The 72,089-nt window shown below is 36.8% G+C and overlaps 1 protein-coding gene across 1 annotated transcript; it reads right to left on the reverse strand.

Moving 5' to 3' along the window:
• Nucleotides 1-10,331: 10,331 nt before the first annotated feature.
• Nucleotides 10,332-38,615, reverse strand: LOC134742750 (cardioacceleratory peptide receptor-like). Its single transcript, XM_063675937.1, has 10 exons — nt 38,517-38,615; nt 35,138-35,273; nt 33,176-33,279; nt 31,082-31,175; nt 29,365-29,460; nt 27,537-27,719; nt 19,915-20,010; nt 14,710-14,890; nt 12,359-12,491; nt 10,332-10,472 (listed from the first exon to the last, which is right to left on the reverse strand). The coding sequence occupies exons 1-10, from the start codon at nt 38,613-38,615 to the stop codon at nt 10,332-10,334; spliced, it is 1,263 nt and encodes a 420-aa protein (XP_063532007.1).
• Nucleotides 38,616-72,089: the final 33,474 nt, after the last annotated feature.

The raw sequence follows: 72,089 nt of genomic DNA on the forward strand, positions 1-72,089 counted from the left end.
ATTGAGAAATTCCTCGTTTTTAAGTCGGCTAAAAAGGGGTACACTAACTGATAACTCGTCGTCAGCCCCTGTGTGTGTGAACACACTCTTATGTGTCGGCAGTTATATATTTCCGATACGGGACCGGAACGGGCCGGCAATGTGTCAAATTGCGCGTTTTCTTTTGGTTATCGCTTTTGTTCTTGGCTATTGCTTTTATTGCATTCAGTACTTACAAAACTGCAGTGTAGTCACATACGAGTAAGTAGCTTGTAGACTTAAGGATGACTCACGTTTGACCGGGCCGTGTCCGGGCCGGAGCTTCCGGCGCTTACTTTTCTATGACATGACATGTGATCACGTGATGCTTTCCATAGAAAACGAAGCGCCGGAAGCTCCGGCCCGGACACGGCCCGGTCTAACGTGAGTCATCCTTTACGCTGCGTCTTACGTAAGCGAACAACAACGAAAAGCGGCGCGCCCACGGCGTCCGCGGTCGCAACAAGACGCAGGAAGCGTGAGAGGCCGTGAGTTCAAGTCTCAACCGAGGCAGTAATTTTTCCACTTTTAAATTTATTCTAAGGTATTAAGCTGCTTGTTAAGAAATAATTTACACCAATACGTATCACGTTTACATACAATTAAACTTCTACACTCGACACCACAATCACACAAACAATAGCTATTTATGCAACAAGTGCGGAAAGTGTATGATTTCCGGAAAAGTGCTCTTTTCCGCACTAGTGCGAGAAAGTAACACCATATGTACTGTAAAAAAAAATTGAAAACAAAAAGCACTAGTGCGGAAAAGTAGTACTTTCCGCATGATATGGCTCCGTAGGAAACGCACTTTTCGAGCACATGCATTGTAAAATTAATAAATACATCAATCTATTTCCAAAATCTCACTTCTCTTCAAAACCATGTTAGCTAAAAGTGATCTTATCACTCTAAAATAGAGTTGATATTTCGTCGTCCATCGACAATGTTAACTGAGAATTTGTTAACCTTAATGTGAAGGCATAAGGTTCAACTGTGGTCAGCTATTTCTGTTAGTACACTTCAGGCCAAATGTGTGGATACAATGTTGTTTTCCTGAATATCTCATGATTCTGTTCAACAATATGTAATAATATTATTGAACATAAGTAAACAAAAACTTACATTAGTCATACCCAAAATATTAGAATCCCTAATTATTAAAACATCCTAATACCTCTGTTGTAAAAAAGATAAAAAATAGAAATAAACCTTAATTTGATTTATTTATTTTTAAAATGTTCTATTATCGCAACTATTTTGTTTTCAAATTGACAATGAGTAGTATAAAAATCCGAAACTTGAAAATCACAGTTTTAGCCAAAATGGCAAACACGGAACCCTTATGGTTTCGTCATGTCCGTCTGTCTGTCCGCCTGTCACAGAAATTTTATTTGAAAACTATAAGATACAATACATAATAGATATATTACGCCATAGATAATGAAATTCTAATGTTTAGAACGTTGGCGTATTTTTTGAACCGCTACTTAGTTTGCTAGTAGCGCTTAATAGCGCTTTTTGGACATAATCGCTCCGAAAGTCTAAAAAATTGGAAAAAATATATCTGCAAATAAAGCTTAATAAATACTTTTCAAGTAAATGATATTGAATGATCGGTTGAGCCATTAGTAATGAGTTTTTCTAAAAACCTTTTTTTTTTATAAATTCGTAACTGCCGCGAAGGCTCGTCCTTTTCTTATATCTTATACCTTTTCTTATATATTATATATTTCCGGTATCACGGTAACGGCTATGATTGCGATGAAATTTGCTATATGAGGGTTTTCGGGGGCGAAAAATCTAGCTAGGTCTTATCTCTGGGAAAACGCGCATTTTTTTTAGTTTTTATGTGTCTCCTACTTTTGGCCTGGGGTGTGTATGAGCATGTAAGTGTAAGTGAGACATTGTGAAAGAAGCGTGATTTACGCGATGTAGTTGGATATGATATATGCGTGGGCCCTTGAGTTATGGCTCCTGAAATGTAGTGAGTCGCGGGATGCCGTTGTCTTTTTATCTAAGCGCATTTCGAGATTTATAATTCTGATCTTGGTATTTATATATATATATATAATATATACAGAATGCTTCCATTTTGGAATTTCAAAGTTTCATTCCGTAAATACGCGGGAACTGTGAATTTTCGTTATGCATGTGGAAAATCTTGAAACTTACCGTTGCCGTTACCATACAGAATTTTCGCGTTTAGTTTTAGTATTAAGTGCATTAGAATAAATAAAAAACTTCGTCTGTCTAAACCGCATCCTTCATAAGATTCGTAACAGTTATTAGCATCAGAAATAATTGCGAAAGTAAGTAAAGTAAGTAAGTAAAGTTATCGCGAAAACATCTTTGCGGATGACAGGAATTAATTGCCAAAAACGAGGAATTCGTCGTTAATCTTGATTAAAGGAAGACCGAAGAAAAATTTTGAAAGTAGTTATTGTTAGCTAATGCAAAATCATCTTTTTTGTCGAAATTCTTATTTGTGGAAATATTTCTTTATTTTTTAGCAATGTTTTGTCCCGATTAGTCGAAGACGGATGGAGTAATTTGATAAAATATTATCTTATTATATATCTTTGATGAAAATTAAGGGAAAAATCCATAACTTTAGATCAATCATATTCAAACTGTTAGTATTCCTTTGCATTATTGTTCAACATTAATTTTATTTAAAATAATCTTAATTTTAACTTTTATAAAATAATAATAACATGTATAGTCGATACCTATACCTTAGCAATTCTAATACAGTTTGTTTACTTATTCTTAATTCCAGCTAGGAAGTAAACTTGGAGCCAAGTTGTTAAAAAAGTCTCATTCGGTCAGTAGGAAGATCATTAATTATGGGCCCAACTGTTATCTCCTGGAACTTTCAGTCCAAGTTTGTAATTAAAATGGCGTAAGTTCATTTCGGGAGGTTTTTGAAGCTTGTTTACGGTGTTTAGGTTCAGACTTAGAAGTTCGCGGCCTTCGCATGTCATAATGGACTCTATAGACAAGTAAATATACTAGACTACGATAATAGTCTAGAACGCCGCGACAATAGGGATAATGGTATTGTATGTGGGTAAATTCTTAGCCTTAGTGCACACGGGAGTGACAGACTCATCAAAGAGGATTGGTGCGATAGCGACTGTACTAAGCTTTGAGATTTGGCGCTGGGTGCTCAGAATTCCGGCTTGACACTTGGTTGGATTAACACAAATACCAAAACTGCTAGACCATTCAGCGACGCGTTCTAAATCAGCGTTTAGCAATGAAATGGCAGAATTAATATCGTTCACATCAGCTTAAACATACAGCTGCAGGTCGTCCGCATACAAATGGTAAGAGCTACGAATATTGGTGGTAATCAAATAAATAAATAAGGGAAACAAAAAGTGCGAAAGAATACCACCTTGAGGAACTCCGGTGTTCAGTGCACACCAATCAGATAGTTAGAGGCTAGCACGGACTGCCTGGACACGATCCGATAAATAAGAGGAGAACCACTTTGTCGCCTTTACAGACAACCCGCATGTGCATCAGAATAGCGAGGAGTAGGTCATGGTCAACTATAGCAATAGTCTATAAGCACCAGCACAGTGAACTTGGATGCTTCCATCCCTAACAGAATGTCCTCGGTAACTTTAAGAAAGAGCAGTGGTGGTGCTGTGACCGGATCGGAAACCAGACTGAAGTGGTGACAGAAGATTTTTCCGGTTTATTAATTGTGAAATCTGTTTATGAGCTCGAAAATTTTGGATAGAAATGGAAGAACAGAGATTGGCCGAAAATGATCGAGAGAAACGGGGCTACGCCAACAAGATGGAAAAAATTATGTGTTAATGATGTGCGAAACTACCTACTAAACTAATACATGTTTCCTATAAAACAGCTGGTTTTTTTCGCATTTCGGGGTTGGCCTCATAGTAAAAGTTGTTCAGTATGACCTACATATCCACACCTCAGTTTGTCCAGCGATAACGATTTCACCCTGTATAAATATTTTATTCTAGAATTAAATTGTAAGATAAATAAAACAAAACTTTTCATTGCACATTTTATTAAATCTAATTTGATTTTGATATTACAATTTACACATAAATACTACATAATACGATTAATAGATAGTTAACCTAAGTAGCATATCAAATTAAATTTAGCCAAGGTTTGACCCTGGCTTTATTTGGCACCAAATAAATATATGGATGACCCAAAAATATTTTGTTTGTTTTTTTATTCGGGGTCTTCTAGATAATAAAATTATAACAAACATTTACGTTTGTGTATCAACATCTAAAGGAAAATATTTTAACACAATCGTTTAGATTGAGTAATTTTTTATAAGTTTTGATTTTAAGGACATTTTTAAAAGACATGAGAAAAATATTCATAAATATTCTTTGTTTAGTATTTTTGGGTCATCCTATATTACACAAAACATTGTTCTTTATATCCCAGATACTGTAATCACTAATCACAGATCATTTGCCTCAATTTATACAACCAATCTGTAATTTTAATGCAAAATTGGTTGAAAACATGATGTAAGTAGTCAATTGACTAATCAAACTATTATTATAGTATCTGAATGTGGAGGGAGGTACGAGAGGAAAACCGAGGAAAAGGTGGATGGACTGTGTGAAAGATGATATGAAACTAACGCAAGTGAATGATGAGATGACGGGTGACAGAGAGGCATGGAAGAAAAAGACATGCTGCGCCGACCCCAAGTGAATGGGACAAGGGCAAGCGAATGATGATTATAGTATCCGAGATAGAAAAAAAAACAGATAGATAAATTCAACTCGTCCCATGTTAATAAGATAGTATTGTGTCGACTTCTACATACAAATACCTATATAGTAGGGTATTTCACTTTTGTACGGAGAAAAAAAAGTTGTGATATTTTTCCTTCACCAATCGAGTCTCCCTAAACTAAAAACTATATATTCCAAATTTCAAAGTAATTGAATAACGTTTAGGGGTTGCAAGAATCCCAACCGGAAAATGAGCAGTCATATAAAAAAAAACGGAAAAATGTAACATCCTAATATAGTCCCCATTTTCTTCTCTGAAAATTTATGTTTAGGGCTTGCAGTACCTAATGACCAGTTTCTGTGTATTTTTTATCTCTCTTTGGCCTTACTTTAATACTACCTAACTATCCTTCACCCCTAGTGTAATTTTCATTCGCGTTTACGTTAAGTGTCATTTTGTATGGGGTTTTGAGTTTCCAAAACGTCCCGCTTGGCGCGCTGTTCAAAATCCCATACAAAAATAGACATAACGCAAACGCGAACGCTCGTCACGCTATCGAATGACCAACTTACAAATTACCTCACTATAATATATTTTCTTAGTTTTATTATCTATTTTATATATTTAAGAAACCAGCGCTATCTAGTACTAATCTTTGGTAAGGTAAGAGATCTACACGTACAAAATGTGGACAAACTTACAAAGCAGCCCTCTAAATAATCCCTGTATTTCGTATTATCGTTATATTTAAAGCCTGACAAGATTATGTTTGGTCCTGAGATAGTGCCACTAAAAGCAGCTTACATATGGCAATAATGTACGTACATACGTCTCGTATAGCTAAATAAAATTTCAGTACCGGTCATATCAACGACTAATTTCAAAACATTGTTTATTTGAATTAGGAAATGCAAACCGGTTTTTAAATGTATGGAAAATCTGGTTAATAAACCTGGAAATTTCATACAAATGAAAAACCAGTTTGCATTCCGTAATTTGAATCCTTCGTCCTTTTATTGATGTAAATATTTTATTGTATTCAAAATGACTTTTCTTGTATCTTTGACAATCTTTTTTGTAATTTTTTTGGTAAAATCGTTTATAATTGCGAAATCTTTTCTTCTTGTTTACATCGCTGACATTCGATGACTTTCAACGTTGTGACAGAGTCTCCTTGCTAGTAGAATAAATTAGTAAGTACCACTGAAAGTCCGGAGGCCAACTAAAATCTTGTCAGGGTATAATAAAAAAATATTAATACAGCCTGGAATAATGGAAACAAGGACATTTCATGTATGAATTCTAAGAAAAATGTCCCTGTCTTCATAAATCGCAAATTTTAATACAAGTGACAATGTTACATTATTATATTTTATTACTTAAAGTTTAATTTAAAATCTACATACTTACGTAGTTGCTCTAAAAAAAACGTTAAAAAAATAACATGATAAAAGTATCTTATTTTTTCATGTCACAAATATAGTACAGGTAGGAAATGCAAACCGGTTTTTAATTGTATGGAAAAACTGGTTAATAACCGAAATTTCACACAAATGAAAACCGGTTTGCATTCCGTAAGTACAGGCATTCAAAGTTATTTTGTTCTTAAGATTATGATAATAAAATTAATATTTAAAATGAGGCATCCAATTATATGATGCTAGTAATACTAAAAATATTTTGAAAATCAAGTGTATAAGTACAATCTATCAAATATAAACTAAATAATCAAATAAAGCCATGGGATTTCAGTGACATGTGACGTTACACTTATAGTTTGTCAAGGGACTGTCTCATTTCAAACATATACTGAGAGAATCATACTATCTTTGTCTTACACTAGTACTAGCACCCAAAAGAAAAGGATGAGTATAGTTTTGTTTGTTCCTATTTACTGACAAGATTTGCTTGACCAACTATATAAACTAAATATGAATATAATGAATATTTGTCTATATTTATTCCATTAGGAAGTTAAAATAATGTAAACAAACAATACCATGTAAAACGGTAGCCCAATCAATGATATAATTCCACAGATACAAAAGTTTTATCTCATTGGCGGAATAACTGAGTCACGTGGTTTAATTTGTTTACATTATTTTAATGTGCTAATAACTGTTCTGTTCTGTAACATAACATAGCCTGTAAGTTAATACTAACAACTATGGACTGTAACTGTCTGAAAATAAATTATTTTTATTTTTATTTTATTTATTTAATGGAATAGATAATAAAATAATATTTTGCTGCACAATACTTTAAGTACAATATAAAAATATATTGAGTACATACATTGAGTATATAGTATAATAATTAAATACTGGTATTGCTGAACTTATTTCAATTACATAAACGTGAAAAATTCCATCGACATCCAAAGTGTTCTCCTAAAATCTAAAGAAAAACATACAATAGTGTTGTTGAGGTTTCTCCACATTCAATCTCACAATACAAAGACTTCAAAAGATAGCTACATTCGCATACACAATACAAAAATAACATGAAGGTAGTTACGGAAACGGATTCTGTTTTAAAAATTTGATATGGTTTTGATCTCATTTTCATATAACCGTGAGTAGTGTCCCCTGTATCAGCAAACCCCGTTATAAATGTTGCAATCCATTGAAAATCAGGGTTAAAAAAAACGTAAAAACCCTAAATTCGTCGTTAGTAAGTACATAACTTAAGTTCGCCTTAACTAGCATTCAATCATAATTTCACTATAAATTGATTCATGTTTGTATTTAACAATTAGGATTTGGGATTATAGTAAAATAATCATAAAAAAATTGACGAAGTTTTAAGTGTCATTTTGTATGGGATTTTGAGATTCCAAAACGTCCCGCTTGGCGCGCTGGTCAAAATCTCATACAAAAATAGACACAACGCAAACACGAACGCTCGTTACGCTACCGAATGAAATTTACACTACGTAAACCATTATGTAACCATATTACTGCGAATAAACTATTTGTAATTGTATTTTTTAGGGGTTCTAGTGCAACGGATTTTACCTACAATCGCACCCGCCTGCGTGCGGCCGCTTCGTGCACCCACCAACGCTAGCGGTCGCCCTGCCGATTGCTGCTTTCAGTCAAGGTCGTATCAAAATAAGATGGAAACCATATCAAATTGACAAAATAGAATCGGCCTCGGTCACATCGGAGTCTTTTGTTGAAGGAAGGATAATACTGTGGAAAGGGACCTTATGGCTATTTTATTTTTATATGTAGTGGACACATTTCATTGTTATTGCTGAGGGGGAGCAGCCAAGATAACAAACGTTTGTAGAAAACGAAACGAAACACTATTGTCTCTCTATCACTCTTACATATTAGTGCAATAGAGACAGCGTTTCGTTTCGTTCCTCTGCGAATGATTGTCATTGGCGAGGCCCCTTGATGTTCTGAGATGCCCTTTTATTATGTGCTTTTTAGGGTTCCGTACCCAAAGGGTAAAAACGGGACCCCATCACTAAGACTCCGCTGTCCGTCTGTCTGTCACCAGGCTATATCTCATGAACCGTGATAGCTAGACAGTTGAAATTTTCACAGATGATGTATTTCTGTTGCCGCTATAACAACAAATACTAAAAACAGAATAATATAAATATTTAAATGGGGCTCCCATACAACAAACGTGATTTTTTTGCTGTTGTTTTTCGTAATGGTACGGAACCCTTCGTGCGCGAGTCCGACTCGCACTTGGCCGGTTTTTTTCCTTTATTATAGCGACTAATGGCATTATTTCAAATTCGACTTAATTTATTGCATAAATAAAGTGCCTAAGATTAAACGAACTCAAATCTTTTAATAGTTGTTTAATAATGTTTTTTAGTATGCTCACTTTAAGAGTTTTCTTCAAATTTGAAATAGTTATCTATAGTTTAATCTGTTAGCGCCACTTGCACCATCCCACTCACCCAGGGTTATACGCTTAAACCGTTAACCCAGTATCAAATTGTACCATGGTAACTCCAGGTTTAACTGGTTAACCCGGGGTTAGTGAATGGTGCAAGTGGCCCTTAGGATCAAAATAAATGTTAACATAACAACAAAAAAACATTTATCTCGGTTATTCTGATTTTGTCCTAGAGGCGTTTTATGATTGTACTACTTAGCAGGTAATTTGATCTGCATTTGTTATGGATAATGCTGTCAGTGTCAAAAGTGACGTGTCAGGTTGAAGAATATTTACATTACAAACCTTATTACTTCGCTACGGCGTAGCGATATTCTACGTAGAGCGTTATTGCGTAGCGTGCTACGAATGGTAAAAGAGGCATAATTACGTATAAAAATATTCGAACAATGCTTATAAGATGTCACAGCGATACGAGTGAATGTTGTCTAAATAAGACGAAGTTGACATCAGTTAATAAGTTCAAAACAGCGACGGAATATAATATAGAGAACATGTTTGACTTCAAAAAACGGTTCACATGACTGACAGTTTTGATTAGCTAAAATAAAAATAAAATTCTATAATAATATGTTAAACATCTTATGCGGCAATACAATACTTGACAATTACACGTGGGGTCATTTTTGAGATCTAGTTACTTCTATAGTTATTCTAGTTCATTGGTTTAAAACCATATCTCTAGTCTAGTTTCTTCTTTGACCCATTTACACTGTTCACCCTGTATCGTTCCCATCCCTCGGTACCAGACTGATGACTGTCACTTTATAAAACGTCCCCCCAAATAGCGATGCAAATGTGCTCTCGCAGGAATGCGATAGCTACTATTTTATTTGTCTTGCTACGGTGGTAAATTAGCCTAATTTGAACCTTTCCTTTGTAAAAGAAATGAAACCTGTGTGTCCTAAATTATTTGCATTCTTTAAATACCGTCTGGACGCCCTAGGTACCGCTGGAGAGACGAAGTGCAGAAACACCTCAGCGAGCTCGGCGCCGTCGACTGGACAAAAACGGCTTTGGACAGAGTAGCATAGCGGTCTTTGGTGTCGGAGGCCAAGATCCACTTCGGGTCCTCGCGCCACAGCAGTAAGTAAGTAAATACGCTCAAAAATACGAAGTATCTATGAGGATTAATTGTAGGACCTGCGAGAGACTAGCTTAAACTGTTGACCCCTCAGACGGTTATTATTGTTGCGTTCTAGTACCTATCTTATGAAAATCATTGACGTCATAGTGGTTTTGCCCAGATATATATATTTTTAGGATATAAATACAGTTGAATTTTGCAGAAATCGCGAAGCGTCTGGTTGACGTAACTGGTGACCGAAGAGCTGGCGGCTTCCTCGCACAACGTATCAGCATTGCGATACAGCGGGGAAATGCCGCCAGCAGCGCTCAAGGGCCTATTTTAGATTTAAGCTAGTTATTAATTTCGTTTTCGTAGTACCTCTGTATATATCTTATATGTAAATAAAGTGTTTAAGACTTTGAATTATAACATTGCTAAAAGTACCCCAATCCACAGTAGAAACCAAATTATCATCATCAGTACACTCGATTATATTTTGGATAATGACTTGAGGAACAGACATCTGCAACATAGTTTTCAACCTTATTACTATGGTAATTACGAACTTAGTCTATAAGAAGGTGTCCTCTCTGATCCGTTGCGGGTGGCAGTTGTTGTTCTGATGCTCCGGCAGATGGAGCCGCACCTTGCGGGAGTTGGTGCTGCACTGGTTCAGGCGGTGTTTGGGGAACTTCAGACTTTCTTCCTTTACCTGCATAGAGGGTTAGACTGGTTAGCTTTTAGGGTTTGTGGGTAGAAAAAAATTGGTTTGTTAGGTGCTGTCTAAGAATATGAGACCTACTTAAGTACTCAATTAAAGACTGGTAGATTCATAGTCACGTTACTTTTTTTCGATGATCCATAAACTTTTGGGTTATTTCTACTCAGAATCACGAGGACTATCGATTTAAAAAGAAAAAAATGTCCCAAAAAAATGACAGTTTTGTAACGCATTTTCCCATACATTTTTTATAGACCGTTACAAAACTGACACCCAAAAGTATGAAAAACTGGAGACACTTTTCTTCTTTGTCTCATAGTACTCGTGATTCTGAGTCTAAATAATAATATTTTTTTCTGAAAACCCCCAGATACGTGCTTAGCAGACTCAGGGGATGAATAAATAACCTTTGTCAGTGAGTAGCATTTTCAACGATTTATTTTCCGTATGTAAAATAATGGCGCGTATCCGCGACGCTCTGACGCCAACTTACGAACTTTTTGTGATGTTTTTTGTTACTTTAAACGACAAAAGCTAGCTCAGTCGGGCGTATGATAAACAAAGAGACTGACATGTAGACTTGATATCATAGTTTCGCTTTGAGTTTGTTTCAAACGGCGAAAATACAGATGGACTCTTTATATGGATTTGTGTTATTTTTAATTTATTTATAACTTTAGTTTTTTATGTAATCTAACGTTATTATTTGGTCTCATGTATTAAAGATTAATTAAAGCTGCTGTATTAAACATTAAAAAATGCTGAAATACAGAAGTAAGTAAGTAATTTCTCGGCTCACAACGAAAACACCGAACCCTGAAAGTAGAGCCAAGCCTGTTCGCCGATGGTGTAAGCATGGCAAACTAATTTGCCTGTAAAATGTCTTTCGATCGCTTTTACAAAATTACAAATTACAAAATTCTTTATTTCATAAAAATGTACATTTTTGTGATACAGGGGATGGAGCCGCCCGGTAAGCAAACAATGCTTGTGTTGGGAGGCACCGCTCTTCCCTAGGTTTATAAGTATTACATTATTATATTTTATTTTATATATATATATATATAAGCTTTTATTGTACCGGCGCAAGGTTTATTTACCATAGCGGCGCCATTTCTCAAACGTTCTATTGCCGATTGTCATCACGTATGACAACACTCGAAATACGCTGGTATCAGTCTTTGGCACACATACCCTGATGACAATACAGTCATGCATGACAAATGCCCCTCGATGCGATTACACCAACATCTGCCAGCAACTTTGAACAGTGACGCTACGTATGTGGTGAACTAGCCTAAGGAGATAAGTGAAACAGCTAGTTCCACATTAATTATTATATGGCAAATAACGGCACACAAGAGTCACAAGCACAAAGAAAAGAAGTAAGTGTATAAAGCACAGCACAGTATAGTTGAAGAGAGAGTCAGAGGAAACACAGGAGATAGAAATAGCACATAAAGAAAAAGTACATAAAAAAATAAAATTATAAGGGTATTCGGCGCGCACGCAAACCGAATATAATGCAAGCGAGTCGGCGCGTAAGCAATAACCGTTAGCTCGAGCGGCGCGAGCGCATGCGTCCAGCCTCGAGAGCAGTAAATTGCCGACTGGCAGGAATTTCCGAGCGCGCACGAATAGGCGATCGGGCCGCCGATCTACGGCGGAACAAACCGAGCGATAAGACCACGATAAGACAAGTACCTGTACGCCGCGCTCGCATCGCGCGAAACCGCAACGGTATTTGAATGTTATTACATTTATATTCTTTATAAAAATACTAAGAATTGTCGCCACACGTATATCGAGCTTTAGCAATACATATATCAGCGCCCGCCGAGCGACAGCAGACCTATCTAATCAGTCTTTACACGTACCCTGACAGTAACGTCGTGCCTTGTCCGCCTGTGTGATGACGTCAGCAGCTCTGTGTGCGCGCGCGACTCGTTGCCGACGGGACTGTCGCTCGCGCGCACCCAGCACCACAACCATTTGTAGGGGGGGATGTTCCTGGAACAATGTTTCTTTTTAGTCCTTTCTATTCTACTCATTTACTCCTTCCCTTGTTTTTGGGAACTAGCCACCCATTTAACCAAAACTAACAAATAAACCATTTTTCTCAATGTTAAAAAGGTCACTTTTTTTCATAAAACGCAAAATTTTCAATTTTTATCCCAGCATCGGTAACGCAGCGCCACTACGCGCAGGACGCGGACGCAGCGAAAAAAAAAATGTTGTATGTCATTTTATTCCTAGGAAAGCAACGTGTTTATTTCGGCGGCCGATCATAACATCCACCAAGGTCATGAAACTCCGAGGCATATCATGAAACTGATATTTTTTTCACCAATTTTCATTGTTATATTACCAGTTGTTATGCTGCTATCTCACTTTTCAACCTAGAGGTCCTAGAGGTGACAAGGCTGAATTGGGATTAGTCCAGTCCGGTTTCTTCGTCATGATTTTTTTCGCCGGCAAATTTAATAAGTTATACATTTATATAACAGTAAGTAGAAGTAGAAATTATAATTAAAAAAATATTTATTTACATAATTAAATATATAGAGGTACTACAATACAAATCGACCAATTAAGAATGACTCACGTTAGACCGGGCCGTGACCGGGCCGGAGCTTCCGGCGCTTACTTTTCTATGACATGACAGGTGATCACGTGATGCTTTCCATAGAAAACGAAGCGCCGGAAGCTCCGGCCCGGTCACGGCCCGGTCTAACGTGAGTCATCCTTTATGATGAGACATATAATTGCTTCAATGATCCCATTTAGAACTCAAATCTGTATGTAAACTTAAAACCTGTTAAAAATAGCGATGAAAAAGTGGATATTTCCATTAAGAGCACTATCTCGCACTAATTTCGGTCCCTTGGGCACTAAACTGCACTTTAGCTATGCACTTCATGGATCATAAACCAGCTCTCAGTTATATCTTAACTACCTATAATACAATACTTTTATTGGCGTGTATATGAGCTTGAAGGAACATTAATAATTTAGTGGATTATTATAATATTAAATTTCAGTGTTTTTTTTTCTGTTTGGCCCTAGGTTGACTGGTAGAGAAATATAAAATACATATTTAGAAAATTTATAAAAATTAATGACAAGTTAATAAATATTGTACTTAAATATTGTACTTATTAACTGTATTTATGAAGTAAATGTGTTTTGAATGCTGTAATAAGTTGGTTGTTACTCGAATATAATATTGATTATATATATTTAATTAACAAAACATGCATTGCATACTTCAATAACATTAATTCCACCAACTTTTAACATATTATTTGTATGAATCTTACAGTTATATGTTATGAGTATTCATATGTTATGAGTATGACAGTTAGGTATTTAATATGGGGTAACCACACTTCGGTACTTTAATTATTAGTTTCATTACAAAATTTGCGATAATTAAATGCAGTTAATTTTAATATCGGGGTTAATGTTAGCCATTGCACAATCAAGTGTTTTGTATTACCAGTTTGATGTCACCATGTATAAACATCAGCTATTATAAATGATTTCCAATTTGCCATGTAAAATGACCAGAGCCATTGGAGCATAATTCCAAATTCTGTCGAAGGATCTTTGTAACTCTGAATCTATTCAAAGGTTTGTTTAAATGGACTTGTTTGTAGAGAACATTTATATTGGCTTTGTTAATATTTTGTATTCAAGTCGATAAATCTAAAGTGATTATTAATTAAGTTTCAAAACAAAATATTTAACAAATTCACGGGAAAGGCGCAAAGTTCATGGCTTAAATATTGGGAATTACGGGTCAAATCTTGCAAGTTAAATTTGACCCACTTCCCGACTTCCATTGAAGAATGACGACCGGGTCTGGCCTAGTCACACAGTTACACAGATTGACTAAGTCCCACAGTAAGCTCAAGAAGGCTTGTGTTGTGGGTACTAAGACATATATATAATATACAAATACATAAATACATAGAAAACACCTATGACTCAGGAACAAATATCTGTGTTCGTTACACAAATAAATGCCCTTACCGGGATTCGAACCCGGGACCATCGGCTTCATAGGCAGGGTCACTACCCAGACCCACTAGACCAGATTGGTCGTCTGATCGTATGATTGAAGGGATGATATGTAAAAGATCATGCAAAGTGGAGGAGGAAAGTCGGAAAACGAACCTTGGCCTTAGTAGTGGTAATAAACGCTAAGATAAAAGGGAGAACTTACCTTAAACTGAGGAATATCCTGTTGGAGAATATGAAGTAGATGACGGGGTTGGCCGCGGAGTTGAGCGGCGCGAGGCTCTGGATGAGGGACGCGATGGCCACGTTTGCCTGCGTGTCGGGTACGTAGTCGTATACTTGGAGTAAGTCGAAAATCATGTACGGGGACCAGCAGAGCACGAACACTAAGAAGAAAAAACTGTTTAATTAGTTGTCAGGCATTTATTTTCACAAGCTTTTGTACGGTCACGAAATTTGATTGTCACAGTGGCAGTCAAAATGAAAGCCGCTAGAGATCTCATTATGTCTAAAGGGGCCCACTGATTATCATTATTATTAACAAAAATTTTACAGTCCCGAACAACTGACAGGCCGATATCGTCCGGCGGACTGGTAATCAGCGGGCCACTTAACATGAGATAATAATATGATAGTAACTAGCGACTCGCCCCGGCTTCGGACGGGTTACCCATAAATCAGAAATCATCGCATTTATTCGTGATAAACTGTAACATACAAAAGTATAAAAACAACAAAGAAATATAAATATAAATAGTTTACCACGAAATGGTCTCGCCTCAGCATAATGCTAACCCAAAAATCAGCGCTGAAGTTAACAAATTATACACCTAAGAATCACTCTATTGATAGGTGAAAACCGCAGCATGAAAATCCGTTCATTAGTTTTTGAGTTCATCGCGAACATACATACATGCATACTTAACTATAAAACTCCCGTGAGACTCAAACATATTAGATTATTTTAAACCGGGTCACTCACGTATTATTAAGTCGAATAGCTCGACATGTTTCGGTCGTAAATTTGACCGAAACATGTCGAGTTATTCGACTTAATAATACGTGAGTGACCCGGTTTAAAATAATCTTATACATGCATACATACAGACGCGGCTGGGGATTTTGTTTTATAAGATGTATAGATAAATAGATCACTGTAATAAGATATTTGACCGCATGTCTTTAATAACAGTTTTGAATGATTCACGGTTAAATAAAACTGTGAAAACGGATTATATCGCGTATATTGAATTTATACGTTGACCACGAACGCTGTAAAGAGTTCGAAACGTCGGGATGTATTATAAATTCAATATACGCGATAAAATCCGTTTTCATAGTTTTATTTCATGAGTAACTATCGCGGTAACCGAAGACAATATTATGATTCACGGTTAGTTTCAATAGACTTATATCGACCGGGATAATGACCGTGATTACCTTTTGTATTATTTTTGAGCTCCCGATATTTCGACGAAGTTACATATATCTTGTTCACAGGTACCTCAAAAAGCTCAAAAATAATACAAAAGGTAATAAGTTAATGAGGGTTTTCAGTTAAGAATGTCCAAGTTTGAACTCAATTGTATTAAAATTCCAGGTCTTAAAACTGACTTGTTAGAACTTTTATTTAATTCAATCTGGAACACCATTTAATTCTTAGATTTAACGACGACATATATTTTATGGTGATATTTCCATGACTCAAGTCACAAAACATTAAAAATCATAATAAATGTCCCTTCCACATTATATGTCTCATAAATGTTCGCCATCTTAGATTTCTTCCACTATAAATTACTCCCATGATACTAATAACCAACCACTATTTGGTTTGGACTAATAAAAATACTAACTAGACAGCTAGAATACTAAATGGGATACAATAAATTACCTGGACGACAAGGCACCCATTTAGTTTTTCGGTATCTCGATTTATTTTATGTCATTAGTGCGTACTACGTATAACTTGTACAGTAGTCTCCTATAATCATGACAAATGGGAACAAGGGCCTGACACTCTTTGATAGAGAAAGATAGTCTTATTGCGATTCCTATAAGAGGAAAGAGAAAATAGTGCCATGCTTTTTCCTTATCACCGACCGGGTTTTTTTTTATGGTCGGGTTATGGCAGCATAGGTAGGAGGCGATGGCGAAATACCAAAATTTATAAGAGTGAAAGAGAAAAAGGATTATGCTGCTATACATTAACCTGTCAATACATGAATATGTCTTTCTCTTACCCCTGGTCGCTCGGTTTCATGTCTATAACTACTATACGATGTCTATGAATAGGAATGATGAATTTATTGTTATTTAAACCGGCGTTTTTTCAATGGACGTTACAAAAGTAAGTGATTTGGATACATTTTATAAGACTTTTAATACAAAGTTAAAGCAGTAGAAGGTTTTTTCATGCCGATAAATATAAATTACGAAAATAATTATTTTTAGTCAGTTTATTTTTAAATCTCTAAAGGTTGTCTGGAAGAGATCGCTCCTTAGCGATAAGACCGCCTATTGTTACATATGTCTTCATGTATTATGTGCCTCTGTGAATGTTTTTTGAGGTTGTGCAATAAAGAGGATTTGTATTGTATTGTCTACATAAAAGTCGCATAACCCTAACTCATGCTAAAAAAGTTTTTGACCCAGTACGTCTACCACAGTACGTAAACGTAACTTACTTTCTATGCATCTCGCTCGTACTGACATATTAGTGCGAACGAGATGTATAGAAAGTAAATTACGTAGACGTTAGAGTATATGTCAGTTTTGACACTGTCAGTGACATGGTACGGGTATAGATGTCATTTGAAAAGACAGAAACACTTCAAAGTCTTGACTTTTTGGGAATAAAACTCAAAAACATTGTGCAGCGTACTTTTGATGTTAATAAAAATAAATTAAGTGTTGACTATTTTGGGATAAGTTTCCGAAATATTGTGCGTCAAATTGTTATTTGCGAAATATCCAATGCTACAGTGTAAGGGAAAAGTGTTCAAAACAAACTTGTTCATAATATGTCTATTCAATGGGACATTTTTATGGCTGGCCTGGCTTGTATAAACTACGTGAATTTATGATATATTTCTTCATAAAATTTTCTAAAAACTTAGCCAAAAAGGTCGCATTTTACTATTTATGCAAACTGACAGATTTCCCAAAACTCCCGACGTATTAACGCGTCTAACCTTTTATCTAAACAGTGTTTATGGCCCATCCGATAAAGTTTCATGGGACTTCCATTCAAAGTTCGGTCAACGACTCCGTTATGGGACGTATAGGTACATTCAACTTAAGATATATTGGGGCAGTATTTTTATAAGCCTATTTAGTACCCAACAATGGGCTTAAGGGGCCCACAGACTATCAGTCCGCCGGACGATATCGGCCTGTCAGTTGTTCGGAACTGTCAAATTTTTGTTCTAACTGACAGGCCGATATCATCCGGCGAACTGATAGTCAGTGGGCCCCTTACGGGATTGCGTCGACAATATCTCGCCCGTGCGATATAGGTACTACAATCCGTCCCTAATTAATACGGTTAGAAAAAAAACAACGGGTTGCACTCCGGGAGTGCCGGCAGAAGTGAAAACTTGAATATTGTATTTTACCACATAGATTATAGTACTTTTATAAGTTAATTTCTTAGTAATCTTCCTATACTTAGGTATTTTTTAATAAGTTAAAGCTTATGTACCATCAGCAGCAAAAGTTCATTGCGACTTTATCAATGAATACATTCATAATTTCTCCATGCAATTTCGCAGCTCACTGTATTTTCATGGTTCTACTCCTTTGCCTATGCCTAAATGGTATTTTATTCTATCTAGGTAATTTCATAGGAATGTTATAAATAAAACCAAATTCTAATTTTACCTTGGCACGTTCTAGTTTTTGGTCAGCGAATTTAAATCAAGGAAAGACATTTCACTGCGGGCTAAAAGCTTGTCAATAAAGTTGGCAAGAGACGAGATTTTAAGAAATATAGGAAAATTTTATGTTTTATCGACGCAAACAGGTCTATGAAACATGGCAAGTAAGTATACAGTTTTAAGGAGAATACGTACTTATATTTTAATACGATAAAGTAAATTTTACTTTCATAAACAAATATATATAGATACATAAGAGAGTTCTCAAAAACATATGTACATTTTTGCATTCTACGGTTGTTTATGTGCAAAAATATACTAAATTCTCAAAAAATCGCTCATCTAACATAATCTTCGAGTAACACCGGCTTCCGACATATCGGAAAGGAGGAGCCCATGCGATATGTTACCGTACAAATCATTCTGCCATTTTTTGCGGGGGGAAACGTGCACACAGGCACACTTCTCACTCACTACATACAAAATACAATCTGCAATGACGACACAAATACATAGAAAACGACACACATCAAACACAAATCTTGCACACCTCGATCTCTTTTTGTGTACGGACGAGTCACAACGCACCGCCATAGTTACAGTTGTACCTATGCTTCGGCAGAGGGTAAATAGTACGAATGTCGTCTCCCTTCCGTGTTGCTCGAAGAACATAAGAGCCTTTCTCTTCAAGTATTTTTTTTTCTAATTAAAAAGTTACTGTTTTTGCTTTGTTACCCTACACGCTATATCATAAAGAACTGTCAAACACTTTAGTGAACCTGACAGTTGGGCAAATAAGGAGTTTACAACGACATAACAAAGTGGCATTTATTTGACATCTAACTGTGCCTTTCTAAAGGTACCACACCACATCCTCCCAAAAATAGAAAAGTACCTACTATACCGAACATTCTTCTCACGTGTGAAAGTCAACACCGACATTGGCAAATTCACCCTGTGCAAAATTGTAAGAAGTAAAAGCCAGAGGAAAAAAAAGGTACAAGATGCCTCGTGTTTCCACTTAATACTCGTAGAACCATAGACATAGTATATACAAGTAGTTATAGACATGAAACCGAGCGACCGGGGGTAAGAGAAACATATTAATGTATCGACAGTTTCATGTACCTATGGCAGCATAACCCTTTTTCTCTTTCACTCTTATAAATTTCGGTATTTCGCCATCGCCTCCTTGCTATCATGCCATAACCCGACCATGAAAACATGCCCGGTCGGTAATAAAGACAAAGCATGGCACTGTTTTCTCTTTTCTCTTATAGGAATCGCAATAAGACTATCTTTCTCTATCAAATACACTCTTTGAAGGCCCTTGGTGGAAAGAGACTAACAGACGTTTCATCTGAATATAAATTTAACACCTGACATCGTCGCTTAAATGTAAAGTTTAACACTACTGACCTAATGCGTCATGAAACTGTCAACACATGAATATGTCGTTCTCTTACCCCTGGTCGCTCGGTTTCATGTCTATAACTACTTGTACATACTATGTCTATGCTCTTTCCACTTACCAAACACGATGACGAATGTCATTTTGACAGTTTTGATCTTCGCTTTTGGAATGATGCCGCGGCTACTTGCGCGGCGCGAGTCCAAATCATCGCTATCTGAAAAAAAAAACAGCCGATTAGTTGTCAAAGACAAATGTAAACTACATGGAGACTATATAAAGGAGCCAAATCTCTATGTATGAAAAGTGTCCATCAAAAAACAGTAATTAGGCGGCGCCACCATACACCGAAATACTACCAAAAACAACCTACGTAATTTGGTCGGGTTATTTGTTGCCTCATATGGTTCATGTTATACTCATGTCCCAGAGCCTAACTAGCGCCACCGGAGAGATTAGGAACTATTATTTAAAGCTGAAAGCGGTCACTTTTGAAACAATTCTACCATAAGAGATTGGCATCCTTTCTATACCATCCATAGTAAACTACCTAACTGAAAGGATAACACAACAACTATTCACTGCTTCTAATATTAATGTATTTTAAACCAAAACAACACTCGTATATCACACAGGCGATGCCATATTTCTCGCCAATAAAACCTAATATGTACATTCTTGGTGTAGCAACTATTTAACAAAATATTACGTTTATTACCACTTTTAAACATTTGTAAATTCTTTTCTGATTATTAAATGAATTATGGTATACGTTATGGTTACTTTTTTCGTATCTCGATTGCTGTGAAAGATCTTACATATATACGAAATCTACATATTGGGTTCGTCTTTGACGTCTTAAATTTGTCTAAGGTTTAATTCTAAACTAATTAACATAAAAGTTATCAAAGTCAAAGTCAATATAATCTTTATTCAAATAGGCCTAGCAACAAGCACTTTTAAATTGTCAAGTTTTAAATATTACCTTAATCTAAATATCAGAGCAATTTATTGATGCAGTTATAATTATCCTTAAAAACATTGAATTATTATAGATATGTCAAACTTAATAATAAGAATTCACAAAAGGATCGTCAAACACCAAAATTGTATAAAAAATACTAGTCTAGAAACTTTCTAGAATAAAAATCTAAATGTCAAAAAATACGGATTACCTAATAGTAGGTATTCATTGAATTATCAATTTCATCATTATTAACACAATAATAAATAATTAATTATTTCAATCACAATCCCACGGTGTTTCATCATTCATTACTTATGGCCAGAAAACCAGTTTTTTGACCTAAAATTGTTCAACTTTGATGCCAAATATCTCGAAAACATTAACTTTGAAGTAAATATACTATATTGCTTAAAGCCGTTGCTGCTAATATGATAAACTACAAAAAACATTAGAAAACTAAGGGATTCAGATCGAAGGTCATTGGGACATGGGATCCCATTAAGGGGTCCACTGATTATCAGTCCGCCGGACGATATCGGCCTGTCAGTTGTTCGGAACTGTCTAATTTTTGTTCTAACTGACAGGCCGATATCGTCCGGCGGACTGATAGTCAGTGGGCTCCTTTAATCTTGCTTGTGTCACATTGGCCCATGCACAAATATCATTAAGCGCGATATTTACACTTCAAACCCAAATTAAATCTTATCCCCAACTTTCGGGAAAAGGAGCAACAGATTTTTTAGCCGGTCGGTGCATGACCCACATACGTAAGTGGCTTGGTGACCGTACCCTAACTCGACACGGCTCGTAAAGTAAGGAATACACATCGGAGCGAAAAAGGGAGCACTAACTTGTTCGCATAAAAGTTTCACCGTTTCCAATACGTTTGTATATGTGACGTTTTCAACCAAAAGGTACCACATTGTCGGTTGTCGATAAGGTTAATTTCTAATTGAAGCTATTTGGAAATAGCGCCTTATTGACAAGCGACAATAAGTACCCTTTTGGTTGAAAATGGCACATATATAGGTATGTCATAACATGGCATGTTTTCAAGGAATCTGAAAAGTGATAGTGTAACAATCTAATGTCTTGAGTGGTGTATGTAGCCAAAAGACAACCCGAGCGTATAGGTAAGCGAATCAAGACCAAGTGCTAATTTCGAAAAACTCACGAAACTAGAAGATATTGATGCAATTTCTAGCAAGTCTGCCTGCGACCAAGTGCGGTATATCACGCTCGAAACATCAGGATAAATAATAAAAGTAATCTATAAAATGAGCGACCATAATATGCTCGAGAGATCTTAACATACCATGGAAATAATAGTTACATACCTAATAGAGGTGTACATACCTCGTTACGCAATAATCTTGTATTTCTCTAACAATACTAAACATTGAGAAATGAGTAGAATTTGTCGTGTGACAGCCAGCTAGCAAGGAATGTTTCGGTCTTTCATATTTATTTTATGGGGGTAATTTCCGCTCTTTTATACACTGTTAATTATTGCAAAAACATTTGGATGTGTGAAATAAAGTTAAAGATATCTGAAAAAAGCTTTTTTAGTTTCCGTTGAAATGTCACGATTATCACAATAGGTTAAAATTTCAGTAACAAATTTTGGATTTTTCATTTGTATGGCTGGGCCTTAGGGGGTTAGGTGTATTAATATTCAATACGCATTAAAGTTTCAATTTCGTTTAATACTAATAATGAATATAGTGAAAACATTGTTATGGCAGGTGCCCGGACGTCTTAACAATAACCCAGTCTCATTGTCCACACAAACTTCCATCCAATATACTGTTCACTTTTTCTACAATAGTCCCAATGCCTGCTACGACCGGTTCATGGGTGTCTATTGTTGCGCCTTTGAACGGGTTCCAGCAGGCGTTCTACATGACATTAAAGCTCTCCAAGGGGTTTCTACGTGTTGGATCTATATCCCCACGCAAGCCTATAAAAAGACCGGGATTTATAGGCTAATCCAAGCAGATACAAATGATAATGTATGTTTGAAGTTTAAATTAATATAATATAGTGTTATTCAGAAATGGCAATTATTAAACGAAATAAGTAATTTCTAATTTTTTAAACAATGATTTTCTGGAGGTTGTCTGGAAAAGATCGCTCTTTAGCGATAAGGCTGCCTGTTGTTTACCTCTGTTTGCATGTATTATTTGTGTTTCCATGTACATCTATTCTGAGCTTGTGTAATAAAGAGGATTTGTATTGTATTGTTTTCATAACGTCCGAAATTTATTAAAGAGCATTGCAATCAGATAAAACGTAAATACGTTTGTATAGTCATAGTTATACAATTACCTATTTTGACATGTAACATTGGTGTTATCAATAAATATTTGTATTTGTATATATTTTGTTATTTGTATACTAAGGGGGTTCAAATGTCAGACAAATGGAAAACAAACAGAGCCGTGACTGACAGCTTTGCGAAGAAAACTAATATTTGTTTGCATAGTGGAGTGCGGATTGTATCGTGTGCTATCAGTTTATAGAAATAAGTTATAGCGTAGCAAATATAAATAAATAATAAATAAATAAATAAATATTATAGGACATTATTACACAGATTGACTAAGTCCCACGGTAAGCCCAAGGAGGCTTGTGTTATGTGTACTCAGAGAGCGATATATATAATATATAAATATTTAAATACTTAATTCAAAATTCAAAATTGTTTATTGCATATCACATTACACATTATTAGGTGGGAGCTTTTAACCATTAAATGCATGATTTTTTGTATAACTTTTTAATAAATTGAAATAGATGTGTCATGTTGTATAGATTGAGGGAATAATATTTTGGATAGCTGCATATTGAGCCACGGACCATCAAATATACGATGCATATATACATCATTATGCATTTAAGGGATAAGTAGGTGGGTTAACATGTGACACCCTGCAAGGGCACAGCAATATACTTAGAACTAACATGCATTTAAATTAACATTGTTAATCATGTTTATCGTTTAAAAATTCATTCACATTGTAATAACATATGTTGACTAAAAATGTTTTTAAGTGTTTATTAAACATCGGCAGTTTTTCAATATTTTTTAGGGAGTTTGGTAGGTGGTTGTATATTTTAATTAGCATGTAGTGAGGGCTCGATGAGACTATTTTTAGTTTTGAGAGGGGTAATTGAAGTTTATTTAAGTTTCTATTGTTCCTTTTGATTTTTGGTGCTGTCGGAGTAAACAACTCCGTATGTTTCCTAACAAATTTGCATGATTCAAGGATGTACATTGACGGTAGAGTTAGTATTTGGAGTTTCTTAGAAAACACCCATGACTCAGGAACACATACCTGTGCTAATCACACGAATAAATGCCCTAACCGGGATTCGAACCCAGGATCATCGGCTTCACAGGCAGGGTTACTACCCACTAGGCCAGATCGGTCGTCATATGAAAGATGTAACATATTAATATTATAAATGCCTCGGAAACTTTATTGTCAATTCGTATTGTCTATTCATTATATTTATTTAAAAAATATCTAATAGTTACGCGCTCTAATTGTATTTTTGTATTAATTAATACAAAAATATTACTTTGCTAATCCGCGAAAAGATAACGTGCTATAGTCAGTGCTTACACGTTATACTTACTTGCGTATTTTTTACATGCAATTAATGTTCCCACCCTCCCACCGCAAAAATAAATACGCAAATAATAAACCACCACCAAAAGAACAATACTCAACACGTGTTTCACCTCTCTACGAGCTGCAGATGTTGACGGTCTGACGCCCGGCAACAGAATATTTTTGTATTAATTAATATTAATTTTTGCAAAGTAATGCCTGATTCTATTCATTATTTGATAATTATTATGCAATTATCTATTACGATGCGAGACTTGCCTTTTTCTCTATGTAATAATTTTGTTAGGAATCTTATTAATTTTGCTATCCTTGCATTATTTTACAATAGATATAGAAAGCTTTAAGGATGACTCACGTAAGACCGGGCCGTGTCCGGGCCGGAGCTTTCGGCGCTTACTTTTCTATGACATGACAGGTGATCACGTGATACCTTCCATAGTAAACGAAGCACCGGAAGCTCCGGCCCAGACACGGCCCGGTCTAACATGAGCCATCCTTTAATTAAATTGACGTCTTCCACACAGTTGTTACCATTTAATATTAATAGCTTTTATGACAGTCCAAATCTCTATCAAATATTTGACCGCACTGTCCAAACACAAAGCAATATTAAAAGAAAATATCCGCTCTTTTAAGCCCACCCGACTACTTACTCGTAATGTCAACGTTCCCAATATTGATGAGCAGAAAAACTAAAACGGGAATCGGAGAAAATTAAATGAAACGTGACTCGAGTCGACGGCTGTTCGCGGTGAAATATGAGAAGATTAGGAAGCTGCGATTTTATGTGGGTAAGACGTGGGGAAAATTTCTATGAGTGCATCGGAGTTTTTTGAGAAATAATAGCAAAACCATTCTTATCCTGTTTTTGAACTAGCGACGCGATGAAAACAAGAGGAACACGGAAGTTTTGTTATTAAAATTGTTATTAAAACAAGAGGATTTTAGAATATTGCATTTAAAATCTTCTTCTTCTTCTTTGCCATGTGCCGTTATTTGGAGTCGGCCCTCCTCGTTCGAAGGCGCCAGGTTTTTCTGTCCTGGGTTGTCGATATGTTAGTCTGCGCCCGCTCATGTCTTTGGTAACGGTATTGCATTTAAAATATTGTAAGTTATACTACGCGGCGATAACAGATCACATAAATCCTTTTTTGAAACATCTAAAAATACGTAAGTTAAATCGTAAAATTTATTTAACTTCAGAGTATCTGCGCTAAGCCATTTGTATCGAGATATACACACGCAGTAAAACGAAAGCTGTTTATTCTGTTCCCAAAATTTTAGGAGAGGAGATTCAGTTTATGTCGTAGGTATATCGTTTTATGTTTTACAAACCTAGAATGTTTTCGCTGGCCAAGTAACGCCTTCCTTCGTTTATAAATCGCTTGAATTTATTTTGAATCATCATCCGTATATTTGGTACCCATATCATGTTTCTCTCGAGTGACTCATATAGCTTCCTAAAATATAACAATCACTTAACTATTTTTGAAGTTCTTCATTATTTAATGACGTGATTGTTTTCCCGTTTTTGATGGTTCCGTAGTCAACTAGGAAAAATACAAAAAAAATTTAGGGTACCATACAAAATGGTTTTTTATGAATTTTTTCCGCTTTTACCCAATGGTGTGGGACATCGTTGGATAGGTCTTTTAAAATGAATACGGGTCTCTGACAATCACTTTTTGATAAAGTGAATGTCTTCGGAATTAATCGTTCCAAAAAAAAAGTGTCCCGGCCCTCGTGTAACTTTTGAACCATGGGACCAAAAATATGAAAAAAATTGTAATACAAAAACTCAAAAAATACTTTTAATGAAAACTATAGCAACCATAATCGGTCCAACCATTTGTGAGTTATTACAAAAAGTCTTCTCTTCTTAGTAAAAATACGTAGGTACAAGTACTGCGAAAGTAGTCCCTTTTGCTTGTAATGTACATGATACTTACTAATAGCCCCCGTTTAGCCTATTCTAACAGATTAGTAACTACGGAACCCTACACTGAGCATGTCCCGACATGCTCTTGGCAAATTATTGTTTATGTATTTTACCATTTTTACTGCATACTTCAGTCTTTAGTATCCGAACACTGATTGTTAGTTATTACATAAAGTTTTACGACTTTGATGTTGAGCGGGTAAACGTAATTTAGCTCTAAAGTCAATAATTGCGGATTTCCTGAGAAACATTTTGGTTCAGTTACGTACGATGTATTCTTGGAAATAATTGAGTTGCGTCATACTCTCGCAGAAATTTCTGTACGGCTCCTGAAAGTTAGGGATAAGTACTCGAGCTTAATTTCTTATAATCTACTACGAGTAGTAAGGGGCAAATTTGTATACAGGCCAAAAATTAAGTAGCGGTTTTGGTTGATATAAGGTCAATAGGGGTAAGTATGGCTGACCTTCAATTAAGGCTGTATACACATTGTTTAGCCACTAAACGTAAGTAGCAAATAGCAAATGTGTGAACTCGCAATAAACACTAAACAGGCCCCAAAGTGCCCCAACCAAAATTTCTACTAAATTTTTGGCCTGTATACAAATTTGTTTACACTGCAATAATTATGATAAAAAAGGTAGTGATCACCGCACCGCTCGCCGTCGGCAGGGTGTTCATCCTCACACCCTACAACCTAAATGCTCGCGTACTGTGCAGAATTTCCTCCCGCGGACGCTTCGGCTGTGGAATTAGCTCCCTGCCAAAGTTTTCCCGAGGGGCAACAGTATGGGGATCTTCAAAAAGGAGTGTACAGGTTTTTAAAGGGTCGGCAACGCGCATGTAATATCTCTGGTGTTGCAGGCATCCATAGGCTACGGTGACTGCTCATCATCAGGCGGGCCGTATGCTTGTTTACCTCCAACCTGGTATAAAAAATCTACTGTGTTCTTCTGCCCTTTGATGATAACTATGACTCCATATCACGAGAATATCTACAAAAACACGCTATACTCGTATAAGAAACAAAAGAACGTAAGCAAGAAAGAAAGAAAAGGGGCAAAGACAGAAAGCTTGTGAATTGTGATCTATCATGTCCTGCCCAGCACTCGTCCGCTCTTCTGCCTAGTGAAAATGACTATCACCAAAGGTGGGAAGCGAAGAACGGAGAAATCAAAGAAATAAAGTTTGTAACCTACTTTGTCTGCTTGTATTTGCTCTCCTCCCAAGCACTCTTCTACTCTTGTGCCGTATAGTTATGACGATGACTCCGTAGCAAGCGGATATCGTAAGGGCTGGCGCCACGAAGAGGGAGACGAACACGCTGGTCATCCATATCCGCCATTGGAGCTTGCTGATGCTGGACCAGCATTGGAGTGTGCCTGCGGGAAAAAAATTCTTTCAAAAATCGTTTAAAATTGTTCTTTTGAAGAACCCCATATCCTAGTCCCTAAACAAAGCTTGAGAGCACCATGGGCATTGTCTTAATGACCCTTCCTTGAACTTAGAGAAAATCTACGAGTTTAAAACTTCATTAATCTTAAGGGATATTCAAAGGTTCGGTTACTCATTCATCATCCAAACAAAATGCAGATCTACCATTATTAACCCTCACAATAGTGTCTCCTTTCTTAGACTTGAAATATACTTTATGCTCTTGAAATTAAGATTCAAAATCGTGTAACATTTATTAGGTAATTATACATACTAATTGCCATTTTTGACGTAATTATTACAGTCATGATATTTTTGCAATTTGTTGCAGATGAATAATTAACAAATATTTTAACTACAAGTGAATGTAAATAGTAATACAGTCCGTCTAAGCTAACTTTGCACCGATTTCAGCAGAGTGTGGGAGTGTCATTATACTCATTATAGACGTCATATTTTCATAGAAATTTGTCATTAATCATGATTTAGTTTGGTCGAACTAATAAGTATCTATATAAATTGCTTTGTTTACCCTTTCTATTGATCCAAGTTTTAACTATTAATATAGATGCGCACTAGATGTACTGCGAATAATAATGTCAAATCGATATCAAATCATGTTGAGTTTTCTTTTATTCGAATTCCGCTCGCGATAGTCTCTGATTTAATTAAATGGTAATACATATTCAGGCTTCTATATAATATTCAGGCTAGGCAGGCTCTTGAATGCGAGCATGGTGTGATTAAAAATGTTTTATTCATTAAGCAAAATTGCTATATTAATAAAACTCCAAGATATTAAAAGTTTGATCGATTTTTCGTCTTCTACTTCTATATTTTATACATTGCCGTCATTGGAGCTGTTTTAGCACCCGATTTATGAAGATTAAATAGTTATTTTATATATGAACGTGTTTTTCAATCTGTGGGCCGCGACGCGACCTCCTGGCGTATTAATTGCGAAAACCTGTGATTTTTTTTTATAGGAAGGGGGGTCACGTCTTGAAAAAGGTTGAAAAACAATACGAATTGGTTTACGATACATACACATTTTAAACGGGCTCCTAATTTTCACACGCAATTATAATAAATACGATAGTATACAGGGTGGAAAAAATTAATGGGTCTTGGAGGGAAAGTTGCTTAAAACCTTAAGTTAACTTTTTTTACTTAAAGGAAACATTCTTTAATTTTTTTAAAGAAACAAAACTACAATCAATGTTTTTATTTTATTTCGCTTGTCTAAAAATATTCTTGAGTAGGTACTCGATATTCGAATTTATGGATATTTTGTACGACAGACGAGTGTAAGACCTAATGTTTCTTGGAGAAATGTTATCATTAACATTAACTGTATCGACTAGTAGAATAAAATAGCAAGTGTTTATTTTTTAAAATTTTTAGACGGTTCGATTTCCGGGCGAGAGCAGCGAATTTAAAAAAATCTTTGAACGCAGTTTTTTTTTTAAATAAAAGAATGTTTCTATTAAGTAACATGAGCTAACTTAATGTTTTAAGACACTCCTTCCAGGGCCCATAATTTTTTTCACACACGGTATATCTACGTAAGTAACAATTTAAAAATTACATTACCTTGTATTTTGTCTTCATCGAATAGGATGAGCATTGGAATGCAAAATAGAAAGCTGACCAGCCATGCTCCTATTATTAGGGCTCGGGCTCTTCTCCCTGTCAAAAACAAAAGAAAAGGAAATTTAAAACACAACACCATCAACTTTTATCATAAACATACACTGTAGGCCGAGCACATGATTGACGCGACAGTATCTCGCCGCGAGATAGACTACCCGTCTTTTGCTAACTGTATGAATTAAAGGGGGACGGGTAGTCTATGTCGCGGCGAGATACTCTCGCGCCAATCATGTGCTAGCCCGGCAGGTAGGTAACCGAGCGATAAACTTTGTCTATTTATCACAACATTTATGTAGGTAATAATCCATTAATCAAGTGAATACGAACCCGAATATATGTTTATAAACCCGGTAGGGAAGACTGAGGAAACTTGATTATAGTTCCATAGAGGAGAGACTAGATCCCTTATTTCTATTCATACTTTTCATAAGAACTTAGTTCATACTTTATGTCTCTTCTTAAGGCCGTTCCATCGGTTTGCCGCTGTCTCTGTCACATTTCGCAAGAAAGAACGGGAAAGGGGCTCAAAGGGCATGCGCGCCAAGTGTCCATTTTGATCGAAGTTTGTCGATTTTTATTTATTTTAAAAACGTTACCCTACAATATCGAAATTCGAAAGCTATGAAATTACTATTTAAGTTAAGATTGTTTTTTCTTCTTTTTTTGTTTATAGTATCACATAATAAATAACCGAGTAAAGTTGGATTAAAAGTCCGAGTTAGAGGTTACTTTGGGAATTAATTGTATCGAGCGAAGTGTCATAATTCGTGTATCGGAAGCTATGACATTAAAGATAATATAGTCAAGAACTACATATATTTTTTCCACGTCTACGAATATCAACGCCTCGTAGAAAAACATGATCATATAAGGAGATTTTTCGCCTTCTGGCTCAGGGAACCGCCTTAAAGACAAAACACATTTTTAATACATAGTTGTTATAATTGGTGACAGCATGGTTGCATTTTTATCACCTGTGCCTATGCCTGTCTTTTTCACACTTACATAACTTGTTAGAACGTTACAGGCATGGTGACAGGCGGTAGAAATGCGACCGTGCTATTACCGGTAACCAGATGACGAAGCCCCGCTTTGCTGGGCTTCTATATTCCGCTTTGAGGGTCAGAAGAAAATTAACTATCATACCCAGGTGAAGGAATATTTATTTCTTCCGTGAAAGCATTGTAAGTAAACCGGACTAAATTTAAATCCCCATAACGCCTAATTGACCATTTGGGGTGAAATGTCAGAAAGCAAAAATTTGTTAAAAAACTCCAAGTCCTGAGTTTATGTTGAAAGTAGACCTTAGCCAACAGTAGGAAGATTAATGAAAATTTATATTTAGGATTTTTTTTGCTTATCGCCAGGCATCGATGACCCAAACCCGCTACCGTGCCCACCTCCACCTACAACGACAGCGCAAGACCACCCCCAACTGGTTATCTCATCGCGCGCCCAGCGCGCTGCGCCAGCGCGACGCTTGACAGTACAGTACCTAACACGGCGCGCGGCTATCGTGACCGCTATTACTCATGCATTGTTAGTGCATGAAAATAGAGATGAATACATGTCGCGCAAGTGAGTAAAAATACGTAAAATCAGCATAAAATCTAGATTTAATATAAATAAGGTAATAATTTTATTAATGAATACTTACAGCTTCCTGTGAAATTCATGGGATGCGTAATGGCATCACATCTGTCTATACTGAGTGCGACCAGCACGTAGGTCGAGGAATATGTTACTACACCCTGTGAACAAATAATTTTTAACATACGATGTGATTTAACATTATCATTATCAAATCACATATAAAATCGGGTCTATCGCGAATTTATTTTGTTACCTCTATTTACCGACGTTTCGACACAGGTATCACTGGTCGTGGTCGCGGCTAACTGATGTCCCAGCAAAATGTCAAAACAGATTTCTGTGACTACCCGTATAGTGTATTTAATGTTTGGGGTAGACATCACATTTTCAAACCACCCACTACACATAAATGTTAATTATTGTCAATAGCCCGACACGCAGCACTCACAACATCCGCGCACACATCTGAAGATAGATACCTTGGCTAGATTTTAAATGTGATTTAATATGTGTTCAAAACGCGAAAGTTTTAAATGTTATATTATCATTATCACTTACAGCTTAGGGGAAAGAGTATTAAATATTCAAGACAGCCACAATACAATACCAAGTTCCCCGCGTGGCTCATTCATTAGGGTTCCGTAGTCAACTAGGAACCCTTATAGTTTCGTCATGTGCTAGAAAGCATGCATGGATACATAAATCAATCATGGTAACAAAATGGTAACATAAAAATGACAAAAAAAATGTTGTGTACCTCGTCTACAAATTTTTTTTGGTGTTTTTATTGTTTTTTTTTTTTTGCTTTAATCCTATGATATTGGTTTTCAAAAAACATTTTTTGATAAAGAGAATATTTTATTTTCGCTCCGATAGGAGATTATATTCGCTAAAGAAAAAATAGTTGTGTCCTCCTAACTTTTGAACCATGGGTTGGAAACATGGAACATGATCGGTTGAGCTGTTTTTGAGTTTTTGCAAAAAGTTTTGTCTTCTTAGTAAAAGTGCTGCAAAAGTACTTACTACCTTTTTCTTTGTCTTAGCCCCCGTTCAACGCAGCCTGTGACAAGCGGGTAAAAGGAAGTTTCTGGAGAAACGCACAGTTGAAGACTGGGTCTAAATTCTTTTCGTTGTCTTGTTTTTTGTTCCCGAAAATGTGACGAAGTGGGGCTTTTTGTATAGGGTGAAATTTAGTTTTTAATTTTTCTACTAATCTGCTCTACTGCTAGCACTAGCACTCAACTTTTTTTTTATTTGATAAAAGACAAAAATAGAAGCGTGACAGAGTGGTCAGAAACAAGACAACAAAAAGCATGTAAGTAAATATTAAAAGGAGATAGATGACGATTGAGTACGACGTCATGCTACGTCATAACCGCCGCCCCCCTCCACCAGCAACGAGGAGTAAGGGTTGTATAAGGAAGCATCTTGTCCATTCTGTGCAGTTAGATTTTGTCTATTTTTAGTTATTAATTATTGCGATTACTTGATTAGTTTACTACTTAGTGTTAAAAATCAAAATTGTGAAAATTTAAATAAATTAAGTCAATTTGTTCTTAATATTTTTATTTAAATCCTGGCCATCGCTAAAAATATGTTATATTGAGTTCCCGATATTTTGTTTCGTAAGATTTACTGGGTAAACATTGTGAAGATGATGCTTGTAAATTACCGAAATTTGAACTCATAAAAACAGATTTACATAGTAAACATCCTGTTATTAAGTAATTCCAGTTAAGCTTTATTAATATTTACAGTGAAGTTATTAACTTAATATTATTTGAAATAAACCTTGTTTATCGAATATTTATTGGAAATAAACCTTGTTTATTTTTGTAAGTATCAAATTCTTATTACTTATTACCTTATAATCGATTTCTCAAAATAATCCCTAGATTTATCACCAAACAATTGATTGAATGGTGTACTTCTTTGTAACAAAGCTTCGCAAAGGTTTTCCTCGTTCAACATAGTTTTAACTAATACATATAGGACTAACTATAATATATATTAGCCCGTTTAAAATTAAGAAATCGCAGGTGTTGCAAAATTAAGAAATCGATATCCTACTCTTATTTTCTTAGGTCAAAAAATAAATTGTCGATTATCGGTTCTTGTCGATTACTGGCGCCACTACGTTAAAATAATGTAATCTAACCTGTAAATATTTGACCAGTTTGCAGGCCAGTGAGCCCGCTAGCCACGAGATGGTCATCCTCTGGACCAGGTCCGGCAACACACTTATAAGACCCACCCATAAATCTGCAAAGAAATAAAAATGTTGGTCAGTGTGGCCAAATCTAGCTGCAGGAAACTTCGTACACGAGCGTGTTTTTCAAACAACAGAAAACTATTATCAACTTCTTGAAAAGCAGCGATTGCTTTTATTTACAGCAGTTACAAGCATCTAGCTGGCGGTAAAAAAAATACTATCGTGTACGGAATTTCCCGTAGAGAAATTTGGCCGCATTGACCTTATTATGTTTCATGCGTCTTTATTATTATCTTGTATTTGAAGTCATGTGACGAGAAAGATATAACGAATGAATGTGGAGGAAAGTAACGGGAGAGGAAAACAGGAAAATGTGGATGGACTGTGTGAGAGATGATATGTGACGAACGCGGGTGAATGATGAGATGACAGGCGAGAGAGAGGTATGGAAGAAAAAGACATGCTGCGCCGACCCCAAATGAATGGGATACGGTCAAGCGAATGATGATGATTTGACGTCAATGATCAATAGAAAATTAGGTAAACTTTTAAGATTTTTGTTCTTAGAAACAAACTGACCCACAAACAATAGCAGTTAACCAAAAACTTGTAATAGCCACTTTGTACAGTTACCTAAGTTTAATTGTTAGAATCCCTGCAGAAGAGGTTTTCCTGTCTAAAGTTTTATTCTCGATTAAGTTAGCCAAGGTACCATACATACTACAGCAGCATTACTACTGCAGTAATGCGGCGCAACAGTGCTGCCGATTGCATTGGTGCCGCAAATATAGATAATACAAAAAAAACAGCAATCTCACTATTAAATCACATTTATAATCGGGTCTATCACGAATTTATTGTGTTACCTTTATTGACCGACGTTTCGACACAGGTTTCACTGGTCGTCAACTGGTGGTCGTGGTGGTTTGCTGGGACGTCAGTTAGCCGCGACCACGACCACGACCAGTGAAACCTGTGTCGAAACGTCGGTAAATAAAGGTAACAAAATAAATTCGCGATAGACCCAATTATAAATATGATTTAATATGTGTTCAAAGCGCGAAAGTTTTAAATGTTATAAACCTCAGTATTGACATTTGCTGCAGCAATGCAATCGGTAGTAATGTCGCGCTCCAATATTGCTGCAGTAATGCTGCCGACTGCATAAAAGTCAAAAAGTAATTATATAAAGACATTTATAATACATTTCCACAAAAGCATGCACAAGGCCGTGACCTGGAAGACTGGGGAGGCCTTTGCCCAGCAGTGGGACACAATATAGGCTAAAAAACATTTGACGTTTCCTGCAGTAATGCAGTCGGCAACAATACTGCTGCAGTATTGCGGCGTGACATTGCGTCCCACTGTATTGCTGCCGCAAAAGTAGAGTTAGACCAAGATAACTCTGCACCGATTTTCATGGCATAGACTGTGCGTTTCATATAAGTTTAAAATAACACTTCCACAGTCTATGCTATCAAAATCGCGGCAGAGTTATCTTGGTCTATATCTATCGAGGTCGCTGCCCTGATTTTCACTGCAGCACTAACGGTAAATGCAGTCCGAACCCCAATGGTACCTTAAGTTTTTCCTGTTGAAAGTTTTATTCTCGCGAGTGAGGTTTGGGTGAGCGTGAGAAGATTAACAATTTGGATGTAAAGTGTTTTGTCAAGTCACTTTCGTGTGAAATGAGGTGAAAGTTAGGCGGTTTTAAAATTTATTTTTACGTTAAGAGATACACAAATTGGTAGGTTTGGGGGTGGACAAAAAGCCGCTCCCATACAATCGAAGTTACGCTCTCATTTTAAAACGACATGTTTACTCGTAAATTAGATGAAACTTGCCATGAACATTTACTGTCTTTAGACAGTTTGGAAAGAAGACTACCACTTAAGCGCTCTCACATACCAGCTATAGCCAGCTGCATGATGAAGAAGTTCATCCTGCTCTTCCTAGACTTTGTGAGCAGGAGGGCGAGAACGACCGTGGCGTTGCCGGCGACTATGGCCACCAGCAGGATCCAGAGGACTGCTACTTGAGCGGTCTGAAACAAGTAAATAGTTTAGCCAAATAATACTGCACTAGCATGCATTACATCAGCAACCACCCGTCCTTCCTCTCAAGGCAGGGAATGCAAGGGTTCTTTTATGTCACCCCAAAAGTACTCCTTCTTATTATCATTTCAACCAATTTGTGGGACATGTTGTTGCAGATTTAAGGTAACAAATCTCTATGCAGGGAAGGTCACTTAACTCTGCAGCTTACTGTACATCCATGACGTTCAGAGCAGGCCTGCTGTGTTGTCTGGAGCTGTGATGCTCATTAATACAACAGGCTTTTCGTACCAAATTTAGTGGTCAACGTTATTTTTTTTCATAAGTTTTTAATTTGAACACTTGGATTTTCTAAAAAATACACATTAGAATCATTAGATACACATAATGAGGGTACAAAGTAAAACTTTTAATTATCCGAATACTACCTTGATGTTATCAGAATAGTTATATAATTACAAGTTATGTGACCATGACATATCCCTTGTCTAAATCGACACAACTGCTATAGCAACAGGGTGTGTAGCTGCGTAGCCAACGTGCAATCGTTAATCTTTTTGTGAATTTGTGATAATTTTAAGTGAAAATAACATGTAATTTCCAATTAGAAATAAATATATCTATCTATCTAATGCTCCGTAGCGAACGAAATGCAACTGTCACTGTCGCCACAGGGCGGACACGCTACACATCAAAAATCACTTGCGTTTCTGTGTGAACGGCAAGTCTGTACACGCGGCATGCGTCATTGTATAAGTTTCTTAAAAACAGTACTGAGCGGTCGGCAAAAGGAGAGAGATGACGACGATTGGCACGTTGGCTACGCGCCGAAAGAAAACCCCCAAATACATATATTATCTGAACAAGTAAACTTGTATTGGGCTGACACTTAATATCACCTAGTAGCAACAGCTCTCCATAGGTAAATGAAGGCCTAAACTAATAAAGGATAGCGATACCCGTGTGGCCAATTCAAAGTTAAACACAGAAGTAAAAAGGGTCAAAGTTCTTTGGTTTAGCAAGGCACTTGCGACCTTTTGATTTTACAGGAAAGTTACCAAATGGATGGATAAACGTTCGAAACTAGAAAAGCCTAAATATACACGTCCCTTTAATGAAGGTTCAATGTGATTTTTAATTTCCATTTAAACTGTTGGACCGACTGGGACACCATGGATTATCTTGTCAAAAAAGTGCCGGCCGTTTTTCAAGACATGCGTCGCTTAATGACATAATCCGTCGGTCTCTTGCCACCATCAATGTACCCGCTCTTCTTGAGCCGACTGGCATTATCAGAGATGATGGCAAGAGGCCCGATGGGATGTCCTTGGTTCCTTGGAGCTTGGGACGGATGTTGGTGTGGGATGCTACCTGCGTAGACACACTGGCACCGTCCCACCTCCAACGGACTAATGTAAAAGCGGGCGGAGCGGCGGAAAGCGCCGAAATTTTAAAACGTAATAAATATAAGAGCCTCGGTAGAGAGTATCATTTCATTCCATTTGGAGTTGAAACTCTAGGTCCATGGGGTCCCAGCGCGCATAAGTTGTTTGCAGAAATCGCGAAGCGTCTGGTTGACGTAACTGGTGACCGAAGAGCTGGCGGCTTTCTCGCAAGCTTTTTTCTATCAGCATTGCGATACAGCGGGGAAATGCCGCCAGCATCCTTGGTACAATGCCTCAAGGGCCTATTTTAGATTTAAGCTAGTTATTAATTTCGTTTACGTAGTACCACTGTATATATCTTGTATGTAAATAAATGTTAACTATTATAATAAATTCCGACTAAAATTTGAATTATTTTAAGAAACTCATAGTGCGAGCAGCGTTCACGACCGTGTGTTGTGTGTGTACGCAATACACGGTCGTCGTGAACGCTGCTCGTACTATTAGTGCTTGAGAAAGGAGACCTAGGCTCTCCGAAACATGTCGCGCGAGTGACTAAAACAAGTGAGTCTAAACCGTAAAATAATTTAATGTTAGTATGTCTCACAACAGTTTAAATTCGATTATTTTAAGAAAACTTGGCGTTTTCGGAATATTGCGTTCTTTAAACTCAAAATCGAATCATATATTATATTATCTTATCTTGGAATCTGGGTATCCAGAGAAGAAAAGGGAAACACTACCTTGGCGCCAGTCAAGTAAGTAAGTAAGTAGTAATATTTACTTATTTACCTGGCTGACCCGATCATCCAAAATGAGTCTTGGCCTTCAACACAAGAGCACACCACTGCTCGGTCCAGAGCGATATCACGCCAGCTTTTGCCGAGGCCAAGCTCACGGAGATCTGCCTCCACTCTATCCGCCCAACGATATTTAGAATGACCAACAGGACGGCGTCCAGTTGGTCGACCCAAGTAGCCCCTTTTGGCTGCCCGACCTTCATCCTTTCGAGGTGGCCAAGCCGGCGGAGACGATGGATGCGTTTTGGTCTCACCTATTCTGAATATTAACATAAACATATAAACAAATGAATATTAACATTATGAACCCTCGAACCCTCGAACTGTTTGAATGTTGTTGCACACCTATTATTGGTAAATAAATATTATACGTGTCTACTGTACCTATGTAAGTTTACTTGCTTTGTTTATGTACTGTTGGTGTGTCTTATAAAATAAAATAAAATTATTAAAAATATATTTTGACACAGTTTGTTGTAGTTATATCACCCACAGTCGCCTATCCTCTTAAGAACACGCCTTTAAATAAATTACTTACATTTCTTCAAAAGTGTAGGTAAACTGTGACATGATATAATTATTTCGTTATTTTAATCCCTTATTTGATAAGGCTTCACATTAGGTGTCATTACCCTAGGACATTAAAAGGACTGTCTGGATGTCATTTATAATCCTCCTGACTTAGTCACTCGCGCGTGATGCGTACTTAATCGTGTCTAAACGAGGGTTACGCATGTTTTCCAGTGGCGTATGAGGAATATAAATAAGCAAGTGTTACTGATGAGTTTTGGTGTGTGGTACACAAACGAAAATAAATTAAAGGAAAAATGCAAAAAAAATCACCGCTCCACCTTTCGGAACACCGGTCCGATTGCTCTTAACCAACTGGGCCACCGACGTTTACCAGAAGCGTGCGAATCTTTCCATTCCTTCTTTATGTTTACATGCCTTAGGGAGGCGCATAACGACATTTACTGTAAGAACATTTTTTTTCGAGAGGCACAGCAATATGGATTTGATCCATGCAGATTTTTTTTTATGAACGTACCTGGTAGAAGTAAAATTTGTTGATAAACGTGACATTTGCCGTGCCGTTGTAGAAAGAACCATTCAAGGCGACGCATTCCGGACAATCTAACTCCTCCATGACGATGTCACATCTTGTCAATGTACCTGCAACAAGGGATTGCTGATTAGGCTGGTTTTAAGCGGGATTTACATTACGTAATTAGTATCATGCATGTTGAAATCAGTTTCACGAAAGTAGTTCCGATATATGTGAAAGTAATTTCGTGAAATAATTCGTGTCGCGAAATTCACAGAGTATTGCAGTGACCACGGCCCCATTAGCATCGAAGCTACACGTCCGCGCAGGTACTTTCGCCACACTAGTTTTTCACGTCGCATTTACACTACGAAATTAGTTACATGGCACTTATTTCACCAAAAAACGTACAGGGAACGAAATTGATTTGCTTTCATAAAATTAATGCACGCATTAGGAAAATATCAAATAAATTACAATATTAAACCATTGTCGCGAAATCCATTTCACGCTGCCAATTTCGTAATGTAATTCCGGCTTCAGGTCGCGCTAACCGTCGGCGCACCGGACTAATATGTATTAAGTTCAGGTAGCGTTTTAGAGTAAAGCTGACAGGTCCGGAGCGATCCGCATCGGGTCAGCGCGACACTAAAACCAGCCTTAGACTATAGCTAAATTATCAAAACCAAACCCAACCAAACCAAAATTAAGTTTGGCAAAGCTATCGTCAGGGGAGAGGAAGGATAACAGTAGACAACGTAAATATTCCCCAAATATAATATATGAAGGTCGCTGACAGCAGTGTACTTTTTACAATTTTTAAATCAGGATTGATCAGTCAGGGTAAATTTTTCAAGTAGCTAGATTAGTTCATAGTCAAAAAAATATTGTCTATAGTTATACTAACTAAATTAGACTAAAATATTGTAACTTTATAAAATTGTTTAACACAAAACTGCAATAGATATAAAACTAACTAAATTAGACTAAAATACCGTAACTTTATAAAATTGTGTAACACATAACTGTAATAGATATAAAACTAGCTAGATTAGACTAAATATCATTGGAATATAATTGAAACTAAAGTTGAACCTAGAAACAAATTTAATAGCAATAATGTAATAACTAATAACAGAAATTGTATTTATCTTATTCCAGGTATATAAACCTGAATCTCATCTTTGTCCTCAATTGTAAAAATTCTTAATCCAGGTATATAAACCTGAATCTCATTTTTGTCCTCAATTGTAAAAATATTATTCTAGTTACCTCGCATGACATAAAAATGTACTGTAATCTGGTCTCCCGCGATACAGGCCTAGCCTAGTGCGGGGACTCCTGGAACCTCCGAATGTCAATTCAGTTATGCACCAACTCTTTTCAGTAACTTGTGATATGTACTTACTATGTACTACAATTGTATTCGTTCTGTGCAATAAAAACATTTTTTTATCTTTTTTTATCTTTATCTTTATCTTAATCCATCTGTCCCCAGTTATCCCACTTGACGGTATTTACCGTGGGGAGCCCAACTTCGCCCATGTAAAGTAATTAAATAAGTAATAATTTTACCAAGAAACATATCACAATAAATGCAGTCACAAAAAATTGTTTAAAGTAGAAAAATTTAAATTATGTATCTTAACTTTGCCACCCGTCCCCAACTAGGTACGCTTATTTTTTTATTATGAAAATTATACTAAAACTGATTGCAAATCCTAAATGTTGAAATACTAAACGCTTATGATACAAGTTAGGGCGCTATCCTACTAAACATCCCGTTTTTGCAAATAAAAATAATTCAATTTGTTCATGTTTTGTTTGAAGTTAGTAAAATACATTATCTATTTTCATCTCATATAACCCATAAAACAATAAAACCCATTTATCGAAATGACTCGCTTTTACTCTTACACCCGTTTTACACTAACTTCCCCTTTTCGTTTCTAAGCAATAATTGAAAAAAAAAAAATTGCTTCAGGCCATTATTGTCACATCTTATTTCCTAAAAAGATTTAGAAGTGTCTAAGCGCAAAAACAATTAATTACTTCTAGTAGTGACAGTCTAAGCTGCTGCAAAGTTAATCTCTCATAACATAAAGTAACATCAATTTTAAAATAGATTAAGCCCTAAGCTAACTTGTCAAGATCTCTTTGATGAAATGATAGTTATTAATGAACAAATTAAGTCACATTTTTGTGAAAAATTACAGTTTAAGTACGTAGTTAATGAAAAATAGCATCTGTGACTAATAAAGTGAAAGCTTTTGTCGAATTTTATGTGTATCTAAGGTTAAAAGGTGTTCTAAAAACTATAATTTCATCATTATCATCAATCAAATTCGAAATGGTGTTCTCAAGAGCTGAACAAAAAGGCCGGACTTATCGAAATCATATTCATTCAAATTTTAATCTTCTCCTGAGACCTAGAAGCATTCGTTTTGTTTTTGAATTTGGAACCCTTAGTTACTGAACCCTAAGTTCAAAATAGATTGTGAAAAATTTGTACGCGGCGACTTAGGTTAGTTTCGATCTTCCAAAACGTCACGCTCGGGGCGCTGTTCAAAATTGCACACAAAAATAGTCATAACGCAAACGCGAACGCTCGTCACGCTATGAAATGAAATTTAAACTAGGGGTATAGTTCAAAAGCATAACAAATTGTTAAAATAGAATAGTCCTCGAGAAAGAGATGAGACCCTTGAGCGTTATCAGACGTCGAGATCGACCATTCGCCGGCGACAATCTATCACGTGACGTGAGCTAAGTAAATAAATTTTGCTTCAAGTTCACACCTGATTTGTCTGGAAGAGGGATGAAATAAAAAGTAATGAATGTGTTTTTTTCAAAACATGACTAAGTATACATTTGTATAGTATTTCTTGAGGGTACTTTAATTAACAATTTAGGCAAAAGTATCGTTATTTATGGAATGGAGTCAAATATCAGAATGGAAATTGTATAATTAATCCGTTCATACTCAGATTTCATTTGCTTATCGTAAAAAAAAAATCGTACTTCAAACGCAAAATGCTATGCTATTCTACACTAGCAGACACGTATCATTTTTTGCACACATTTAGAACAACAATGATACTTTGAGAGCATGAGAAATGAAAAAGAAACGTTCTGTTATAGGTAACCTCCTCCCACCCGTCCTAAAGGGGCTCACTGACTATCAGTCCGCCGGACGATATCGGCCTGTCAATTGTTCGGAACTGTCAAATTTTTGTTCTAACTGACAGGCCGATATCGTCCGGCAGACTGATAGTCAGTGGGCCCCTTAATACTAGTATTAATTACCTCCAATTTAAATCATTAATGACGGGAAGTTACTATATGTTTAGGTCCACGTCGATACTAGGATTTTGGTATTTGCGGCAGTAATGTCGCGCTGCAATGCTGCAGCAGTAATGCTAATGTAGTCTGAACCCGAACGGTACCTTTAGACTCTCTATCTTAAAACACTTGGATGAGCACAAAAACTACTACTTAAATAAAAACAAAAGCGTATCAACGACCTTAAAAACGACGTGAACGGTAAGTCGGTATTATTAAATTTTCCACATCAATTGGTTTTCAGTGAAGTCTAGAGTTTAAATTTACAAGTCACATTCTGGTGCAGTTTTTAGGGTTCCGTACCCAAAGGGTAAAAACGGGACCCTATTACTAAGACTCCGCTGTCTGTCTGTCCGTCTGTCACCAGGCTGTATCTCATGAACCGTGATAGCTAGTATGTTGAAATTTTCACAGATGATGTATTTCTGTTGCCGCTGTAATAACAGGTACTAAAAACAGAATAAAATAAATATTTAGGTCAGGCTCCCATACAACAAACGTAATTTTTTCCCCCCGTTTTTTGCGTAATGGTACGGAACCCTTAGGGCGCGAGTCCGATTCGCACTTGGCCGGTTTTTTAAGGTTCCGTACCGCGAACGGTGACAATCGGAACCCTAATACTTTAATTATGATACAGAAGACAAACGAGCAGACTAATCGCCAGATGGTGAACAACTAGCGTTGCCCATGGACATCTGCAACACCACAGGGGTTAAAAAAAACATTAAAAATGTGAGAAGTGCGGAACACTGTTTACCCTGTTTTGAGTTTGACTCGTATTTACCCGGTTTTTATTTTCTATCATGACAACTTATATTTCATAGCATTTTCCATTCATTAACTTCTCGTATTCGGAACGCGGATCCGCGTCCGAGGAAGCTATCTGAAAAGATAATCAGGGACACGTGAGGTTAAATCGTGTAAAAATTCAATATACACAACATTGTAAAACAACACAAAAATAGCACGTAATGGTACGGAACCCTACGAGCGCGACTCCAATTCAGCCCTGTCCGGTTTTTAGAAATCGTTTAATGTCTCCTGCAGAAGCTGCAGCTGCCTCCAATATATCTGCATCTTACGAACATTAGTTTCGCAGTTGGCAACGAGAGGTTCTATAAGGGTTATAAAGTGAGGAAATAATGTGCAATTTATTGAACGCTTTACCTATTCGGAGTTCCAATAACCGAAAGTTTCATTTCGCTGCCGATTTTGAAATGAAATTTCGGGAAATTATATGGCCTTCATTTACTTCGGAATGTTCGTAACGTAGTCGTATGACTTTACAGTGAATTGCAGTTTTTTTAAAAGTCATGTCGAAAAATCTAAACTGGCATTATTTGAAAAAAAAAAAGTATTACGCAGTTATTTTTACATCGTTTCACGTTAAATTAGTTTTTTTTTGTTCTTACCCGTTAGCAGCGCAGTAAGAAATATAAGATTGTGTACGTTGACGTTAAGATTTTGCACTGTGCTAAACTTAATAGTACCATAGAGTAACTTATACTAGAGCGGTACTGTAATAGTAAATTTTGTAACCCCAGTAAATTCACTGCCATCTATCGACACACCAAGCTAGTAGCGCCCTCTGAACGAGAATCAAATTTTCTTGATTTTCGGGGCACGTTTTTTCCTTAGACTGTATTCATCTATTACGGAGTTATATCTATCTTTGATAGTACATTGTGCAACATGGGGCGTAAGTTAAATATTGCAAACGAGAGTATAGTTAAATCGCGACGGCTTGCCGAAACGATTTATAGACATGAGTTTTCAATATTATTACGCCCCGAGTTACACACAATGTTTTTCAACACACATGCGATACAAAAATGAAGTATAAAAAAAACCGTTAATTATAATACTAGAAACTTTATAACTCCCTAGGGAAAACGCTTTTTCTATAGTTCCCGCTAAGCCTGCGTGCGATTCCACATTTACTGAGCGAGTGTGATGAAAATAAATTAATAATTGAGCTACAGTCACGTTATTTGTTTCTATTTAAACGTAAAACCGTTAAATCATACAAAAACCAATCTGCCACTTTCGCACTCATTAAATATTTATAATGTAGATGATGGCTTCAGACTTCAATTATTTTTAAGGTTAGCGTCATTCTGGATCTGTGTTCTTAACAAATTACACTTAAGTACCTTAGTCGAGCCCAGTCAACAAATCTGCCCACCACCAGCGGTGTCAGCATGGTTGCATTTTTATTACCTGTCACTATGCCTGTCACTTTCGCACTTACATACTTGTTAGAACGTGACAGGCATGGTGACAGGCGATAAAAATGCTACCGTGCTAAGCCCGCAGTACGGCTACAATCCGTTTGTCACTGACATAAACGCCATCGAGAACGTAATTTTCTTTCTATGCATCTCACTCGTACTCGCATATTAGTGCGAGCGAGATGCATAAAAAGTAATTTACGTTGTTACGTTTATGTCAAAGCCAAACTGTTGGTAGCCGTATAGGCGTGTGTCACTTCGCGTCGCGCGAACGTCACCAGATCTGGTGTCGCATACTAATATGTCGAAAGCAAGTGAACTGCATCGCAGCTGGTTGCAGGAACAATGAAAAAAATACTGACTATTTACACATCAGTATATATAATATGTCCAATCGGCAACGTTTAAGCCCGTTTGCTATACCTAAGGGGTTTTGTTATACAGTGAGCCTTCTGTACGTAGTACTACTAAATATTCCGTGCTATCAGGCTATCACTTAAAACAACAATAACTACGTGACATGAGAAAATCACAAACTTAGAATTTACTGCACAAAAATATGGTAAACATTTAAATTAATTTTCTGAAATCGCTTACGGCTGTTACGCAAGAGAAATCTCGTCTTCATCTTGAAGATTGTTTGTTTCTCTAATTATGTTGTTTGTCAATGAAACAAACAAATTAATTGCGAAGTTGTCACGGGTCTCAATTAAGAAGTCAATGTTATGTGTTTTATTTCATAAGCCAATGTTAATTTAGATGTTTGGTTTGAAAATAATGGCTTTTTGATACAAAATATAAAATCAACGGCTGCTTAAAAAGTTATTTGAAGATTAGGCATTCATAAATGATTAATAGTTAAAGTTAATATCTAATAATCACATTTACAGTCGGGTCTATCGCGAATTTATTTTGTTACCTTTATTTACTGACGTTTCGATTCGAAACTTCGGTAAATAAAGGTAATAAAATAAATTTGAGATAGACCTGACTGTAAATGCGATTTAATAGGTATTAAATAATCGCCAAGTCGAGCAAAACAAAGAGGCACGGCCATACCATCCTTTTCTCGAAGTCATTCAGGCCATTTTCGACGTCCTGTAATTTTGCGCTGGCTAAAGCTGGAGCCCTGACTTTTCAGTGACGTATAATGCATTACGTGCCGTTCACACATAAAAACGCAAGTAATTTTTGATGTATAGCGTGTCCGCCCTGTGCTAGATAAGCGCCACCTACCTATGCCGTGCAACCTAGTTGAAACGTCGGAAAAATGGTAAAATAATGAAATTTAATCGCGTAAGACCCGGTAATGACATTAATTATATATGAGCCTGTCAGTTGTTCGGAACTGTCAAATTTTTGTTCTAACTAACAGGCTGATGTCTTCCGGCGAAGTGATAATCAGTGGGCCCCTTTAGATATACTGGCAGTTATAATTGACATATTGAAGTGCTGGAGTAGAAAAAAGCCTTTTGTAGTAATCTCTTGAGAATATCGCAGCAGATACAGTCACCTGCAATAATATGTTACTCTTCGAAGGCCGCAAAAATATCTGACACGGTCTTATTTGTAGAGCCATAAGAGCGTGTCTCATATTTATGCGGCCTTTGAAGAGTAACATATTATTGGAGGTACTTTGCATATCCGGACTATCCTAAATATAGGTACTCAGTAATCATTTAGTCACACATACGATACACATGATGTATCGATGTCATATGTTTTGAAAAACCTAGGTCTCTGTTTTCGAGCAAGAGGAAAATATGTCGCATTAGACTTTATCGTAAAACTATTTTAACGTCATAATTTAATTTTAATTTTAATAAAATATTTTAAAGTACTGATCAGTTTTTGTCTCAGGTCTTAATGACCAAAGAAAGTTAAAAATTAAGAATTCAAACTTCGTTCATTATGAATCTTTTCATCATTTCAAACTTATACATCTACAATACTTTCAAGGTTTTTATTGTCTGCAGTCCCTAAAATTACTTCATATAAGTCAAATTATTCCTGTAATTGTATTTTGGTACAAGGTACTATAGAACCTTGTCGCTTTATAAATAATAATAATAAATAATTATCATCCAAGGAGATAATAATAAATAAAAGAATCTTATTTCGGATATAATTATGTAGATCCATAGTTGTTAGTTACATTTACATTTTAACTTATAAAATAGTCTTATATTGACCGGGATATAGACATTATAGACCGTGATATTGTTTTTGAGCTCCCGATATTTCGACGCAGTTACATACATCTTGTTCACGGGTAAACTGAAGAAAGGGTATAAGTCTATTGAAACTAACCGTGAATCATTAAAAAGTGTTATTATAAAGTATTGTTACTGGAGTTACAAAATAATCTTAACCTACATACTTAAGTATTTATCTATTTTACCACAGTGTGGAGTTTTGTCCACTGCTGCAGCAGAGGGGAGTCCCACCTATCCAACAACGCTATCATAATACTGTTAGCGCTGCCCCTCCAGCGGCTAAATAAACCACCGCACCGCATTATGGCCACAAAGCCGTCGACTTGAGCCTCCGCAAACATCCCGGAGGCGCTACAGTGACGAGCTGTAACTACTACATAGAGATATACTTAGATGACATTGAGTTACCTAATAACATGTTGAACTCATTATGACATGGTTGCCTTTTGACAATGATAAATAATTTTTAGTTAGACAACAAGCGGATGGCACACTTGCGTAGCCTATGGATGTTTGCAATAAGGAATGTACCACGAGCGCGTTGATAAAGTATAGGATTTATGGATTACTGTTTGCTTAAGTCCTGACGTGAAACATTCCTTTCATTCGAATATAATTTTATTGTGACGCTTGGAGAGCCTTTACACTTCCAAATCTCATTAGTATTAGTATTCTACTCTGATATTGGGGACCTTATACACCTCCAAATTTAATGTATTATTAGAGACTATACATACATTTCTGTTATATTGTAGCAAAGATAGATATAACTCCGCTCTATGTATTGTAGTAAGTAATTATTTATTTCCATGTCATTGTAAAGGTTGCATTGACTTGTGAAAGAGCCCTTGAGGCCTACTTACAGAATACGAGTAAATACTAAAAAATATACCTTTAATATAGGTATCCCAATAGGTGCCATTCAGTTATTACGTAAGACGATTTTTGCCAGTTTTTGATCGCATCCTACCCTTATGTAAGAAAAAATAAGAATCGTAAGAATCTAAAGGAAAAATGAATACCTACACGTTTTTTTTAATTTTTTTTAAAGAAACAATTCTAGGAACTATTATTTGTACTTAGTCCTAGTATTTTATATTGTTTTCACTTAGGTAGGCACGGATGTCTGCGCTTTTTCAAGGTATAATACATAATATGTTTTGATCTCACACCTTAGAACTATCAAGATTCCCTCCCACCACCTTGTAAGAAAAACAACGACGTGATCGAACCTCCTTTCCCTAAGTCATCTTACGTAATAAATGAATGGCGCCATATATTGCGTACAGGCTGTGTAATTATAGCTGTGGTGTTTTGTAAGTTAATTGTGTCATAGGTGTTAAACAATGACTTAATTAACGTCTAATTTTAGCGCTGACAATGCCTGCCTTTTCCAGGGCTTGCCGTGTGGCTTTATGTTCTAAAGAGTTTAAGATTAGCATAATTATAGCGGTTTGCAATTCGTAATGTTGGGCTGTATATACCTATACATTTGATTAGTACCAAATATAAGAGGATGTAAAGAGGATTAGTACCAAATCCCATTTACAATCGGGTCTATCGCGAATTTATTTTGTTACCTTTATTTACCGACGTTTCGACACAGGTTTCACTGTTCGTGGTCGCACCCCAAACTTTAAATACACTTTTCGTCGGGCAGTCACAAAAATCTCTGTTTTGATATTTTGCTGGGACGTAAGTTAGCCGCGACCACGACCAGTGAAACCTGTGTCGAAACGTCGGTAAATAAAGGTAACAAAATAAATTCGCGATAGACCCTATTGTAAATGAGATTTAACATGTGTTCAAAACGCGAAAGTCTTAAATGTTATATAAAAGGATGGTTATGCGCAGACAACGGATTTTAGGGTGCAAGATTAAGAGGTAGGTGGGGGTTCTTTTATTACACGACTGCCCAAAAAAAGGAGTGTATTGTTTTCAGGGTTCGTGTTTGTATGTGAGTTCTTTATTCCACCATAACTTCTAAATGCCTTAACCGATTTAGATGTATGATATATCATTAGAATCCTTACGTCATCCCGGGTGACACAGGCTATATGACGTCATAATAAAATCAACACGGCGGACGTAATACACAATAACGCGCGACATTTGGAAAACAAATCTTGCAATTTTATCGAGTGTGGTATCAAAATGAAGAGCTTTGAGAGACGATTAAAATTCCGCAATCGTGTTTTTAATTTTTGGGAGGGGGTGCTGTGCTAATACAGTCGACTGCATCAGTATTGCAGCGCGACATTACTGTCGCAAATGCCAAAAATCGGAACAGCGTTATCGATTTTTACATTGCGGCAATAATTCAGTCGGCAGTACTATCGTGCTGTAATACTGATGCAGTCGACTGTAATGTACAGCTAATGTCAATAAAGGCATTTTTAGAAAAAAAACCGGCCAAGTGCGAGTTGGACTCGCGCACGAAGGGTTCCGTACGTAAAAAACGGCAAAATATACATCATCGGTGAAAATTTCAACTGTCTAGGTTCAATCACGGTTCATGAGATACAGCCTGGTGACAGACAAACGGACAGACGGACAGCGGAGCTTAGTAATAGGGTCCCGTTTTTACCCTTTGGGTACGGAACTCTAAAAATATATCAAATTTGACATTTCTTCAGGAGACAACCAAAACTCACTAATTACTAAAAAATAATTAAACAAAACTCAACCTTATTATGGTACTAATACGGTTCACTATGGCTATGAACTTGTAGTGGTAATTAGTGAGTTGGTTGTCATCCGACGGTTTATCCACCTTATTAATTAATTTATCCAGCTTGATTGACTTAATCATTTGTAATTGGCCCCACCTGACGAAGCCTACGTTGCGGATTTGAATTTGTCAACCTTGTAAATTACTTAATTCTAATATTTTTGTGTAAACTGATTGCACCTTAACGATTAATTCAATAAATCATCGAACTTTGTAATTAATTTTATTGTGATTTTAATTAAATAATTTCACGGTTTAGAGTCACTTGTTTTAGTCAATTCTTCAATGATTAATTCTTTAATGAAATAAAACTATGAAAACGGATTATATCGCGTATATTGAATTTATAATACATCCCGACGTTTTGAACTCTTTACAGCGTTCGTGGTCAACGGGTCACCCGTCATAGTTTTATTTCATGAGTAACTATCGCGGTAACCGAAGACAATATAATTAATGTTAATGAATGAGAGATGAAGATGAAGAGATGAATGAGAAGATTATTTATTGTTAGTATGTTTCACAACAGTTTAAATTCGATTGATGATTTTAATTATTTAATTTAATTGCATGCAATGATATATTATAATTTTATTAGAGTACTACAAATTTTGTCAACATCTACATACCCACAGTATTCTGGCAAAAAAAATGGTTGTCTGTAAAGTCGGTTTACGGACGATAATTTTGTCGATACGGCAATCTTCATATTTTTAGCTTGTGTGCAAAAATGGTTACAACATTTTTGCACATTTGGCTTTTTGTACTAATTTTGTTTACAGTTAAGATAAAACAAATTAAAGGAAAAATACGAAAATGAAGAGGAAAAATACGAAAAATATATTTAAAATTCAATATAATTTTTTTAAATGTATTGAAGTATATTTTTATTTCTTATCTCCTTGTCATTTTTTTAACGGCAAAAAACCTCCAATGTTTTATAAAATCAACATGGTTTTCTCTAAAGGTACAAAGATTCAATCTTTTTTATCTTTGAATAAGAAAATAAAAAAAAAACCATTTTCAGTTATTCATAGAACTATTCGTGTATTCCTTTGAATAAATCGGCAATTTATCTTCAAGCGCGTCTGAAGGAATCGGATGTAAAAAGAGGTGTCTCTTTTATCGATTTGATAAGGTTTTGATACGACCTTAGGTTGCGTCATTTTATAGTGTGTAAACTCAACACGGGCGAATATTTAAACGGTTGTTAGCATTTCAATTCAATTCAATAAGCCTTTATTTAACAATCTTATTAACTAGTTTTATTACTAGGTTGTTAGCATAGGCCATAATAAGTACATTGAGATAAATTTTGCTTAGAAATACAATGAAAATTTAAACCTTACCAAATAATTCGGCCCGCAATGTAATGCAACACACAAGTTACGAGCTTTTTAAAGTAACTGTCAACGCTCGTTGTTGTTCGGTAACCGAAGACAACATTATTATATCTATTTTAGTTTATCTGAGGATTGTCTGAGGGTGCACCAGCTATACAAACGTGTCACTGTGTGCACTTCAGTTCATTTGTGGTGCGCGTGCCGCGGCCGCTGCAGGACATCATCGCTAGCGCGGACTTCTGGCCGAAGGGTGTGGTTTCGGCGGTTCCGGGCCAACTTGCCGAATCCTACACAAATTAAAACGACCCAACGGAGCCACGCTGTTATGTCGTCGCCCAAATCTAATACAAACACAAATAATTTATTGAAAAAAGTATTGTACAGAGGTTCATCTTAAAGACTAAGAGTTGTTAGTAGAGGAAAGTGGGTTACAAATGCCTGAACTAGGAGTTCCAGTGTGTCAGGCCGCGAAGGACAAAATTAATCATTTTTAATTATTAATTAATGTTTAATTTGTGTTTGATTTTTATTTGTAGTTCTGTTTCCTTGTATTATTTTTATAGCTTCACAGTGCCTTGGTTTTACTGATGTAATGCTGTTTCACTTATTTGAGTAATAAATAAATAACCACATCTCATTGTCAAAACATAACCGGCCCCCGGATGTAAATAAAGTCAGTCAATCGTTTATCTCTATTTGCCGTCACGTCATATTTATAGTGTCAATATGTCAATATACTTCCCATACGAATCCGTAGTAATTGTACAAAGGTTTTAGGCCCGCTGTTTGTTGGCCCGTAATTTATTTTAATTCTAACGATACAATACAATACTCTTTATTGCACACCTTATACTTAACTGTGTCTGGTTAACTGGAAGAGATCCCATACAGGGATAAGTTCGCCTTGTTGTATTTCATTTACTCTGTGACTGTGTTTTTCGTGTTGTTATTTTTTATGTACAATAAAGTATATACATACATACACTCATACTTATTACAGAAAACAATACATAGAATACACAAGTTAAATTAAGGAGATAATAAGAGAAAACTCTTAAAATACTATAATAATTTAAAAAGAAAAATAAATGCTGATGAAGACTATACAATCATGGCAAAGAGATTTGTCAAAATTTTGATTCATTATTGTAAATTTATTACTAATATCAGATTCCGATTCAGATTTTTATTGGTAAAAGAATACAATGTGACGTCGCCATTTTCCACAATATGGGGTCATTCAAGTTTTCATCTAAATCCGTTCGTCATTTCTAGGGTTTAAAGTAATGAATTACACTTTACGTAATGCCAACACCAAAAATGAATTATATGCATCGGGTACCTATTCACTGGTTCTGAAGGTAAATAATATATATCTTTGTCTTAATTTGGGTCCCGTTTACAGGATATTGAGTGTAAATAATGAAGCCAATGTATATAAGTCCTCTAGTAAATGGACTGAAAGGCAGCCTAATGGGTTCTACGCCTGGAACCTTCTTACCTTAATTTAAGCCTGTCCTTTTTAACACTTGCTTTGAGTTACTAAAAAATCTAAATGCATTTTTCCTCATTTTACACGCATCTGCTGTGTTTTTTAATTTAAGTATAGAAACCTCTCATGCACAGAGCTTAAGGTGCCCACTGACTATCAGTCCGCCGGACGATATCGGCCTGTCAGTTAGAACAAAAATTTGACAGTTCCGAACAACTGACAGGCCGATATCGTCCGGCGGACTGATAGTCAAAGGGCCCCTTTAGTGTCCGACCGAAACCGGATTTTTGGCCAAAACCGAAATCCACCACGGTTCGGTTTTGTTATAGTCTCCTGTGGATTTAGCACGTTAGCATTTTTATCGCCTGTCACCATGCCTGTCACGTTCTAACAAGTATGTAAGTGCAAAAGTGACAGGCATAGTGACAGGTGATAAAAATGCAACCATGCTGACACCGCTGATGCGGAATGTTTATTTACATATTTTTTGAAGCCAAGAAAGCTTTTACACGTCTAAATTTGTTTTTCTGAAGTCCTTTTCCATCTCCAAGTCTCAAGATCTTCTTGCAAAATAATTGTTCGTATTTAGTTTACTTAAACAATTAAGCGTTTACGAGTAGGTATGAAGTATTTGTAATTATTCTCAATTAGACCCCAAGGACACGACCCTCCCGTAAGGAGTATTACACAAATTGAATTAAGTGTCACAAGAAAAGAAGCCTCGGTCGAAATTATCTGAGATCTTTTACTAAAATAATTCAGTCAAATATAGACCTTACTATATCTAAACAAGAAGATTCAAATTTATAATGACAGTGTCCGGAAAATATGTTTCTTATAAAAATTTGGTGACAAAACCAGCCAACAAGTAACTTTTTTTTGCCTGAAATTTAATAAAGTCTTCAAAAGCGGGATTGTTGCGGATTTCTGGTTTATTTTTAAGTCTTTTGCAATTTGCTTCGAGTTGTTACTCGCAAATTTAGGTCAATTTAAGGTTCTTGTTTGGGTCGACAGTCGTCTTTTGATTGATATTTTTCGGGTTCCTTACCAAGAAAGTAAAAAACGATTCGTCTGTAACAGCCAATTTGTTCCGAAGCTACTGGACCGATTGAGCCGTAATTTGGTACCGACCTGCATGTGTATGCAAGTCGGTGATCTAACGATGGAAGTTTTATATAAATTAATAAACTTTAACATGGAAACAACTTTCTTATAAAAAAAACAACTAACGTTTGTGGTTATATACATATATTGATTGTAATGTACTTTTACTGTACCTAAATTGAAATAAAACTATGAAAACGGATTATATCGCGTATATTGAATTTATAATACATCCCGACGTTTCGAACTCTTTACAGCGTTCGTGGTCAACGGGTCACCCGTTGACCACGAACGCTGTAAAGAGTTCGAAACGTCGGGATGTATTATAAATTCAATATACGCGATATAATCCGTTTTCATAGTTTTATTTCATGAGTAACTATCGCGGTAACCGAAGACAATATTATGTACCTAAATTGTAAATATTTTTTTACCAACGTTCCTTAGGTTGGTAAAAAAATGTTGACAATTTTAGTAGGTACATGTATATCTAAAACCTATCTGAAAACTGAAATGTATCTAGATTTGTATGGGAGGAAACCATTAAAAAGCAAATTTTTCAGACTTTGAATCTGGGACAGTCATTACAGAGATGGATTGCTAGGTTTACAGTGCTGTAATTCGACACCATGATACTGATAAGTAAATTTACCTAGAGAGACATTTGTACACTTTTAGCAGACGGATTTTTAGAGGAGAACGTTCTAGCAAGATTTTTTTTAAGATGTCCGACTGGCAGGATTGGTAGAACTTAAAAAAACCTTTCTGAATCGAATGAAATTTACGAAAAATTGGTGCAACAAAGGAACAATTTTATGAAATATTTTGTGATTTGTTTTTAAGTAGTCACACTACTATATATAAAACATAAACTGAAATAGATACACTCAAGAAAAACGAATACGAAAAAAGGAAAACGAGTAAACGAGTAAGAAAAAAGGAAGGAATACAAGTGGTCAGGACGTTAGTGGCGTAAGCTGAAGACGCAGGTTCAATTCCCGCCTCGGGTACCGGTGGACTTTTTCTTCACTTTTTCTTTAGTGTTTGATATCTATATCAGTTTATGAAAAATTGGTGGATAAATCAATGAATTGATAGTCTGGCAGATGTGTCTGGCGGACAAATATGTAAATGTACAGCTGATAAAAGGCACTGGGTCCTAGACAAGATTTTAATCGTATATCAATAAACGCCACACAAAAAGAAAAAAAATCTGTATCGGGATGACAGATGCTATAAAATATCACGTGAATATTTACATCAAGGGTCTGACACTTTGATAGAGAAAGATAGTCTTACTGCGATTCCTATAAGAGGAAAGAGAAAATAGTGCCATGCTTTGTCTTTATCACTGAGCGGGTGGCATCATAGGTAGGATGCGATGGCGAAATACCGAAATTTATAAGAGTGAAAGAGAAAAAATCCTATGCTGCCCAAGTTTTATATGAATATTCTTTCTCTTACCCCCGGTCGCTCGGTGGCGCGTCTATTACTACTTGTCTATTATATGTCTATGATTTACATAGATAAATTAAGTTTGGATTAGTGTTTTCTATCAACAATTGTCATCTTAGCTACCTAGGCCCCCAGACGTGTCTCCGGATAGTTCTCTAGCACAGCGGTTCTCAAACTTTTTTTGCGATGGAACCCTTTTTGAAAGCAAAATATTTGACGGAGCCCCAAATAAATCATTCGTCGTTCGTGGACCAGAGAAATAGGAGAGCTGGTTATTGATTTGTTTTCGCTTTTCCGCAGAGCCCCCACAGAGGCTTTGCGGAGCCCTAGGGGTCCGCGGAGCACACTTTGAAAATGGGGCTGCTCTAGCAGATATTTATACCTATCACTAGATTTTGTAAGATAAATTGTAGTGAAAGGTATAAGAAATGGTTCTATAAAGCTGTATAGTAATTGAAATATTGAAATGAGCAAAATAATACATGAAAAAGACAAAATCTATGAATATCATTACGTATTTGGAATGTAGATACAAAATATGTTGCTAAAAAAATAGGTACGCAGATTTTTCTTTGAATTTCCTTTACTAAGTATTCCCTCTCTAAGTTCTAACAAAATCTTTTAGATAATACGAATGTATAACCTGAAAATATAATAAACTTACGACTCTCGAAGGAAATCCTTTTGGTACAAAACACAAAATTCTAATTTAAACTATCTAACCCCAAACATTCCTATTTAGGAAAATAACTTTGAATTTTCCTAATTCGCGCTCGTGTTAAGATTACTTAACTTAAGAGAAATGATACGAGTACGGAAATTCTGGTATTTACACTCTAGCTCGGGGGAGACAACTTACGCTACACTTGTTTGAACGGGCATGGTGTGTGAAATACTAGGTTTTGGAATTATCTATACGAGTATTTTGTAACAGTGATGAGTACGTAATAAGGGACATACATTTTAAAGCTTACTAGTGTATATTTCATATTTATTTATTGCATCCATGGTACACAGGTGTTACACATATAATAGTTTCACATGGGCCCTGGTAGGGCAAGGCAATTATCTTAAATCTAAAGATTAATTTATATATGTACAATATATTTGACAGTGTCTTATTTAACTTTTAATAATTTCATAGTTGTATTATATAATATATAGTTATTTCTAAAGTCAATAACTGATTTTATTTTACCAAAATTTATAAAATTAAATATACAATAATAATATACATGCTTAAAACGAGTGTATTGCGAGTAAAGATGAAAAAAAATCGTTAGTGCTATACAGTAAGCTCAATAATACGTCAATTGAGTTGAGTAAACTATCATCATCATCATCATTTCAGCCCTTTATCGCCCACTGCTGAGCATAGGCCCTCTTCCAGTACGCCACTTGTCCCGGTCCTGAGCTAATCTCATCCAAGTCATCCAGAAGTGACCCGCAATCTTCCGGATGTCGTCCACCCAACGAGCCAACGGACGCCAGGGGCTTCTTTCATTCGAAAGCGGCCACCATTCCGTTAACATTTTAGTCCACCTGCCATCGCTCTGCCTAGCAACATGTCCCGCCCAACACCATTTTAGTTTGGTAATGGCGAAACCAACGTCTTGCACCTTGGTGCGTCGACGGATCTCGACCTTCCTTACTCGATCTTGAAGCTTAGTAAACTATGATACTTATAAACTAGGTACATTTAATTATCCATGAAGTCAGAACGAAGTTCATCAAATAAAAGACGGATATAAAGAATTATTATAAGGTAGAAAACTAGTCACTAGAGGGAACTTAAAACTAATTTATAAACTAAGAATTGTTGAGCGCCAAGAGGGGATCCCTGGTAATCCTGGTAATCAATCAAGCTAACTTTATTTCGTTATCGTCAGCATCAAGCAGACCGTTAAGGTCATGTCCAAAGGCCCTTGCCTGTCGTTCTTGTCGATCATAAATTTAGAAACAAAAACAATATTTCCGTAATATCACTGCATTTCTATTTCTCATTTGAAGTAACATTTTTATTTGTTTTTTTTTTCGCTTTTTAACAACAAAGGTCATTGGTCATTAGCGACCACAAGGGAATTACAATTTTTTGTTACTATGGCAGGTACATGATTTTAAAGTAACAACCGCACGTATGGATGTCTTCGAAACATGATCTGGAATCTGGAATCTCAATTGCATGTCGATACTATAAATAAGTAAGAATGCCTTAAAATTAAGAAAAAAGATTTCCGATACCGGGATTTTGATCCACCGGCCCTCTGCACAGGATCTGTAGCTCTCTTTACCACGGAGCCACGGTGACTAAGAGAACACGCGAAATCGTCGGATGACTACCGGCCGGTTCTACGTCACTAAACTACGAAGCCGCGATCAATCCACGCGCATCCTAACCTGAACCCTACTGTTCAAGTAATAATGACTAAAATAAAATGACTCGTATTTCAGTATGACCTATTAACCCGTCACAACACTAATAAAAGTCCGTAGCAGGATTCGATAACACCCTAGAACCCTTAGGAAAAGATTTCCATATTTGCTTAATAGTTTGCCCGAAGCCATAAGATGTGAAAATAAGAAGTCTAATTTAAATCTATGTTAAAAATACACTACCTCAATATTTTGTAGTAATTGCACTACTATAAAATTAAGCTAAGTACATATGTAACTAGAGACTGATGACCCCACAGTCAAACTCTTTATTGAGATTTGCGGGGCTATGATTATTGTAAGAATACTCTGTATTTTATTAAATAAATAAAATAAAATAAAAAAATCCAGTATCATCGTAAATAGTTAAACAATAAGCAGGTAGGTACACAGTCATTTTTTTTTTCAAACTCACTGAAAACTGCCAAGTAGTTAGCCAATTCTTAACCACCAAACTTGTCTTGAAATTCAAGAAAAATACTTCAAAGTAGGAAATGCAAACCGGTTTTTATTTGTATGAAATTTCGGTTAATAACCGGTTTTTCCATACAATTAAAAACCCGTTTGCATTCCCTACTTCAAAGTCAACCTGTTTTTATTATTAACTTTCAATGTATTATATGTACGAGTATGTATGTATGTACGGGTCAAATCTTGCAAGTTAAATTTGACCCACTTCCCGACTTTCAATGAAGCTAAAAATTCATGATAAAGTCGGGTGACAATTCAATATTATGGTACCATCGAGCTGAGCTGATAGGAACTTTGATAAAACAACGACATCTAATTGTGTTTGGGGTTTTTAGAATTGTCACGATGAGTATTAATTACCTTTGGAAAGAAAAGTACAATCAGCGATAAAAGCTTGTGCCAAAAATGAAATTTTTGCCAAAAACTTATTTTTTAAATCTAAATACCAAGTATTTCATCCACACCAGCACATCACATGTAGCGGGATAAGCATCACCTACCCTATATTTACGGACTAATAAACTAAGTACTTATCTGCGCACACTTAACATAAAATCGCTCTTAGCCTGGAAGTAAATTACTAGGTGAATGTGATACCTCTTACAAACGAGTTTAGTTACAAACATGTTACAGCCGGCTTTGCTTTCATGGCTTAATTTACACTTCTTATTACAAAGATGCTTTAAGTCGTACTTACAAACAACGCAGTGACAATTATAATTTAGACTATATTTAGCATCCTTGGTACAATGTCTCAATGGCCTATTTTAGCTTTAATTTTAACCCATTTAGCCCCACCAGGTGTTATAACACCGTAACTTTTTGTTTTTTTTTGTAGTGGCTAATTGATACTACATCGAAAAATCATAAAAAATCTTAAAGATTTTTTAGTTTTAGGGTTATCTGGGTTAAGCAATTTATTAATTTAGTTTAGTAGAGATTAAGTACGTAGTAAGTACGTAGAGATTAAGACGGCAAATATAGAACAAAAGAAAATAGGCCTACGCTGTGAATTAGTTTGTTTTCGAGTTTTGCTTTTATCTTTTAATTGAATAGTAGCAAGCGAATAAAAATGAACTGCCAAGCATGCCCATCCTTAATAACCATTCTTATTACAAAGATGCTTTAAGTCGTACTTACAAACAACGCAGTGACAATTATAATTTAGAGTATATTTAGCATCCTTGGTGCAATGCCTCAATGACCTATTTTAGCTTTAATTTTAACCCATTTAGCCCCATCAGGTGTTTAACACCGTAACTTTTTTGATTTTTTTGTAGTGGCTAATTGATACTATATCGGAAAATCATAAAAAATCATAAATATTTTTTAGTTTTAGGGTTATCTGGGTTAAGCTAGTTATTAATTTAGTTTAGTAGAGATTAAGTAAAAAAACCGGCCAAGTGCGAGTCCGACTCGCGCACGAAAGGTTCCGTACTATTACGGAAAAAACGGCAAAAAAATCACGTTTGTTGTATGGGAGTCCCACTTAAATACTTGTTTTATTCTGTTTTTAGAATTTGTTGTTATAGCGGCAACAGAAATACATAATCCGTAAAAATTTCAACTGTCTATCACGGTTCATGAGATACAGCCTGGTGACAGACGGACAGACAGACAGACAGCCTAGTCTTAGTAATAGTCTTATAAATATTACCCTTTTTCCCATATAGCATAATCTTGCTCTACTAGTAATACCAAAACAAACAAAAACATAAGTTAACGAATGTATGCTTTCTACACATAAAAACCACGTAAGTACCGAAACAATCAATTATATTAATCGAAACTAGCTGATCCGTGCAATGGGGTTCAGTAGGCACGGAATTAGAGCCAACCGCGCGGAACCCCTATGAGATTGTTATTCCGCAAAGGAATTTTGGGATCGCTAAATATTATACGGCTCTATGCGGCTCTATTTTCACAAAGGCAAAATCAAATTGAAATACTGAGCAACTTTTACTATGGGACCAACCCCGTAATCGCGAACTAAATTTCGCTGTTTTTTTAAATACATTTTGGCTGGTCTATGGGATACATTTTCTATGGGAGGGTAATTTTTTTTCGCGATTTCGTGGTTGGTCCCGTTAGTCCCGTAGTTAAAGTTGCTCAGTATAATCCCAAAACCTCCCTGGCAACGGGAATGCACTTATTTTTTAACCACCCTGTATATAAACACATAATTAATTATTAAAAAATAAATTTAACATTCTTCTGTTATATGTTAATTTTGATTTGTGTACTATGTGTATGAAATGTCTATTGGTTTCACAGTGCTTTGGATCACTGTTATGCTGTGAAATGTAATGAATAAAAAAAATATATATATATATACTAGTCGCTCCGTGAGCTGGAGACTACGCGAACCCCCATGGCTCCTCCATTTAAAAACAAATCCAAAAAAAAATTTTTTTTTTAAAGATGTATTACAAAATTTCACGTGAATCGGTTGAGAAATGCGACCTGTAGAGGAGAACATGCGGATATACGAAAGCATTTTTGCCTAAGCTGAAACGGAGACCTTCGCTTCGCTCGGTTAAATATCAGATTTATAAAAAATAAATAGGCAATATAAAATAAAATAAATATAAAATAATATAAAATAAATTAAAAATCAGTGACACGCTGATTGGTGTAGAGGCACACGCTGACTCAAACTCGTATCAGACCATGAAGGATTTGCCACACTGGATGCGTTCTGCGGTCAGCGGTCAGGTCAAACCCGCAATGTATGAGCAACATTGACAGCAACCTTTGAAGTTGAAGTTTGACCTGACCGCAGAACGCATCCAATGTGGCAAATCTTTATCAATTTGATACAACACAATCGTCCTTACGTGAAACTATTAATACGAACACATCGTGCACCATTTGCGTATTGTAACAGAATGAAACTTTCGTTTCCAATAACGTTTGGTCGCACAAAGGAAATACAATTATTCCTAAGGCGAAGTAAATAAGTTAAAGAACTTCTTACTTATTGTACTAGCTCCCGCCGTATGCATTCCCTGACAAACGGCGCCATTCGGGAAAAAGAATTAGAGATACACTAGATATGAAATCGTAAAGATGATGATGATGAAGATGAAGTGATGATGATGATGAAATAAAAGAAAATAAAATGATGTGACGTTCCACGGCAAAAGGTACCTTATGGCGGTTGTCGCTTACGTCGCATAGCGCCGCAAGTTATTCCGCTATGCGACGTAAACGTCATCCAATATTAAATATTAATTGGAGCGGCGTAAATAATAGCGTAAGCGCCAACCGCCATAAGGTACCTTTAACCGTGGGACGTCACATATCTTGACTATTTCGTATCTAGTAAATCTAATTTATTTCCCGAATCGCGCCGAAATGCGATTAAGGTGCGTTGGGGTAAGATTAAAAGGGATTTTTCATGAGGGGTAAGATGAAAGGTCGCCCGTAATGCTTCGGCATACGGACGATTTTTTGTTACCCCAACGAACTTTAAATGAAACGAAATAATATGTCTCAATTCAACGTAAGTATTCTGTGACATTAAATGAAACCTTGGTTGACCAAGCGATTGATCGCTGGTAGTCTTTGCAATGACAAAATATGGAGGTGTCATGATAATATTAAATTTACATGAAGATATGGGGTTTCTTGTGGCGCCCCCACACTTTGTCATGTCTAATTCGGTGCAACGTTAGCTTAGACGATCTATAGTTACCTATCTAGTTGAGATTTGTAATAAAAATAAATCCTGTACATAACAAAAATCCTGCTACAATACAATAATACCTATAAGGTTTTGGTACAGCGATGAAAAATCTGACCTCATTTCATTTCTATAAATAGTAGATTGAACAACAAGGGCGCGAGGACCAATATAGCCGAGGATAAAAATGGACATTTATGCCTGAGAAAATATCCAATATTTTAGGTTATTTTACCGTATTTATTCAAGACTAAAAAAATTGTACTTGGGCCGGTCGGGGGTGCGGGGCACGCCGGTCGGGAGCGCGCCGGCAGGGCGGGCAGTTTGTATGGCAGATTTTGGACTTTATTGCTAAGGCAATAAGCGTCTTAATAGATTCGTTTACTTTATGGCTAGAGCTTAAAAAGCGATTTTATGCCGTCTACGCATGAATTAAAGTCGAACTTTACGAGCATGAGAAGTGAAAATAGTACATTACGATACAAGTGCATAAAACACGACCGAAGGGAGTGTTTCAAGTCGACACGAGTTGCGAATTACGAAAAAAATAAACTTTCATATTAATCAAATTTTAATTGTTAAAACAGTAAAATCTGTCATACTGCCGGCCGCCCCTCGCCCCGGCTGCGGGCGGGCCGACCGGGCCGCCGCGGCAGGCGGTCGGGCGCGCCGGTGCCCGCCAGTCCGACCAATTAAAGAAGGCTCCGTGTCCATGCATATTGAAGTGTTATAATATGAAAAAGCACGCGTGTTTAATATCTAGGATTATGAGCCAAAAATCGGTGGACTAAAAACGTCGTTTTGAGCACTTGCACTTGCAACACACTTGTGTTGAAAAAATATTTTTAGGCACGAAGCAAAATAAAATATCAAAAAAATATTGATAATAACAAATCCATCGGTCCCTTTATATTTATATAGTAACAAGCAGTTTCTTTGACGCTTTTATAATGGATTAAATATAGATAATATATTTGTCTGTGGATTTGTGTGTGTGAATAGAGGACCCGATCGGCTCCAAATATCTGGGAATACATACGTTATGGCAAAATACCGATGTAAGACAACTATTGTTAGTCCCGCACCTCACTTGGCCGTACTTGTCGAATATTGGTGTCGTCCTTACTTCCTGTAGAGAGTAGAAGGGACGGTGCTTGCCGAATATCGCTGAAGTGGTGGATTGTGTGGTGGAATGTTTGATAAAGAAAGCGTGAAATTGCAAAACAAATAAATGGAAATCTACAAAATCTTGTGACGTCAACGGTACGATGAAATTTCCCATGTGTATGTATGTAGTTTTGGCCGAAAGGTGTCAAGTTTCGGCGGTTCCGCGACTGGCTCCCTAATACAGCGGGGTTGCGAAATACATCGCAGCCATAGTATGTGTTTTTAGTTTTTAAGATATATTGTATAATATTCAAAAATTCAAAGATTTATTTCTTCAACATGGGTAAGTATATGTATGCTAGTTTTAAGTTATTTATCTATGGGCCAATATTTGCCTGGAAATAAAGATTTCATTCATTCTTCCATTCATTCATTAAATTTGCTGTACGAGTATAATATGGATTGTTACACTTAGTATATGGAATTTGAATTTGCTGGTGACATTACTTATTAATGAAATTAGCTATTAACACATCCAAAAAAATTCTTTCAGAAGTGATAGGTATTCGCATGATATATTGCGTATAGTAAAGTTTTATAACTAACTAACAACAGTAGAAAAGGGTGATTTAAACATAATTATGTGCAATTGAACATACCTACACTTACTGGAAATTTTAAGGAATGTGATGAATAGGGGAGTGGGGGGTTAATATTTCCCCTTATTCATCAAACTTGACAATGCTCATTTAGTTAAAAAAAAATCCCAATACATAAGTGAAAATGATAGAAGATGATGGTAGAAAATTATAGAAGTAATTGAGGCTACTAGTGCGTTTATGAATAACGCCATAGGAATATTAAATATATTAATGACGGGTCACTCACGTGTTTTAAGTCGAAAACGCTCGACATGTTTCACTCCGTACCGAGGAGCGTCATCAGGAGCTTGCGTCGACGGTGACGGACCGGCGCAGACTGCGGGCCGCAGCCCTCCGCGCCCGATGACTCGGCGCGGGCGCCGGTGGCGGCAGGGGGGGCGAGAAACTACCCTCGTTTACGGCATTATTGTCAAATGATGGGTTGCACACAACACTCACTACGTCATTCGCTAATGGTTCGTCCACACTGTCCACCGACGTAGTACCCAAAACAGTTTTCCAGCTCGGAGGCACTGACCAACCACAATCACGGTTAAAATTCGGATGACGACCAATTTCGATAGCCTCCCGTACTTTTCGCTGAATCACAAACTTTTCTTTCGCCAGCATAGTTACCTTATCGAAACGTATATAGTGAGTCGAATCCGAATCCAACACGTGTTCCGTCACCGCAGAACCCCGGCTATCCCTGTTCTTCATACTACGTATGTGCTCGGACAATCTGGTGGAAATGTTTCGGCCCGTCTCTCCTATGTAGTTTTTCCCACAGGAGCAAGGAATCATGTATACACCCGGACTGTTCAAAGGCTCCCTATCCTTTGGCGAACGCAGCACCTGTCCTAGCTTCATATGAGGACGGAAAATCGTCTTAATGCAGTATCTCCGGCGTAATAAGTGTCCGATTTTATCCGTCACGCCCTTAATGTAAGGTAGGTATAGGGGCAATCTCTCTGCCGTAGTTAAACGGGGACGCGCTGATGCGTTCGCAACACGATAACTCTGCCTCCAGTTATAGCCATTGCATTCCAATACCCGCCTCACGTGACCCAGCTCATGGTCCAAGTACTGTGGATCACAGAGGTTCAAGGCCCGATTAAACAGTGTTCTGGGCACAGAAGATAAGTGGCACGGATGATGGTGCGAATCTGCCCTCAGATATCGATCTGTATGTGTTGGTTTACGATACACTGTGGTTTGTATCCGCCTAACCTTGTGGACTGTTTAATCGGGCCTTGAACCTCTGTGATCCACAGTACTTGGACCATGAGCTGGGTCACGTGAGGCGGGTATTGGAATGCAATGGCTATAACTGGAGGCAGAGTTATCGTGTTGCGAACGCATCAGCGCGTCCCCGTTTAACTACGGCAGAGAGATTGCCCCTATACCTACCTTACATTAAGGGCGTGACGGATAAAATCGGACACTTATTACGCCGGAGATACTGCATTAAGACGATTTTCCGTCCTCATATGAAGCTAGGACAGGTGCTGCGTTCGCCAAAGGATAGGGAGCCTTTGAACAGTCCGGGTGTATACATGATTCCTTGCTCCTGTGGGAAAAACTACATAGGAGAGACGGGCCGAAACATTTCCACCAGATTGTCCGAGCACATACGTAGTATGAAGAACAGGGATAGCCGGGGTTCTGCGGTGACGGAACACGTGTTGGATTCGGATTCGACTCACTATATACGTTTCGATAAGGTAACTATGCTGGCGAAAGAAAAGTTTGTGATTCAGCGAAAAGTACGGGAGGCTATCGAAATTGGTCGTCATCCGAATTTTAACCGTGATTGTGGTTGGTCAGTGCCTCCGAGCTGGAAAACTGTTTTGGGTACTACGTCGGTGGACAGTGTGGACGAACCATTAGCGAATGACGTAGTGAGTGTTGTGTGCAACCCATCATTTGACAATAATGCCGTAAACGAGGGTAGTTTCTCGCCCCCCCTGCCGCCACCGGCGCCCGCGCCGAGTCATCGGGCGCGGAGGGCTGCGGCCCGCAGTCTGCGCCGGTCCGTCACCGTCGACGCAAGCTCCTGATGACGCTCCTCGGTACGGAGTGAAACATGTCGAGCGTTTTCGACTTAAAACACGTGAGTGACCCGTCATTAATATATTTAATATGTCTATGTCTCACGGAAGTTTTGTTATTAAAACGCCATAGGAAGTTATGTGTTGTGATAATATTCCATTTTCTGGACAAACATGTTTAGCCAAAGCAGCAGGCCTCCTTCACTCGCTCAAAGCCACGCGCTATATGCCTACCGCTCGGCGTATCGTCGACGATATAATCGACAGAGGGCCGCCGAACGCCCACCTGAGCGCTCGCACCGCACGTTTCCCGCACTTACGCTTCGAAATGCCGAAACCACGTAATTATTGTGCAGTAGATGGGTGTAAAAGTCAAAAAACAAAAGAAAATTTGTCGTTTTTTTAGGGTTCCTTACCCAAAGGGTAAAAACGGCACCCTATTACTAAGACTCCGCTGCCGCTGTCCGTCTGTCACCAGGCTGTATCTCATGAACCGTGATAGCTAGACAGTTGAAATTTTCACAGATGATGTATTTCTGTTGCCGCTATAACAACAAATACTAAAAAGTACGAAACCCTCGGTGGGCGAGTCCGACTCGCACTTGGCCGGTTTTTTCATTTCCGAGAGACGAAGAAAGGTGAGTAGTATTTTAAATCTATCTTTATGAATTTTGTCACTATTTATTTCTTTGAACATAAGTAGATAAATCGTAAATTAAGGAGTTTTTTGAGTCAGGTATTATAAGTGTTGTTTTTAAATATTTGATTGACTAATATAAATATTGGAATAGTATCAAAAAAATATTTTATGTATGTTACTTACTGCTAGCGCCATCTGTCCTCAATATGTGTGTAACTTATATGTACCGTTACTTGTCAAATAAAAGTCAGTCTGTTGCGAATAATCAACGTGTTTTAATAGGTTATGGGCTTTTTTCCAGTTTTTTATCAGTTATTTTAGTTTAAAATAGATAAAAGTGAACGTTTATTCGCGGAAACATGACTACGAACTATATTGCCAGTGTGCCAAAGTTAAAAGGCAGGGAGAATTACGACGAGTGGAGTTTTGCGGCCGAAAGCTTGCTGGTGCTCGATGGAACTGACAAGTACATCAATCCACCGGAGGGATTTCAAAGTAAGCCAATGGAAGATGCAAAAACGAAGGCAAAGTTAATATTAACTATTGATCCAACATTGTACGTGCATATCAAGAACACAAAGAGCTCAGCGGAATTATGGACTAAGTTGAAGACCATGTATGACGACTGTGGTTTCTCGAGAAAAATAACCTTGCTTCGACATTTGATTAATATCAGACTTGAAAACTGTGACTCGATGTCTAACTACGTCACACAAATGGTCGAAACAGCTCAAAGGTTAAACGGCACAGGATTTACAATAACCGATGAATGGGTAGGATCATTATTGTTAGCAGGTTTGTCTGATCGTTATTCACCTATGATTATGGCAATTGAACATTCGGGTATATCGATAACTGCAGATGTCATTAAGTCAAAGTTACTTGACATGGAAGTAACGAATGATTCTGAAGTTGGCAGCAGTGCGGCATTCGTAGCGAGAAATAAATATCACTCTAGCAACACTAAGCCGAAGAATAATGGCGGGCAGTCAATGTCAAACAAGAAGACAGTGACAGATGCAACAACAAAAGAGGTTAAACAGGTTATATGCTACAAATGTAAAGGTGGACATTATCGTAATCAATGCCCGATGTTGAAGAAAAACGCTAGTAAATGCGTATTTAGTGTTGTTTTCCTTACCAGGAAGTTCAGTAAGGAAGACTTTTACGTAGACTCGGGTGCGAGCGGTCATTTTGTGGTGAACAAAGATTGGGTGATGAATGCAAACTTTACGCCGTGTTTACCAGAAATCATTGTGGCAAATGATGAAAGAGCACCAGTTGTTTGTTCCGGAGACGTGGAAATTGTTTCGGATTTGGAATGTCAAATAACTGTGAAGGATGTGTTATGCGTGCCTAGTTTGACAACAAACTTGTTATCAGTAAGCGAGCTTACCAAAAATGGCAACAGTGTCACTTTCGATAAAAAACATTGTTATATTTCTGACAAAAACAATGCTTTGGTTGCCATAGCCGATTTAATTAACGGTGTTTACAAGTTGCGGCTACAGAAACAGAGTTGTTTGTTGGCAGCTTCAGCAGTTACAGGACAACTTTGGCATAAACGTCTGGCTCATATTAATAGCCAAGATTTGAACAAAATGAGAAACGGCATTGTTGATGGTGTGTCATATGAAGGATCTTTGGACATAACCAAGGCGAAATGTGAAACCTGTTGTGAAGGGAAGCAAACAAGGTTACCTTTTACTCATGTTGGTACCAGGAGCACAGAGACGTGTCACAGAATACATAGTGACCTGTGTGGACCCATGGAGGTTAATTCTTTAAATGGTAACAGATACTTTATGCTGTTTATTGATGACTACAGCAGGATGACCTTCATTTATTTTTTAAAACAAAAGAATGAAGCTTTTAGCAAATTCAAAGAATTTAAAGCACTAGTAGAGAATCAGCAAGGGAAGAAGATCAAGATATTTCATACTGATCAAGGTCTGGAATATTGTAACCGTGAGTTTAAAACTTACCTTGCTGCTGCTGGCATTATACATCAAACTACAAATGCCTACACACCAGAACAAAACTCAATTCCAGAAAGAGCCAACCGATCCGTGGTTGAGAAAGCTAGGTGTCTTCTTTACGATGCAAAGTTGGACAAGAGATTTTGGGCAGAGGCGGCCAGCACTGCAGTTTATCTAAAAAACAGGTCCATTGTATCAGGTTTAGAGAAAACTCCATTTGAATTGTGGTATGGTTCAAAACCTGACTTAAGTCACATTAGATTGTTTGGTAGTAAAGCAATGGTACATATCCCTAAGGAGAAACGCTTGAAGTGGGATAAGAAAGCAGCACAGCATATCTTAGTTGGATATGGAGAGAATGTGAAAGGTTATAGATTGTATAATCCTTCAAAGAAAACCATTGTTACCAGCAGAAATGTCATTGTGATGGAAGGTGAAATGGACAGTAGCGACACCTGTGAAGATTTGGCTACATGGATACCTAATGAAGAGGCACCGATAAACAGTGTGGAGGAGAAGAGCAGCGTTTCAGTGGGGGATTTGCATCCTGATGTTCCAGATGAGGATCATTCTGAACTCTCTTCAGATTCTTCAGTATACGCTGATGTTAATGAAACATTAACCGAGCCTCTGTCAAATGAAGAGCCAGAACAACCAGTCGAAAATACATCAACACCTGAGCCGAGATGTAAGCGTCTCCAAAAACAGCCTGACAGGTATGGCTTTAGCAACATGTGTGTTCCCAGTACTGTTCCAGCATCAGAGGAAATCTCATACTCAGAGGCTCTCGAGGGGCCCGAGAAGGACCAGTGGAGACGTGCCATAGCTGAAGAGTTACAGTCGTTCGACGATAATGATGCGTGGGAGCTCGTCGAGAACCCCGGTAACGTGTCTGTAGTGAAATGTAGGTGGGTGTTCAATAAAAAAAGTGATGTGGACAATAATGTGCGTTATCGTGCGCGGCTCGTGGCCAAAGGCTTTACGCAGAAGCCTGGTGTTGACTATACGGACACTTTTTCTCCTGTAGTGCGTCATTCAACCCTAAGACTATTATTTGCTCTTAGTGTGAAGTTAGGAATGAGTATAACGCATTTAGATGTTACTACAGCTTTCTTAAATGGTTTTCTGAAGGAAAACATATATATGTCAATTCCTGAAGGTTTTGCAAACAAAAGTGGGGGAAATGTGTTAAAACTAAAGCGGGCTATTTACGGGCTGAAGCAGTCTTCTCTAGCATGGTATGAGAGAGTCAAAGATTGTCTCTGTAAATTAGGCTTTAAAAATAGTCAATATGAACCATGTTTGTTTGCAAAAACTAATGGGAAAGTAAAGATAATTGTCGGGCTCTATGTAGATGATTTTCTGATTTTTTCAAACAATGACACTGAAACAGAAAAATTGAAAAATGTATTAAGTTCGGAGTTCAAGTTGAAGGACCTAGGCCCTGTAAGACAGTATCTTGGCATGAGAATAAATTTAGATAAAAATAAAAGTGTGATAACTGTAGATCAACAGCAATATATTGAACAGTTAGTGTCTAAATTTCAGATGTCAGAATGTAAAACACAGACTACTCCCATTGAACCCAAGTTAAATTTAGAAAAAACTGTAGGAAGTTTACCTAATGTTCCTTACCAAAAGTTATTGGGAAGTTTGATGTACTTGGCTGTTTTGACAAGGCCAGACATAGCATATTCGGTAAGCTACCTAAGTCAGTTCAATAATTGTTATAACAGTGAACATTACAATTATGCAAAACGCATTTTAAGGTACTTGCAGTTAACAAAAACCTATTGTTTGAGATATAGTAATAATGATAGTGATTTGCAAGGTTTTGTTGACAGTGATTGGGCAAGTGATGCCATAGATAGGAAGTCTTATACTGGTTTCTGTTTTGTTATGTCAGGGTCAGCTGTTTCATGGCAAAGCAGGAAACAGAAGACTGTTAGCCTTTCTAGTACCGAAGCAGAATACACTGCTCTCTCTGAAGCTTCTAGAGAAGCGGTTTATTTAAGAAATTTACTGCATGAAATTACAGGAAAGGTTCATACAATTAATTTGAATTGTGACAACCAGAGTGCTTTGAAATTAGCATCTAGTCATCAAAGTCACAATAGATCTAAACATATAGATGTACGATATCACTATATCAGAGATGTTGTTAAAAGTAATTATGTTAATATTAAGTACATTCCTACTGAGGAAATGCCAGCTGATTTACTGACCAAAGGTTTGTGTTCTCTTAAACACTACAAGTTTATGAAAAAGCTTGGTATTGTTTCCTTGTAGTTTTACCCAATGTATAATTGTATACCTATGTATGGGGTGTTTTTTTCTTGTAGTGGGTGGTGGTTTTTGGTTTCCTAATTTCTTAAGATTGTTTATTCTTGTGTCTTATTGAGGATGTTTAGCTTATTTTGATAAGTGGGGGTATTGGAATAGTATCAAAAAAATATTTTATGTATGTTACTTACTGCTAGCGCCATCTGTCCTCAATATGTGTGTAACTTATATGTACCGTTACTTGTCAAATAAAAGTCAGTCTGTTGCGAATAATCAACGTGTTTTAATAATAAAATATGGTTGATTCGCAACATTCGTTTTATTACAATAATAACATAAGTAACAGTACAACCCTAGCGCATTCTTACGATGACGCGTTGGCAGGTGGCTCGCACGGCGAGCAAGGCAGTCTCGACTCTTTGTGCGCATACTTATGGTACATTTCTTCTCGTCCTGAGCAGCAGGTATTATTATTAAGATTTTGTAGGCTATTATAGCGTAGGTATTTTCGCTTTTGTATGGGAATGATGTATCTGTTACGTAGTAACTATTTATTAATCTGTGGCCAAAGCGAGCTAGTAATCTAAAAAAATATACCAGTGTGCACGTTCTTCTTAGTTTCCGACATAATCCCACAATCCTTATAATAAACTCGTTCCTGAGCCGGCATATAAAACATTAGTGTTGGTAGAAACTCGAGTCTTTTGAGTATACATTTGAAGAACTCGACTCGTTTTCCCGAGTCTTTTAAGTCCCAAGTCTTTTATTGAGTCTTTTAAGCCCAACACATGAACTCGAGGCTTCTAAAATTTATCGTCAAATATTTCGTAGGTATTTGACGATGTGGTGGTTAGGTACTAACATAGAGTAACTTATACTAGAGCGGTACTGTAATAGTAAATTTTGTAACCCCAGTAAATTCACTGCCATCTGTCGACACACTTTAAAACTAAAAATGAAGATTTATAAAAATACGATAGAATGTATTTAAATATAGATAAATGATTTTTTTTATTTGCATTAATTATTTTTATGTTTTTGACCCATGTTCTTTCACTGATATGCGTTAAAATTGTTAAATAACAAACGAAACCGTCAACGCCATCTATACGACTGTAGGCCAAAACTAGTAGCGTCCTCTGAATGAGAATCAAATTTTCTTGATTTTCGAGGCACGTTTTTTCCATCTTTGGTACTAACCAGTAAATTTCATGTGGAGTCAATGCGTTTTAAAAAACATTTGTACATAATTCGAGAGTTCTCTTTTTTATGATATAGGAGTCAAACGAGCAGACGAATCGCCTAATGGTAAGCGATTACCGTCGCACATGGACACCTGCAACACCAAGGGGGTTGTAAGTGCGTTGCCGGCCTTTAAAATGGGAGTACGCTCTTTTCTTTAAGGTCCGGAAATACCGCTGGAGACAGTTCATTCCACAGTTTAGCTTAAACATACACGGCTTAGTACAATAGGGTATTTGAGAATTTTTTATTAATGGTATCAGTCGATCAGGTTTGTTTTGGGGATCAAAATAAATGTCTGTATGGGACCCATTGTCTTAAAGCAATACAAAAGTTTAACGAAACGCTTCTAACAAAATGGCAATACGTCGTGACGTCACGATGTACTTAACGTATTGCTAAGAAGCCGTTTCGATGTATGGAAAACAAGGAAATTGCGATTTCTGTCCGTGAAATATTGCGTTTATGTATACAGTTGCTATACTATTTTTTTTATATAATGTAAGAACTGATGGCCGGTGGGGCCGGTAGGTTCTGGAGTGGCGTCCGCGTACCGGAAGACGAACTGCCGGTAGGCCTCCAACGAGGTGGAGCGACGACCTGGTGAAGGTCGCGGGAATTCGGTGGATGCGAGCGGCACAGGATCGGTCGGAGTGGCGAGCCTTGGGGGAGGCCTATGTCCAGCAGTGGACGTCTATCGGCTGACATGATGATGATGATGATGATGAATGTAAGGAATCGAATGGTAATTTTTTTTTCTATTTCGAAGTTAAAAAAAATCGAAATTTGGAGGTCTTGTATTTTTTTATTATTCCTACCTATATATTTTTTAAGTTTCCAATTTATAGTGACAAATTGCTCATTTTTGATCTATTTAACTAGGTTTAGTTATAAAATTCAACATGTGTCAACAACCCTACTTAACTTAGATTAAAGGACAGAAGTCTTTAAAAAAGGCTCAGATCTCGATAAGAACACAAGTTTCGACTTGATTTGAAGATTTTTTTAAGAAAATTGACATTTTAACGCTGCCGTCCCTGTATATCTTTGAGGTAATAATGTATGTAAGGAGAAATTTGTACAATTTTCCAACAAACGCTGATAAACCAAAGGTTACCAGAAGTTCGGGT

This window comes from Cydia strobilella, chromosome 7, assembly GCF_947568885.1.
Source record: "Cydia strobilella chromosome 7, ilCydStro3.1, whole genome shotgun sequence".
NCBI classification, from domain to species: Eukaryota; Metazoa; Arthropoda; class Insecta; order Lepidoptera; family Tortricidae; genus Cydia; species Cydia strobilella.

What these genes read in the sequence shown, in the direction of transcription:
- LOC134742750 (XM_063675937.1), bottom strand. Translation starts at nt 38,615, where the DNA reads ATGGAGGAGTTAGATTGTCCGGAATGCGTCGCCTTGAATGGTTCTTTC. An exon ending in CATGAATTTCACAGGAAGCT is followed by an intron (nt 29,461 to 31,081) that starts GTAAGTATTCAT and finishes TGTTTTTGACAG; the next exon opens with GGAGAAGAGCCCGAGCCCTA. An exon ending in AGGATATTCCTCAGTTTAAG is followed by an intron (nt 12,492 to 14,709) that starts GTAAGTTCTCCC and finishes ACATTGTTCCAG; the next exon opens with GAACATCCCCCCCTACAAAT.